Source organism: Taurulus bubalis (genome assembly GCF_910589615.1).
Source record: "Taurulus bubalis genome assembly, chromosome: 9".
Classification (NCBI taxonomy): domain Eukaryota; kingdom Metazoa; phylum Chordata; class Actinopteri; order Perciformes; family Cottidae; genus Taurulus; species Taurulus bubalis.
In genome coordinates, this window is record NC_136597.1 from 26,429,756 (window position 1) to 26,501,844 (window position 72,089).

At 42.8% G+C, this 72,089-nt stretch overlaps 1 protein-coding gene across 1 annotated transcript; it reads left to right on the plus strand.

The window, feature by feature from the left end:
* Positions 1-8,763: 8,763 nt before the first annotated feature.
* Positions 8,764-33,125, plus strand: LOC306741174 (cystic fibrosis transmembrane conductance regulator-like; the record flags this gene model as incomplete). Its single annotated transcript, XM_079223427.1, has 27 exons — positions 8,764-8,816; positions 9,531-9,641; positions 12,170-12,281; positions 12,957-13,172; positions 13,856-13,945; positions 15,376-15,539; positions 16,615-16,740; positions 17,101-17,347; positions 17,445-17,537; positions 18,697-18,873; positions 18,963-19,154; positions 21,729-21,823; positions 21,962-22,048; positions 22,465-23,206; positions 24,099-24,227; positions 24,309-24,346; positions 24,692-24,978; positions 26,313-26,392; positions 27,394-27,544; positions 28,198-28,425; positions 29,345-29,445; positions 29,902-30,132; positions 30,686-30,841; positions 31,443-31,532; positions 31,800-31,972; positions 32,458-32,563; positions 32,925-33,125. The coding sequence occupies 27 exons, from the start codon at positions 8,764-8,766 to the stop codon at positions 33,123-33,125; spliced, it is 4,476 nt and encodes a 1,491-aa protein (XP_079079553.1).
* Positions 33,126-72,089: the final 38,964 nt, after the last annotated feature.

Consider the following 72,089-nt stretch of genomic DNA (forward strand, 5'->3'; position numbering starts at 1 on the left):
TGTGAAATACTCAGACCGGCCCGTCTGGCACCAACAACCATGCCACGCTCAAAATTGCTTAAATCACCTTTCTTTCCCATTCTGACATTCAGTTTGGAGTTCAGGAGATTGTCTTGACCAGGACCACACCCCTAAATGCTTTGAAGCAACTGCCATGTGATTGGTTGATTAGATAATTGCATTAGTGAGAAATTGAACAGGTGTTCCTAATAATCCTTTAGGTGAGTGTATATATGTGTTCATATTGTAGTGCCACGGGTTGTCTAGGCCAGGCTAGAATGGGGCATTGCAAAAGAGAGCTAAACACAGGCACAATCAGACGGTATAAATAAAGGTGAAGGTTTATTTTCTGTCCCACCAGCAAGGTAATTTCCATAAATCAAAAAATCAAAAAACAAACATGAAGCATCCCAGAGGAGGAAGTGGTTATTTAACCAAAACAAAACTCAAGACTGCAAAGTCCAGGTTACAAGGTCTTCCTCTTCGTAGTCCTTTTCTTCCAAATAGGGGTTGGTTCACCTCCTGCTTGTCCAGCTCCTTCCCCCCATGTGCTCTCTGCTCTGCCTCAATTAGGGGCCTTAAGCACCTGCAGCTGGGTGTGTGATGAGGCAGTCTGGGAGATGTAGTTTCAAGCCCGGTGGCCATTTTGTGGTGTGTGCGTTGCTTCTGAGTGGGGATGTATCGCCCCTCCACGACCTGTCCCCTTGTGATACCACAATTTGCACACTACATATACATGTGTTGTCCTGGTCCTCACTGTCACTTAATGCATCTCTACTAAATCAATAAAGATTTGATGAAAAATAAACATGCTGTTTGTCTTCCAGGGCTGTGTGCCGTCTCATCAGCTGCTGAGCGTCGCTACCAAGTTGTTTATGAGCTGAAGACCATGACTGAAGCACAGAGTCACTGCAGAGAGAACTACATCGACCTGGTCACCATACAAGACCTGGAGGACCTGAAGACCCTGAACACAACGCTGGATTCAAGCAAAATGGCCGCCTCCGGCTCTGTGAGTTTGATTACGTCAGTGACAGCTGGTCTGAAAGTTTTACATACACCCAGTGGTGGAAAGTATGCAATGAACTGGACCTAAGTGTGTACTTGTACTTTACTTGAGTATTTTAGTTCAATGCTTTTTTATGTTGCATTTCAGAGGAACATTTATTTGACAGAGTTTACAGGTTAAGATTTTACATTCAAAATATATGATTTAATGCAACATACTGCTGATCTGTACTGGATATTTACAGCATTAATATCTCATCAAACAAACAATGTCCATGTAAATATATATTTGAGTCTTGTTGCCTTTGTTAGCACTGTTCACGCTGTTAGCATCGTTAGCTGTTAGCATCATTATCTGTTAGCATCGTTAGCTGCTAGCCATCAGCACAGCCGTCACTATCTATTTCTTTACATCACAATGAAATATTGCTTTCAGCGAGCCTGGATAGGACTGTACGATGACGTGGACAGCTGGAGGTGGTCACTGTCAAACACAAGCTTCTACAAATCCGGAGAGACGGAGTTCAGACGATGGGGGTCTGGACAACCGAGCAACTACAACGAAGAAATATGCACATCTATGTATGCAGGTGGGCTATGGGGCGACACCAAATGTGAATCGACCTCCAAGCCAGTCTGCTTCGATGTCAAAGGTGAGAATATTAAAGTTACTACAAACTTTCATGTTGTGTTGGTTCTGGCACCCCCTGTGGACTAAAGTGGTAGTGTCTCTGAGCACCAGTCCACGGTAGATTGAGGTCTATAGAGGACCAGGACTACACTGAGGACTATAGAAGACCAGGACTAGACTGAGGTCTATAGAGGACCAGGACTAGACTGAGGTCTATAGAGGACCAGAACTAGACTGAGGTCTATAGAGGACCAGGACTACACTGAGGTCTATAGAGGACCAGGACGAGACTGAGGTCTATAGAGGACCAGGTCTAGACTGAGGTTTATAGAGGACCAGGTCTAGACTGAGGTTTATAGAGGACCAGGTCTAGACTGAGGTTTATAGAGAACCAGGACTACACTGAGGACTATAGAGGACCAGGACTAGACTGAGGTCTATAGAGGACCAGGACTAGACTGAGGACTATAGAGGACCAGGACTAGACTGAGGACTATAGAGGACCAGGACTAGACTGAGGACCAGGACTAGACTGAGGACCAGGACTAGACTGAGGTCTAGAGAGGACCAGGACTAGACTGAGGTCTATAGAGGACCAGGACTAGACTGAGGTATATAGAGGACCAGGACTAGACTGAGGTCTATAGAGGACCAGGACTACACTGAGACTGGTTCAGGACCAGTTAAAGGTTCCTCAGGGTTACTTGAACTAGTCTTCAGCTACATGAATGTCATTTAAAGCAGATTAATGTTCATTCAGCCGGTTTGTATCATGTCTGTTGGAGGTAAAATATCTCTCATGCCTTTATGAATGTGACTCAATGCACGCTGCATGTTCATATTCACACAGCTCCGTGTTGATCCATTTTCATGCTGAGATTCATTCAGAACAATGTCTGCATCATGTAGTCTGTTATGGTTCCTCTACTCCATTCACTCTGCTCTACTTTCAGGGACCAATGAGACATTTGTCCACATTAACACCCGCATGACCTGGACTGAGGCCCAGAGCTACTGCAGAGAACACCACACAGACCTGGCCATGGTGAGGAACATGGAGGAGCAGCAGAAGGTACTGAATGTGAAACCCTCAGGAGAAGGAGTCTGGATCGGCCTCTTCAGAGATGGATGGAAGTGGTCTGATGGAAGTGGCTCCTCATTTAGGAACTGGAAACCTCTGGAGCCTCGCCGTGTCTCTAAGGCTTGTGTGTCAGCAGATTTGAGTGCCAATGGACAATGGGAGACCCTGAAGTGTGACGTCATGTCAGCGTTCATCTGCAACAGTGGTAAGCTATCATTCACTCAGGCTTTAAATGAGGACTTAGGTTTGCTTCATTTGCATATACAGTAAAACTATCAAAAATAAAATCTATAAATATAAAGTTATGGATAGAAAACACATTGAATATGCAGATCAAATGCCCAACCTACCCCAAAACATCAAAAGTAGATAGAAATGATGGAAAATTACCATACTTTTTCTCTTTTATCGTTCAAAGTGTTAAACATTCCAGGATGTGGATTATTGTCAGCCAGACATGTTGTGACTGATGAAGGTTGTTTGTGTTTTAGACGTTCCTGTTGCAAAGCGAGTGATGAAAGTGAGGCTGCAGAAAAGCAGCTCCTCTCTGAACCTGAATGACCCTGTGGTGATGGAGGGCCTCTTGAAGCAGGTACGTCTTCCTTTCATGAACAACAGAACCAGCAGGTGATATATGTGAGATAGTGGACTATAAGAACAATGTAAAGCTGCTATGTGCAGTGCAGACGTGGACACGTCATTACTGAAGGTAGACTTGTGTCCAGACATAAAACAACAAAGCTGCTCTAGTGGAAACCAGAGTTCTTCTCCAGCAGAGCTTCCACATGAGGACAGTGTGAGACAGGATGCAGGATGTAGAGGAACAACAGCTTTAGTAAAGACTTATTCTGTGTCAGCCACATTCAGGGAAGTCAATGTTTTTGTCTCTCAGCTCAAACAGAAGCTGAAGGACCAGGGGCTGAAGGACCAGGGGCTGAAGGACCAGGGGCTGAAGGACCAGGGGCTGAAGGACCAGGGGCTGAACAACGACGTCAAGCTGACCTGGAAGAAGCAGTCGGATGGAAAAGTCTTCCACAAGTAAGAGAAGAAGACCAGGACGAAGAGATGAGCTGTAATGTTCTTTCAATCCATTCTGGTCAGAGGCTTCCTTTCTCCTCATCTTCCTCATTTTCTTCTTCCTCTTGCTCTCAATCAATGGTAGAAAATACCAATGTACCCAGGTACAGACCCTTTGCAGTGAAGTACCCTGTTTCCATTTCATAGTTCTTTCGACTTTTACTCCACTACATTCATCTGTCAGCTATAGTTTATAATCTGAGAAATAAGGGTTCTGTTGGAGAAAGGCGATGTTGTGTGAATATCTCTTAGACGTATTGCACTGGCCTATAATGTTACCTAGATGATTACAACACCAGATTGAGAACACGGTGAACATAAAAGACAAAACTAGAACATGTAAGTGTGAATCATAGGGACCTATGAATATCATAAAGTAATGTGCCTGCTGGGGACAGGATGCATATGCTCATCTCTATCAGAGCCACATACGGGTTGTGTTCATGAACTAGAGTCCATATGTCTCTGTACACGTTAGCTTCACCAGCTGACATCCCTCCATACCAATGCATAGAGGAATGTAGAGCCAGTAGGGCTTTGTATGTGGTTACCGTCCTCAACGAGGGAGCAGAACCAACAACATCAGTGTTGATACGGAACTGCTGCTCTGCTCTTGATAGAAAAGCAAAAACTTGGATCCTAGTGAATAAGGAACTAAAACGGATCCTCACACATATCTGTCTTTTTATCTTCTATGCTGGTGTGTTGTTTCTTCTTATAAAGCGTCATAAACGCTCAGGTTTAGAGTTACGTCTCTTAGAGACAGCCATCCACCTTGAGAAGAGAACCTATATCTGAAAGTTTACTCTCACATAATCTCTGCGTGGCCAGTGTGACCTGTAGAACCTGTAGAACCTGTGATGCGATGTCCTTTCTTTAGTCAGCTCTGTCATGATGTCTGGTGTCCATGTGAGACCACGAGGCAGCCGTAAGGCCGCTGGACGACATGAGGATCCAGAGAGCCTTGTTAGGGTGTTCGTGGGCCCCGGTTCTTTATTAACCTCATGAGGAACCCATGAGTTCTACATAGAACCCTTGCTTCCACGTGGATCTTGGTTGCACCCTTATAAGGTAGAAATGTTCTACATAGAACCTCCAGAGAAGACTTTGGGTGAAAGCGTTCCACCATATGAGGGTTCTATGTAGAACTTTGGGTGAAACCTTCTCATGTGGTTCTGGGTAAAACTCTTGATGCTTTGTTCAAGGTAGACCCCTCTGAAAGGGAACCTCTAGGAAAGGTTCTACCAGGAACCAAAGTGGGTTCTCCTCTAGGGACGAGCCAAGGACCCTCCAGGTTTCTAGTTCCACATTTCTAAGAGTGCAGTTACTTTGCACATTAAGATGTTAAATATAAAATGTGTGATGAGCTTAATAATTAATATGATGCATTGTTTTGTTAAATCTCAAACTGCTGCAGCATTAAAATGCTACTGACATGTTAATGAGTAATAATGATCAATAACATGCTGTTTATTATATTATAGCTCTAAAAGAGTTTATTCTGCATAATGAGGGTTTTTACCTTTGATCATAAAGAACATTCTTCTGTAGTTTTTACATCATAATTCTGAATGTAGGTGTTTTATTGGTAATGGTGTGTTTTTTCATTGTGATGATGCTTCTTATGCTTCAATAAAACCTTTGAATGAGTTTTCTGTTTCACAGTTCTTCATGTACTTCAGCTCACAGCAGAGTCTGATGACTGGAACATGACTGGATGAAGTGTCAACAAGCCTCAAGAACATTTATAGAAATATGTTAACTGTAGAATTAATAAAGTTATGGCCTTGGCAGGATGGCAAACTAAGTATACAATATAAATATATTCAACCTGATGAAACCGTTTCTAGTATGCTGTAGTACAGTACTTGTTTGTGTTAGGTGTGTGATGGGGCAACTTTAGATACACAAACATATTCAAATGAATATTTTGATTTCCATATTTTCTCTCCTGTGTCTTTGAATTTGTCTCCGACCAATCACAGAAAGAAAGATTCAACATCACACATTCAAATAGACTGAGAGCAAACAGAGAAGAACTCTTCTGCACACGCCAAGAGTTTTGCATACATTTCCATCATAATATTTGTAGAACATTGATATTTTCTTGATCAGCTGATCCTCCTTCTCTTAAGACATGTTTCCTCGTGTCCTTGTGTCCTCTGTCCTCGCATGGTTTCCTTGTGTCTCTCCTTGCATCCCTGGTGGGAGGGACAGTTGGGGCATTTAGCTCGTATGTTAAGCACATATTAAACCAATTCTTATAGAATGAATTCATTACATGACACTTTACAAACATCACAAATAAAAGTGATAAAAGGCTCAAATCCCCTCCAGCCAAAAAACATATATTCATAATTAGGCAATGTCTCAAAATCATACATTCATTCAAGTGTTTACGTTGCAACATTCCTCACGAACAGTGAGCGGAAACTCCTGATCGCAGAGGAGAGTTCATTTTTACATTAACATGTAAAATAAGATTTAAGAACACAATAATTCATCACAATTCAGCGTCCTAACATGTGTCTCAGACCAACAGGGCTTCCACGAGAGGCTGGTCCCAAACTGGTCCCAGACGGGTCCAGACTGGTCTAAACTGGTCCAGATTGGTCCCAACTGGTCCCAGACTGGTCCCACACACACACACACACACACACACACACACACACACAGACAGACAGACACACTTACTGTGGTAAATCTCAGAGGCACATTTATGTACATACATTCATCAGAAATATAAATAAACACCAGACCCAACACTACCTCTTTAGTCCACAGGGGGCACCAAAACCAACACTACCTCTTTAGTCCACAGGGGGCACCAAAACCAACACTACCTCTTTAGTCCACAGGGGGCGCCAGACCCAACACTAGGCAAGGCAAGGCAAGGCAAGTTTATTTGTATAGAACATTTCAACAGCAAGGCGATTCAAAGTGCTTCACATAAAACCATTAAAGGCATCAAAACATAAAAGTAGAAAAAGCAACATAAAAAATAGAAGTTGAATAAAAGTTGCAGTGCAGTTTAAGAAATAAAATGCAGTAGTGAGATGCAGTAATTGAATCTGGTTCAGTTAAAGGCAGCAGTAAACAGAAAAGTCTTCAATGTGGACTTAAAGGAGCTGAGGGTCTCAGCAGACCTGCAGCTTTCAGGACCTTGTTCCAGATGTGTGGAGCAGAAAAGCTGAACGCTGCTTCTCCATGTTTAGTTCTGACTCTTGGAACAGAAAGTAGACCCGTCCCAGACGACCTGAGGGGCCGGGATGGTTCATAAGGTAGCAGCAGATCACAAACATACTTAGGCCCTAAACCATTCAGTGCTTTATAAACCAGCAGCAGGATTTTAAAGTCAATTCTTTGTTTGACAGGGAGCCAGTGCGAAGACCTCAGAACTGGAGTGATGTGATCCACTTTCCTGGTCTTAGTGAGGACTCCAGCTGCAGCGCTCTGAATACAGAGGCCTGTGAACACACCGTTACAGTAGTCAAGTCTACTGAAGATAAATGACCTGTGAACACACCGTTACAGTAGTCAAGTCTACTGAAGATAAATGACCTGTGAACACACCGTTACAGTAGTCAAGTCTACTGAAGATAAAGTCATGGACAAGTTTCTCCAAATCCTGTTGAGACATAAGTCCTCTAACCCTTGATATATTCTTCAGGTGGTCGTAGGCTGATTTTGTAATTGTCTTGATATTGCTGTTCAGGTTGAGGTCTGAATCCATAACTACACCTAGATTTCTAGCTTGGTTTGAGGTTTTTAACATTAGTGATTGAAGCTGAGCGCTCACTTTCAATCGTTCGTCCTTGGGACCAAAAACAATTACTTCTGTTTTTTCTTGATTTAGTTGAAGAAAATTCTGGCACATCCAGTTATTGATTTCTTCAATGCATTTAGCCATCCCTTGTATGGGACTATAGTCCCCTGGTGATATAGTTATGTAGAGTTGTGTGTCATCTGCATAATTATGATAACACACTTATCCACAGGGGGCGCCAAACCCAACACTACCTCTTTAGTCCACAGGGGGCGCCAAACCCAACACTACCTCTTTAGTCCACAGGGGGCGCCAAACCCAACACTACGTCTTTAGTCCACAGGGGGCGCCAGACCCAACACTACGTCTTTAGTCCACAGGGGGCGCCAGACCCAACACTACCTCTTTAGTCCACAGGGGGCGCCAGACCCAACACTACCTCTTTAGTCCACAGCAGAGGCGGGCTGTACATTTAGTACCTAGGCCTGCTGTCTGATATCGTATACATAAATACGCGCATGACGGGATGCTGTTCGGCTAAGTATAAAGTAGCCTCAAATGCAAACAGTACAGTACTTGGGCTACGTCTAGTACCTCCCCTGAGCCAGCAGGTGTCACTATCGGACTCGTCTCTCATCTCTAACAGACTGAGCGTCGAAGTTTGTGTCTCACCGGTCTGGAAGTAGGACATGAGGACTCGTGCCCCTGGTACTCATTTAAATATTTTTAAAGTACATGTTTAGAGTATATTTTAATTTATTTTCCTAAGTTTATCTTTTTTTCAAGTTTTTCCCCCCAGCAGGCTGCTTGTCCCCTCTTCTCTCCGATCTCAGGTCATCCAGTGGGCCCACCTTTCTCGAGTTTCCTGCAATGGAGAGGGATGTAGGGGAGTATGTATCAGCCTGCCAGAAGCAAGGATCCCCGACTTCCTCCGCCTGGTCTCCTGCGCCCGCTACAGCTACTGTTACGCCCAGACCTTCTGGGCAGTTCTGTGTTTACTGTCTGTTTCTGTTGTGATGTCTGTCACTCACCTTGTCTCTCGTTTCAGACACCTACCTGCTCGTGTGCCGCCCTCCTGTGTGATCGCAAGCCACGCCCTAATTTTGTATTTTTTTTGTATTTAGTCTGTGTCAACCCCTTGCTCTGTGCCAGTTTGTCTCTAAATGTGTTTCGAGCCGACCAGCTGGCGGCACACTTAGGATGCAGAAGTCACCAGTGGAAGATGCCAACTTCCTCTCCAAATATTTCTTCTGGTAAGATGCGTTTACCTCGTTTACTTTAAGCTTCTCCGTAATTATTGGAATGCTTCACTTGCTAATTATTCTTTCTGAGCGTGTTTTTGAGGTTTTGATTATTTTCAGAGACTGGAGATTGTTTCCTTGAGTCTGAAACCTCAGGGCATTACTCCAGTTACAACCAGTGTCAGTTCACACTGAAGCTTCAGACACTCCAAACACTGGCCTCATCCTCCAACCACACACACACACACACACACACACACACACACGCATACATTTAATATCATCGTTCAAACAGCTTCACCGAATCGTAAAATGTATTTCATAGGTGTTTTTAATACAATATATGTACACAGTGTCTTATTATTCATCACTTTTCTCTGACTATTACTACTATCGTTAATGCTTTTATTACCATTAATATTATATTATATCCACTGCTGCTGTTATTATTAATAGTCGTAATTGTTCCGTCTTTATTCCGCTTACTACTGAATCCTTTATATCAGAAGATGCCAATAGATGCACATGTTGCAAATTTGTGATTTTTAGTCTGTACAAAATAAATGGAATTGAATCATCTTCCAGCAGTTGTTGACGATGCGGTCCGGTGCACTTTGAACTCAAACACATTTAGTCAGTTTCTTTCTATACGTGTTAGACCGTATCTGTTGGTTCTGCTTCCAACATCTAATACCAGCGATCTGTCCGTGTGGTTTTCTCGTGCAGTTGGACGACGCCGCTGCTGAGGAAGGGCTTCCAGAAGAAGTTGGAGCTGACGGACGTGTACAAGGCTCCTTCCTTCGACCTGGCAGACAAGCTCTCTGAGAGACTCGAGAGGTTTGAGTTGTTTACGTGACTCGTGGGTTCTTTTTCTTTTGTATATAGATATGTATAGTCGTGTTGCAACCCGGGCTCATAAAGAGATTACAGATAATGGGAGAACAGATAAGAAGTATTGTCTATTACCAGACTATACTATACTATAGTATAGTCTGGTAATCGGGGTCCACAGCGTGATGAAGTCGTGGTTTTTGGGCTCTGGGTTGGTCAAGCTTTGGCACGCGGACCAACGGATGCCCGGTAAATAATAAGTCTGGAGCAATTCATTTTTTATTTACATTTGTATTCATTGAAGCATATTCACATTAAATACATAGATTAAAAAACTCTGTTTCAAACAGTAATACAAAGATTACAGTCAACACTTAACTTAAGGGCAGTGGAGCCATAAAGGCAGACGCAGGTGTCAGTCGACGATGTGCACGTGATCAGCTTGCATACCAAATACAATACATTTAAAGAATGTTACGGAGGAAGAGATCGAAGAAAAATCGACACACCTGGCGTTTTTATTTCCTATGTGCCCTTTACATGTGTTTACAGTAGCCACGCTCCGTCAGCATCAAGTTAAAATATGGGCTGGCATTCAACCAAACCTGTGTGTGCCAAACAAACCAACAACCAGGCAGCAGATGGACAAGGTTAAGTCTTCTCTCTCTCTCTCTTTCTCTCTCTCTCTCTCTCTCTCTCTCTGCTTTCAATGTATTTATCTCATTTCCTCGACACTCTTTCTTTCTCGCTCTCTTCCTCTCTTCCATTCTCTTTTCTCAAATTAAATGAACCCTGTATCATCTCTGTGACTGTCAAAGTCAGTTTTTTTTTAAACACTTAAATGTCCTGCATGGTCAATCTTGTGTTCTCCAGGAAAATGATTTCAACATTCTCCTCTGGTTGTATAGAAGTCTATGATTATTATCAGAGACAACTTTAATGGATGTGAAACTTTTGGCTGCTTTTGTTAAAGCTGCATTCTCTCTCCTGACCACCAGTGGGCGACTCCTCTGGTTGTATAGAAGTCTATGCTTCATGTGTTGAAGCTGCATTCTCTCTCCTGATAACCAGGGGGCGACTCCTCTGGTTGTATAGAAGTATATGCTTCATGTGTTAAAGCTGCATTCTCTCTCCTGACCACCAGGGGGCGACTCCTCTGGTTGTATAGAAGTTTATGCTTCATGTGTTAAAGCTGCATTCTCTCCCTGACCACCAGGAGGTGACTACTCTGGTTGTATAGAAGTCTATGCTTCATGTTTTGAAGCTGCATTCTCTCTCCTGATAACCAGGGGGCGACTCCTCTGGTTGTATAGAAGTCTATGCTTCATGTGTTAAAGCTGCATTCTCTCCCCTGACCACCAGGAGGTGACTACTCTGGTTGTATAGAAGTCTATGCTTCATGTGTTGAAGCTGCATTCTCTCCCCTGACCACCAGGGGGTGACTCCTCTGGTTGTATAGAAGTTTATGCTTCATGTGTTAAAGCTGCATTCTCTCTCCTGACCACCAGGAGGTGACTACTCTGGTTGTATAGAAGTTTATGCTTCATGTGTTAAAGCTGCATTCTCTCGTCAAAAAAAGAACGAGCAGCGGTGGGTGATCTTTGCTTATGGCGAAGGCTTCTGGCAACGTGATATTTACCGTCCATTAAAGCGGGTTGTGTACCGTCAACACCTCTTTTGGAGAGGATCTCATCACGCTGGCAAAAGATGGAACTGTTGCGGCCCTTCTGTTTCCATTCCCTTTCATTGTTTTTATTTTGCAGGGACAAATGCACACTAATCAACAGTAAAACTGTAAGTGAGCCAGAGTTAGCCAGAGAGGCTAATTTCCATCTGCTGTCCCTAGCCAGATTTCTTTTATGGCAGCCTGAAAATACAAAACGTTCAATAACACAATGCAACTAAGATAGACAGACAGTAACGACTAGACAAAACTAATTCACATCAAAGCAAATAGTGTACCTACAGTATAAGCAGCTATAAATTAAATCAACACTAAACAAGACAAATACACACATACACCAACATTAATGCTTCTCACCTGATGGCAACGAGCCGTTCCTTAAGGCTGTTTGAATGTTTTGTGCGTTTCTGTTGTGCGTCTGTGTGATGAAGAGCGTTCCACGAGTTTGCTGAATTCACAGAAAATGCAGATTTGCTAAAAGAGCCTGACCTGAAATGACACAATCACCTCTTGAAGCAGATCTAGTGTGTCTTCACTTTGAGTGTGTTGTTTAATGAAATCACTAAGCGGAGGCGGAGCCATACCATGTAAAATGTTACACTATATTTGAGAAGAAGAAATAACTTCTAACGAGTTGGGGGGAACACACACAGATAAATGTACTGCTAGCTTCTCTGCTAGCTCCTCTGCTAGCTCCTCTGCTAGCTTCTCGTTCTGGGACGGAATCGCCTGCCAAAGTCGGTTTGTTGCCAAAGTCGTAGCGGACGAATGGAACGCCCAAACGTCGCTGGTGTTTGGCTGATCGGTGTTTATTCTGCGCTGCTGTGTCGTAACTCTGTCCCCCTCACAGAGAATGGGACCGAGAGGTGGCGTCGGCCGAGAACAAGCCCAGGCTGATGAGAGCGCTGGCCCGGTGCTTCATCGGCCCCTTCGTCTTCTTCGGGGTCCTCCTCTACCTCGGGGTGAGTCTGTCATCTTCCTCGGGGAATACAAAATACTCAATATATATATACAACAAAACAGTAGAGCGAATTAAAGATTATTAAAAAAAAAAGAATTGCGCTCGACTGCCCAGGCGAAAAAGAAATATACAAAGTATATTTAATCTTTAGTATACTAAAGTATACTCAAGTATGCTAATCATAAGTATACTTAAAGTGTTATTTTGGAACAACTTCTTTTGTACTAAATATATTTAAGTAGTACTTAGTATAGTAAGTACAACTTGAAGTATATTTAGTATATTTTTGTGTGCTAAATTGGAACAACTTAAAGTATACTTAGCACATTTTAAGTATATTACGCTGTATGTGCTAATATACATGCCGATAGCTCACTTAAAATGTGTTTTAAGTACATTTGAGTAATTGCACAGAACTTACACTTAAAGTATATTTGTTTTAAATATATTTTTTTAAAGTATACTTTTCATATATTTGCAGAAAGTACACTTCTTTGATAGTATATTTTATGTATACTTTAGAATATTTAAGTATGTTTTAAATATACAAAAGTATATTTTGTTCCGCCTGGGTGAGCACAAATCATGCATCCCCTTCTTCAGTAACAAACTAGAATATGACACCAAATAATAAAGTAATTTGAAGTAAATAAAAGTTATTCATGTAAATGTGCAGGAGCTTTCCAAGGCGGTGCAGTCTCAGCTCCTGGGCCGCATCATCGCCTCCTTCGACCCGTTCCACGCTCCGGAGCGCAGCCTGGGATACTTCCTGGCCCTGGGCCTCTGCCTCCTCTTCACCGCCCGCTTCCTGCTGCTGCAGCCCGCCATCTTCGGCCTGCACCACCTGGGCATGCAGATCCGCATCGCCCTGTTCAGCCTCATATACAAGAAGGTGAAGCGGGGGGCGGGGCGGGTTGTTCACGGAGCCCAGACGCCGGCGGTTCTCTGAATGTCTGAAGAGTTCAAACTGGAATCAAAAATAGACTGAAGCCATAAACCAACCTCCACCATGACAGGAGGGATTGTAATTATCTGTAAACTCTCAATATTCATGGGCGGCTTCATTGCCTTTGTACAATAACTGTAAAGAAACAAGTCGAGTATTAAAAGCATTATGAAGAAACAACGGTTGAATATCCTAAAAACTATTTGATTTGTCTGCAAAATAATTGACTCAAATGTCGATTTTTAAGACGTCCTGTTTCAAAAAAGCATCTCAAAACACATAATCGCATGAAATGTAGATATTGCTTTCATCAGTGAACCATTTGTGACGGTCACGTGATCGCGGGCGCCGAACAACATCGTAGAAAAAGTTGCGAGACGAAGAGCCGGCTTCACCACGGCGAGTACGAACGAAGCTCGTCTGAAACGTGTCGGCAAAATGCAAACATTTTGTATTTTTATAATATATAATACTGCATTTATATTGTATTTGAGTCCTTTAGTCTTTTTTTCCTATATTTCTACTTTTTTGACTAAATGATAATCTCATAAATGTGTCAACCAGTTTCCTCTCTAACAATTTCTCATCTTTTGTGCCCCACCCCAACACCCCTTTTGGTCCTTTTCCAGACCCTGAAGCTGTCCAGCCGAGTCCTGGATAAGATGAGCACCGGTCAGCTGGTCAGTCTGATGTCGGCGCACCTCAACAAGCTGGATGAGGTGAGCGAACATGTGGACTGGAGCGGCTTTACATTTGACTTATTGCAGCCTCGCTTTTCATTGTAATACATATAATCATAATACTAATAATAGTAAAAAGTAGGACTTGTATAATAAGTCCCACTCCTCCATATAGAAACAGCACAACTGTGGCTAGATGGACAGAGAACTTCAAAATGTCTATAACTCGGTTATACATGCCATAAATCATAAGAAATTCAAAAGAACAATTCGTGTTCAAAGTGTTATAAATATTGGAAAATAAATGTGGGCTCCATGCGCTTCACTCAAAGTTGATTCACTGGTTTCTTTTAGCTTTTGTCGGTGACTTTTGGTCATTGAGTGCAAATTGTATGTTTTTTAGTTACTTTTTTTTATAAGATCTGGTTGTTTGGTTGACAATTCATTTTGAAAATTCAAAGATGAGTTCTGTTTTTTCAGTTTATGACTATGATAAATTGCCTAATATTAACAATTATAACAAAAACAAGCCTTTTAAACACGCTGGTGGATTGTTAGGTTTTAATGCTCCACATCCCAAAAATGTGAAACTTTTGAAATTGACTATGATTGAATGTGATGTGTATTAATTTTTGGGGGGGGTCAATCGCTGACAGAAGAAGATTGACAGTTCGCACACTCACCGACTTCTTCAGTGAAAACATTTTTATTACCCAACACAGAGCTCTCTGTTCTGCAGGCCGAGGGCCAATCAGAAAGACAATAGGTCTGTAACAATACACACACGTGTTTGCAAACAAACACACAATGAGGAGTGTGTGGTGTGTGTGTTTGTGTGTGTGTGTGTGTGTGTGTGTGTGTGTGTGTGTGTGTGTGTGTGTGTGTGTGTGTTTATTGATATGAGAGTACTTGATCTCAGTACAGCTGATGTTCACCGGATGAAACTGACTCCTTTTACTTTTGTGACTGCATACTTTTTCTTTTATCATTCATTCATTCTTTCATGCACAATGTGAAGGGGAATTTGGTTTCTTCAGTCCAGATTTTTTTGTGCGATTCTTTATGGAAATGAGAATCAATTCAACTAATCGATTAGTCATCAAAAAAGTGTTCGCCGACTAAGACTTTCCTCGCCAGTTTAGAATAAACAACATGGCTGTATACACGGTTCCAGTTTGAAGTGTTTAGCTCTGTTGCGCATGAAATTAGTTTGTATGTGTTCATCCAACTGCAACTAAAATGCTGATTGGTGGTTTTCCAAACCCAAGATGACGTTCCCAACATGTCTTGTTTTGTTCAAACTGTCATAGAGGAGTAAAGAAACCAGAAAACAATCACATTTAAGAAGCTGGAATCTGAGAATTTAGACTTAAAGCAATGAATCCATTGGGAAAATAGTAATAATGTCCCTTGCTCCTAATTAAAAGTCACCCTATGGTCACTGTTTTTATTTTTGGGTCTTTTCACAGAGCTTGGGTCTGGCCCACTTCGTCTGGATCACCCCGCTGCAGTGCATTGTGATCATGGTTCTGCTCTGGGAGATGATCGAGGTGAACGGCTTCTGCGCGCTGGCATCCCTGACGCTGCTGGGCATCGTCCAGGCCTGGCTCTCGCAGAAGATGGGCCCTCACCGGTGGGGAAACGCAACCAATGTCACACCGTCACAACGTCGCAACCACACCATCACAACCACACCGTCACAACCACACCGTCACAACCACACCATCACAACCACACCGTCACAACCACACCGTCACAACCACACCATCACAACGTCACAACCACAACTACACGACCACACCGTCACAACCACAACTACACAACCACACCATCACAACGTCACAACTGCACCGTCACAACCGCAACTACACAACCGCATCGTCACAACCACACCATCACAACGTCACAACTGCACCGTCACAACCGCAACTACACAACCGCACCGTCACAACGTCGCAACCGCACCGTCACAACTACAACTACACAACCGCATCGTCACAACCACACCATCACAACGTCACAACTGCACCGTCACAACCGCAACTACACAACCGCACCGTCACAACGTCGCAACCGCACCGTCACAACTACAACTACACAACCGCATCGTCACAACCACACCATTACAACGTCACAACTGCACCGTCACAACCGCAACTACACAACCGCACCGTCACAACGTCGCAACCGCACCGTCACAACTACAACTACACAACCGCATCGTCACAACCACACCATTACAACGTCACAACTGCACCGTCACAACCGCAACTACACAACCGCACCGTCACAACGTCGCAACCGCACCGTCACAACTACAACTACACAACCGCATCGTCACAACGTCACAACCGCACCGTCACAACCGCAACTACATAACCGCACCGTCACAACGTCGCAACCGCACCGTCACAACTACAACTACACAACCGCACCGTCACAACCACAACTACACAACCGCACCATCACAACCGCACCGTCACAACCACACCATCACAACGTCACAACCGCACCGTCACAACCGCACCATCACAACCACACCGTCACAACGTCACAACCACACCATCACAACCGCACCGTCACAACGTCACAACCACACGCACACTTACCTGTCGTTGTTTCCCCTCCACGTCTCGCAGTGTTTCCCACTCTCTTTAGAATGTAAAACATGCAGGACACATATTTATATTTGATCTATCGATCTCCAGCGTGAAGCGAGGAGGAATGATCAGCCGCCGTCTGGCTCTCACCTCGGAGATCGTGGAGAACATCCACTCTGTGAAGGCGTACGGCTGGGAGGACGTGATGGAGACCATCATCAAGAACATCAGGCGGTAAGTCGCCAGAAAACACTTGATACCGATAACCTGGGCTTTGGGAACCGGCCGATACCAGTGTTTCTTAATAATAATAATAATAGTGATAAAGCAAAGAAACCTTTTCTTTTTTATCGTTAACAATTGCAGCATTGCTCTAGTTTATTTTAATCTACATACAGTAAACAACCCCTGAATCTTGGTGGATCCATGTTATCTCTGATTATTGTTATAGCAGCGTGAAAACTGACATGTTAAGCAAAGACGCCTTTTTAGGTAGTTCCTGTAATTGTACCTTCAATACAACTTTATTGTTCTAGTAATTGTATTCCTGTATGTCATTAAAAGTTGTATTTTTTTTCTTCCTCCCACTCTCAGGGACGAGATGACGCTGACGAGGAAGATCGGCTCTCTGCGGTACTTCTACAGCGCCTCCTACTTCTTCTCCGCCATCATCGTCATCGTGTCCGCCGTCGTGCCGCACGCGCTCAGCAAGGGCATGATCCTGCGCCGCATCTTCACCACCTCCGCCTACTGCATGGTGATGCGGATGTCGCTGACCCGCCAGCTGCCGGGATCCATCCAGATGTGGTACGACACGCTGGCGCTGGTCCAGAAGATCGAGGTGGGTTCAGAGAGGGATACCCTCCTCCGGTCACACCGCAGCCAACACACCAAATCTCTGAACGATGACGATACTGACGTGTTTTTGTTTTCTCCAGGAATTCTTGATGAAGGAAGAGTACAAAGTTCTGGAGTACAACCTCACCACCACCGACCTGGAGCTGGTCAACGTCTCCGCGTCCTGGGACAAGGTTTGTTCGTCTCTGAGCATCGGACAAGAACTTGGTGCTCTTGTCCCCGAACATTTATACCAAGTACTGAGGGTTCAGAGTCTTAAAAGTACTACAAAGTAGGGTTGTGCGGTATAACGGTTTCACATTTCCATACAGGATGAAGTTTTCATTCAAAAAATATATATTTTTCACCGCTGAGGGCGCAGCGGTCGTAGCAACTTACCTGTCTTGGGTAAAACTTTATAACAACAATTAATAGCCCACAACTAACACTCTTTAACAGGTAAAACACCACGACTCAACAGTTTGTGACACTAATAATTGTACATTCATAAAATTACACCACCGAACTGCATGCTGGGTAAAGCTCGCCCATACCTTTTGAATGCTTTTGAATGCTTCAATTGATTGAATTTCTGATTATGATCAATACATACATACTGACCCACCCAGCTCCTAGTTATATGGTAATCTACACATGCATCTATATACCCATATATAGTACATGATACATACAGTACATATATCCTCATACGTATACATTAATTTGTATACTACTGCCAGCAGGCACATTTCAATAAATATAATCTGATTGATTTGAGTGACGAGGCACTTTACATTAGCCAATACATTTTCCCAACACTGACGCATTTAACTTGTTTGATATTTTGCGATGCTTATGTCTCGCAGCGGGGGCGGTGTTAAACTGCGTTCACATCAAAAGCGTTGCGAATATTTGCAACGCATTTGCTGTGAATACAGCATTAGACTTTGCCATGATTATGGACTTGACTTCATATGCGTTCATGATCATCTCCTGCTCCTCAGCGGAGAAAAAAGAGGTTGTTCCTCTGAGTTCATTTGCCATTGTACTGTTAGAAGATCATGGATTCTGTGCTCGACGCTGCCCCCTTTTGAAGAGGACCGGGCACGCGCAATTATCCAGATGACTGACGTCTGGTTCGAATTAACGAGACTGTTTGAGGGCTGATCAGCCTTTTAGGAACCGAGTTAGCCTGACGTCAATCATCGCGGTAATTTAAGATGGATAATAGGACGTTTGATCGACTTCGTTGAACCCCGTACGAGGAACGGGGCCCTGGTGTGATTCATCACGCTTTGGTGCGTCCATATGAGAGAACCGGAGAATGGCTCTTGATTCCGAACTCTTTTTCAGGGCATCGGTGAGCTGTTTGAGAAGATCAAGCAGGAGAACAACGCCAACGGACACCTGAACGGGGACGCCGGCGTCTTCTTCACCAACCTCTACGTCACGCCCGTCCTCAAGAACATCAGCCTGTACCTGGAGAAGGGCAAGATGCTGGCGGTGGCCGGATCCACTGGCTCGGGGAAAGTAGGTCAAATAAAAGTAGCGTTTACAGAGGCCGCGCCAAAATCCGCCTACCATGCATTCAGTAGCACCTTTTCTTTTTACCCCCTCAGAGTTCTCTGCTCATGATGATCCTCGGAGAGTTGGTGCCGTCGGAGGGTCAAATCCGACACAGCGGTCGCATCTCCTTCTCGCCACAGACTTCCTGGATCATGCCGGGGACGATTCGGGACAACATCCTGTTCGGCCTGACGTACGACGAGTTCCGCTACACCTCCGTCATCAAGGCCTGCCAGCTGGAGGAGGTACCTTCACTATTCCTTCTGTTTCTTCTTCTTCTGGTTGTGCGGACAAAGTGGATTTCTGTACTGGAGTCCAAAACTGTGTTGGCTGTTGTTACTCGTGCATACTGCACAAACAATCACCTGAAAAAACATGTAATATAAGCACCAAGGCAGTCAAATTGGTGCAGTCTGTCACCCGGATGTCGATCACCTAAAGAACTCTTAATCTAGTCGAAATGGTTCGTCAGGGAGCCTACCACCCCTGAAATATAAATATAAACATCCATATTTGGGCGAAAAAACGCAAGTATTTGGAGCATGACGGACATGAGTGTTCAAAACACAGACGCATTGTCATTATTCAACACAGGGTCGCACAACGGATTGCAGTTGTGGCTCATTCGCTACAAAAGTAGAAAAGAAAAGAGAAAGTAGTACAATTCTGTGCATTTTTTGGGGGGAGTTTGCATAGGAATGTACACAGATTAAAGAGACAGTGTTGGAAGATACTGAGCACGCTTCCACGAGCTGTTTGGCTCCAATCAGAGAGAAACGGATACGTGGACCCAAGTTTCTTTCCTGTTGACTCAGCGTTTCTATCCTGCAGCTCCCGCAGAAACTTAATGAGTGTCACTATTTATTCAGACTCTATTTAGCGTATTCTGCATCTCCTCTTTGGTCCCGGGTGTAAAGCAAAAACACTTGAAAGCCTTTCAATGAACAGGGAAAATGGAACATGAGTTCGTTGGTTCCCAGTGACGGACGGTTACAAACCCATCAGACCTGTGGGCCTCGTTGAGCCGAAAACAAGCTCCTGTTGCCTCCATGAATATGAAGTATATGTGTCCGTTAGGCTGCTGATGTATTCCGCAAATACTAATACACTTATTTATAATTATGAAGGTTTAAACGGACACAAAAAACTCTAGGATTTGGATTCAAACACATTTTCTGCACTGTTTAACATTCAGGATACATTGGATATGTCATTTTAAAATAGTACTTTTCAGGAATATATTTTGGGAATATATGTAGGACTAAATGAGCAGCACATTATTGTGATGAAATACAATGAGTAATGAACATAGGTCCCAGCTGCCACAACCTTGTAAAAAAGAAATGTAATAGTCGTTGGAACCTGTGAGAACATAAAGTTCCCGCTCATAAATCAGTGTCATTTTTTTATTATGTTGATATTTTAAACGCACCGTATTCGTCTTACTTCTAGTAAAATCAATGAAAGGGCGGCTCCATGTTCAGTCGCCCGCCCCCGTCTGCTGCGGCGGTTTTGACAAAAACACAACGTGTTGTCACAGCAAACAAAGCTGCCGTGCAACATTCATATCAAAGTACTGTAAAAACAGCCTCTATTTTGTCTTTTTGAGGAGAGGTGTATATAAAACCATATGACAGTAGCAGTTCTGCTGTATGTCGTATGGAAATGACTTCCTCTGCTTTGAGCGCCCGACCTTCAACTGTCAGGTTGGAACTACGGCTGCAACTAACGATTATTTTCATAATCGACTAGTCTATCGACTATTTTTCATGTACTTTGGTGCACAAGGAGGTTGTGATTGAGATTCCTCAGGTGAGCGGGGTAGACATGTAAACTACTAGATATCAGGTGACTATTTTCATTTAAATATGCAAATGAGGCATTTTCTTATGAAATATGTGCTAATTTGCATGCATCTCCTGAACAGAAGTCTGAACATTGGATGAAGCCAGGTTCAAAATTCTTCATTTTGTTTCATTTTGAAACTTCATTTTGTTGACGTGTCAGAGGGGTTTTTACAGAGGGGATTTATTATGTCTCTTTTTAATAACTCCATAAATCATAAAATATTTTCAACAGCCATTAGAACAAATATATTTTCTCCATGTTTCCAGTGATAAATGTGTGTAAATGAGGCGCTGAATGCGTTGTGAACAAACCTCTCTGCATAAACCCTCAGAATATATGTAGCAATGAAAGAGTAAAGTTTGGTGATGTAAGAGCTGCTGAAGTGGAGATTTCTGGATCAGAGTCTGAGGACAAACTCATGGAGAGAAAACGTCCTTTAAAGAAGTTTAGTTACATTACATCATGATGAAGACTCTACAGGTGAAGAGGGTAAAATAAATAATTATTAGATATAACCATGAAACTTCACGAGTTCATTACTGACATTAAGATGATTCTTTTTTGCATTACAAGTTTTCTGAAATTCTGTGTTTTAAATATGCAAAAACAGCAATGATGACTTTTGGTGAATTTAGGAGAAATCTACAGATGCAAAAGTAGTAAAATAAACACCTAAATTTGTATTTTTGAGGTTTTTATTTCCACTATTCTCAAAGAAGACGTGTTATGGAACCAAAATACTGCACCAAAAACCCTCAGAATGTACCAGTGCATTTAGTGTCTCGCCTTAAAGGGCCAGCGTGTGGCATTGTACAGGCAGAAATATAATATTCATAACTGTGTTACCGTTCATCTGAAACTAAGAATCGTTGTTTCCCACTGAATGCTGCCAAATCCAACACCTTCGCCTTGTTGTTGTATAAAAAGCTTTGTGGGCGTTTGACCAGCTGACTCTTTGTTTTCCTCTCCAGGACTTTGACCTGCTGCCCGACAAAGATGAGACGCATCTCCTGGAAGGAGGGGTGACCCTCAGCGGGGGTCAACGGGCTCGCCTCGGCCTGGCCAGGTACTTCCTGTCCGCACGACTCCTTCACCTCCATGCATCCTATTATGGCAAAAATCACAATCACAAGAACATTTTGTTAATTATTTATTAAAACATTTCTCAGTGCAGACTCTCTGTTCTGTGTGTTTTCTCCCTCAGGGCTGTGTATAAAGATGCAGACCTCTACCTGCTGGATGCACCTTTCACCCACCTGGACATTGTGACAGAGAAAGAGATCTTTGAGAAGTGTGTATCCCAACAGAGAGTCTTTCATGAGGAGGAGGAGGAGGAGGAGGAGGAGGAGGAGGAGGAGGAGGACGTTTTTAAGGTCAAGGTTATCTCTTGTTATTTCAAACTCTCTGTGGAGAGTTACGGCCGCTTCATCCCGCTGGTCCATTTTCAGGAAACGGGAGTCAAGCAAAAAAAGGGAATTATGCTTTGATGAAATGTGGATTTTGGCCATCTTTCAGAGGGGAAAACATTTTGGTTCTGTAGTTGAGGCCTGAACAAAGTAATAAAGTAGTTTGTTAGTTTCAAGCGCGGCTATTCTCTGAAGATTTTACGTTCATACCATTTACCAACCATTTTTGCGCCTTGTTTTATCAAAAAAAAGAAATCCATGAATTTCTCTTTAACCTCTAACTTTCTGCGTCACTTCGCAGGTGTGTGTGTAAACTCATGGCGTCCAAGGCGCGCATCGTGGTCACCAGCAAGTTGGAGCACCTGAAGCGGGCGGACAGAATCCTCCTGCTGCACAACGGAGACTGCTTCTTCTACGGCACCTTCTCGGAGCTGCAGGCCAAGCGGCCCGACTTCAGCTCCGTCCTCCTCGGCGTGGAGGCCTACGACAACGTCAACGCGGAGCGCCGCAGCTCCATCCTCACGGAGACTCTCCGCCGGTCGTTCCGTCAGCCGCCGCCTTCGAATATCGTCTCCGGGTCCCAGGGCCATCCCGGGGGCAACAGCTACCCGGAGAAACGCAAACAGTCCCTCATCCTGAATCCGCTGGCGGCGGCGGCCCGCAAGTTCTCCTTCATCGGGAACTCCCAGCAGGCCGGGAACACTCCCCAGTCCACGACCATAGAGGACGGGGCGCGGGAACTCTCCGAGCGGAAGTTCTCGGTCGTGCCCGAGGACGATCAGGTGGAGGAGGTGCTCCCCAGGGGGAACTTGTACCACCACGGGTTGCAGCACCTCAACGGGCAGCGCCGCCAGTCCGTCCTGGCGTTCATCACCAAAACTCAGGGCCAGGAGCGCAGGGAGCAGATCCAGTCGTCCTTCAGGAGAAAGCTGTCCGTCACGCCGCAGTGCGACCTGGTGTCCGAGCTCGACATTTACGCCCGCCGCCTGTCCAAGGACAGCGTTTATGACATCAGTGAGGACGTGGACGAAGCAGACATGGAGGTGTGGCTTTGGTGGACGCTCAAGGTCACGCCAGAGCAGTGGTTCTCAAACTTTTTCTTTCACGCCCAAATTTGGAGGAAGAAAAATGTTCATGCCCCTGGCTTAGTTCAAAATTTAGATCATTTTGATCACAAAATGATCTATGCTGAATTTGTATTGAAAGAACTTTTTGTGACTCCTCCTCCATCTGTGCTTTTTCAAATAATATAATAAAGAAAATTGAAATCACTTTCAAGTAACCCAGATCGCTGCAAATAACCTGTTTTGCACTGAATATGAGATCATAACAATAACGTTCAAGTTGTGTCAAACAAAACAAAATGAGTGCAGATATGTGTGAGGATGGGTCAATTGCAGAGAATATTTTCCCCACTCTGGGATTAATAAATAATTCTAAAATATATATTAAAAAAAAGAAGAAGAAAAAATCTCCCCACGCAACACCTGTAATACCTCCGCGCTCCACTAGAGGGTCGCGCCCCACAGTTTGAGAACCACTGCGCTAGAGTGCACGAAGTCTAAACATTCTCATGTTTAGACTTCTTTTAGCTTTTCTTCGCTCTCATTTTTAGGATCTTGTGAATATCAACAAAAATAATACTTCACCTCAAATTAAAGTTACTATGCAGAGCTTTTAACTGGTTATAAAAACAGTCTTAAATTAGTTCTGATGTCTCTTTATTACCTACATTAGTAAACAAGGCCATGTACGAGCAGACACCTGCTGCAGTCAAATGAGAGGTTTTCTAAAGGGAGTCTGGTGCTCGAAAACACTACCGCTTTTGTCCACAGGGGCCGCCAGAATCGACAAACTGAAAGTCCCTCATAGTAACTTTAAAGTGTGGATAAATCCGGTTATCGTCGTGTAAGAGCCGTTCTGGTTTCTTCGCAGCAATGCTTCGCGGATGAACGAGAGAACATCTTTGAAACTACCTCATGGAGCACATACCTTCGCTACATCACCACCAACAGGAGCTTAGTCTACGTCTTGATTTTCATCGTCCTCGTCTTCTTCGTTGAGGTAAAATTACCATTTTTAAGTTGTTGTTTTTACTTATGTGAATTCATCTCACAATATATTTTGTTTCGTTTCCACTGATAGGTTGCTGGTTCAGTCATTGGCATTTTCCTCATTACTGAGTAAGTGTTGCGTTTCATGTTCCTTCAGACTAAAAAAGCAGGAGAAACACTAAATATTCTCATTAGATTTGTTTGGTATTTTTTAACAATAAAAAAAATGTTTCCCTCTTTTTTCCCCTTTTTTATGAGACTAAAGATACAATTCATGCTATGAATGTTAAACATATATTAAAACAATTTGAATCGCCAATGAAATTTCCAATTGGTAATATTTCTGCGGAACCAGTTCTTTTAGATGTTGGACTCATTTTGGGTCGTTTTTGTTTTTTAACTGTTTCTGTGTATAAAAAAACAAAACCTCCAATCCGTGTCTTCGTTCTCAACCCTTTGCTCCGTTCCAACCAGCGAGATCTGGAGGGACGGAGCCAACCCTTCAGCGCCGAACTTCATCGACGAGCAGCACCCGAACAACTCGGGGCCGCCCACCCACCTGGCGGTCATCGTCACGCCGACCAGCGCCTACTACATCCTCTACATCTACGTGGCCGCGGCGGACACCGTGCTGGCCCTGGGGTTCTTCCGGGGTCTCCCGCTCGTGCACACGCTGCTCACCGTGTCCAAGAGGCTGCACGAGCAGATGCTCAGCGCCGTGCTGCGAGCGCCCATGGAGGTGCTCAACACCATGAAGTCTGGTGATGGTCACGGTTTACTTCGGGTTACATACCTTCCTCTTTATGTTACCATATCTTGTGTTAGCTTTCTGTTAGCATCTCTTGTGTTCGTTTTCTGTTAGCATCTCTTGCGTTAGCTTTCTGTTAGCACCTCTTGTGTTAGTTTTCTGTTAGCATCTCTTGCGTTAGCTTTCTCTTAGCATCTCTTGTGTTAGCTTTCTGTTAGCATCTCTTGTGTTAGCTTTCTGTTAGCATCTCTTGTGTTAGCTTTCTGTTGGCATCTATCGTGTTAGCTTTCTGTTGGCATCTCTCGTGTTAGCTTTCTGTTAGCATCTCTTGCGTTAGCTTTATGTTACCATCTCTTGTGTTAGTTTTCTGTTAGCATCTCTTGTGTTAGCTTTCTGTTACCATCTCTTGTGTTAGCTTTCTGTTAACATCTCTTGTGTTAGCTTTCTGTTAACATCTCTTGTGTTAGCTTTATGTTACCATCTCTTGTGTTAGCTTTCTGTTAGCATCTCTTGTGTTAACTTTCTGTTGGCATCTCTTGTGTTAGCTTTCTGTTGGCATCTCTTGTGTTAGCTTTCTGTTGGCATCTCTTGTGTTAGCTTTCTGTTAGCATCTCTTGTGTTAGCTTTCTGTTAGCATCTCTTGTGTTAACGGGTCGGTTTTGACCCATGTCTTTAATCAGCTGTAAAATACACTAAAAACTATTATCTGTCATCCATTTTGTTTCTCATCTCTTGGTTTCCATGTTAGGCTTCCTTATCCAAGAAAATATTGTTGTATGTTTTAATATTTTTGGTGTGGGCCTCTTTGTCAGGATACCTCGATTTCAATAAAGAAATCGGTCAAATGAACCTCAAGAGAATCATATACATAAATAAAAAGTTGTTGTGTTATCTGACTATTACTGAAGGATATTAGAACACATCTCTTAAATAAATTTGTTTTATTTATTTTTTCATTTTAATGTTAACATCTATGGTGTAACAGGTCAATTTCGACCCATGTATATATATATATTTACTTCAAGATACGTCAAGTATTTTTTTCAGCAATAGAACTTTAATACAAACACAAAATGAAAAGCAGAACAAGTCATAACACAAAATGTAGACAAACAACAACCAATCAAGCCAATCTTATTTTATTTTCTTGAAATAGAGGTTCCTGACAAAGTCAAAAAGCCTTGATGCAATAAACTATTTTATGTGGTTCTTTTATGCATTTAAAAAGCTAAAACGGGTCGGTGCCGACCCGAACACAAGAGGAAGGTTATAGTAGTTTTTGTCTACTTTTTAGAATCTGTTCAGCTTCATACGAGTTAACTTTCCTTCCCGTTTGTCCTCTTCCAGGCCGCATCATGAACAGGTTCACCAAGGACATGGCCACCATAGACGACATGCTGCCTCTGGTGCTGTTCGACCTCATTCAGGTATTTAAGCTGCACAACGTGGCACAATGTTTTCAAGCTTCAAGGCCTATTTGTCGCAGTGCTGCACTGAAATATGAATATTCAACGTGCATGAAAACGACAGAGACGATGTGTTCAGTAAAGACAGGATGATATTTGCACAAAAATGTAATGTGCCAAACTAAATGATAATAGATATGATGTGGAGGTTATTGTAAGAAGCTTGTTTTACACCTGGGTCGTCTCCATTGCTGCTTCCTGCCTCTAGAACTCAGACGTTCTCCCTCACTTCCTTTACTCAAAACTCACCTATTAAAGATCTGAATTCATACCAAGGATGCTAGTTATTTATTTTTATTTATTTGCTTTGTTTATATTGTAATTGCTTTACTGTATCTGTTTTTAAGTGTGTACCCCTGAGTGCCTTTTAAAGGGCTCTACAACATAAATGTATTATTATTATTATTATTAGAGCATTCGGTCAATATTTCAAATTTGCAGACTCTGAAATCAAACTGGATTTTTATGGGTATTCATTGTCTGTAAGCTACAGTAGAAGTAGGAAAATTGGAAATATCAATAATAAACGCAATTAAAAGACAAAAAATAAACCATTCATTAAGTTAACAATACTTTGGTGTTTCATTTTTTACTCAACTACTTCATTAAACTAGTCGTTTATCTTTTTTACAAAATGAACGAAAACACTGACGATGAGGAAGATATGGTGTAGATGATTATGAGAATACATTTAAAACAGAATTAAAATCACACCCTCGAAACTAAAATTGAAATCACAATTTAGCTCTAGATTCAAATTTAAAAGTTTAAAAGTGGCTCACGTTAAATAAATCATACGTCGCTTATCTGTTCCAGAAATATAACGCTTAAAAATGCCCTCAATCTTTTTAAATGTTCACTCAGCTTTTGGAGCAAGAAAATAAATCCAGTAATCATTTGTCTTTTATTGAGACGAACTCTTTGTCCACTCTTTAAAATGTTTTTTCCTCCTCTCACACCAGCTCACATTGATCGTAACGGGTGCCATCTTCATCGTGTCCATCATACGGCCTTACATCTTCATCGCCGCCATCCCGTTGGCCGTCATCTTCGTCATGCTCAGAAAGTACTTCCTGCGAACGGGACAGCAACTCAAGCTGCTGGAGGCCGAAGGTGAGAGCGCCGTGGCATTATGGGAAAAGTGCAATGACTCCTTTTGGTGACGGCGGAGAGACGTACCCAATAACCAAGAAGAGAGTCAGAAGACTGACCTTCTCTTAAAAAAGAGATATAGACATGTGCAATGTGAATACATCCAAATAAAATATGGCAGAAGTGTGCTGCCATATGATTGGATACGTTTAAAAAACTTTAAATTGAAATGTGGATACGGTTATTTGCTTTTATACCTTAACAAATATATTATGAATGCATTTAGATTTGGACTCTTTCTTTTGGACTTTTCTGCTCTGGATTCTGTCATCGAATGTGTGTTTTTTCCGGCAGTTTTGGCAACGTTTTATTTTGCAATACCAAAAGATACCCTCGACGAATCCCCCAAAAGTCCAGCTAAGGGTCCAACTAAAGAGACAAGTGACTCCTACTCTGATAACGTTAGAACTAAAAGAGGCAATACATAAAGAAAAATCCTGATTATCTAAATTCTTGCTTCTGTTCACTCTTTCATTTCATTACGTTGTATTCCAGCCAGTTCTGCTCACTTGTTCCTCCATCACTTCAATGGATTTATTGTGAGAGCCATTCTTTTGTATTTATTGGTGGAACAGCTGTTTGTCCATCACACTAAAGCGTCTCCTCTCCTGCAGCTCGCAGCCCCATCTTCTCCCACCTCATCATCTCCCTGAAGGGCCTGTGGACGATCCGGGCCTTCGGGCGTCAGACCTACTTCGAGACGCTCTTCCACAAGGCGCTGAACACGCACACGGCCGCCTGGTTCCACTACCTGTCCACGCTGCGCTGGTTCCTCTTCCGCTGCGACGTGATCTTCACCCTGTTCTTCACGGCCGCCGCCTTCATCGCCGTAGGAACCAACCGTGAGTGGTGGGGTTGAAAAGGGGGGGCGTGTGTGGATTTAGGACGGGTTGCTTCGAAGTCTTTGTGGATTTAGGACGGGTTGCTCCAAAGTCTTTGTGGATTTAGGACGGTTGCTCTGAGTCTTTGTGGATTTAGGACGGTTGCTCTGAGTCTTTGTGGATTTAGGACGGGTTGCTTCGAAGTCTTTGTGGATTTAGGACGGTTGCTCCGAAGTCTTTGTGGATTTAGGACGGTTGCTTCTAAGTCTTTGTGGATTTAGGACGGTTGCTCTGAGTCTTTGTGGATTTAGGGCGGTTGCTCTGAGTCTTTGTGGATTTAGGGCGGTTGCTCTGAGTCTTTGTGGATTTAGGGCGGTTGCTCTGAGTCTTTGTGGATGTAGGACGGTTGCTCTGAGTCTTTGTGGATTTAGGACAGGTTGCTTTGAAGTCTTTGCGGGAACGAGAGCAGCGGCAGTTTGTGCGCATGAATCCCAGGAAGGAGGAGGGAACGTCTCGTAATTCGTCTCGTAATTAGTTAGTTGGTAAACACATTGTTATTTCCACTGGACCTTGAGTGCAGACGCCTCGGCCTTATCTTTGTGTGACAGTGTGTGTGGTCAGATATCAGGATCGCAACAGTTTATCTGTTGGAATGCCACCGGATGAAATGTCATGTACAAAAGGAAGTGTGTGTGTTGGATTAACTTAGTGGGAAACACAAGTGCACACGTGCAAACACTGCTGCTGCGTCATGGCACCGTGTTTTTGTCGACGGCAAATTAAAGGGTCATTTCACGGCTCATTACTTCCAATGGAGCAAGAAGCAGAGCTGCAGATCCTGACAGCTGCTCTGACATCAGAGAGCTGCTTTTGATGTGCATGTGTGTGCGTGTGCATGTGTGTGTGTGTGTGTGTGTGTGTGTGTGTGTGTGTTCTACAGAGGACAAACCAGGGGAGGTTGGTGTCATCGTGGCCATGGCCATGTACATCCTGGGGACATTCCAATGGGCCGTCATCACCAGCATCACTGTAGACGGACTGGTATGTGGTACACACACACACACACACACACACACACACACACACACACACACACACACACACACACATACACACTCATTGTTTGCATCATAGTTAGATCTGCTTTAAAGGAGAACAAAACACACAGCCAATGACCAGTTAAGAGTGTGTCAAGCACAAAGTTGTGTTTTCATGACTTTTGGGGACATCACATCACCCGACTTGGGCAGAGGGGGCGCTGGTAGTAGCAGCAGCAGCGGGGAGCTAGCAGCAACGCTAGCTAGCGCTGCTGCTAGCTTGCTACAGCGGGGACACTGACCGGAGGTAGGAGCGGCTCGTAACCCGACTTTTACTATATATATATATATATCATTCTAGCCTCGACCAGTAGTGAGCTGTGTCTAAACTGGTTAACTCCCAGTGACTCACTCTGCTCTCTCTCTCTCTCTGTCTCTCTGTCTCTCTCTCTCCTCTCAGATGCGTTCGGTGGACCGGGTGTTCAAGTTCATCGACCTGCCGTCGGAGGAGCCGCTGTCGGAGGAGCCGGGCGGTGAAGGAGAGCCGGACCTCGTCGTGGACAACCCGCACGCCGAGGGCTGCTGGCCCAGCCGGGGCCACGTGGACGTCAGGGGCCTCACCGTCAAATACACAGAGGCCGGGCGCTCTGTGCTCAGCGACATCTCCTTCTCCGTGGAGGGAGGGCAGAGCGTGAGTGTGTGTGTGTGTGTGTGTTTATGCACAGTGTGCATTTAAAGGGTCAGAAAGGGTATGGCTTGTGTCTCACGGGTTAGTTTAATGCTGCCTTAATCAATATTCTTTCTATAACACTGGATCAAAGTGTGTATGTGGGCGGGGCCAACGTCTCAGATGGTCAACATCACCTCTGCAGCTTTTCATAACGATTCGGCGCCTTTCAGCTCGTTGTTTTGACTTCTTGATGCAGTTTTACTGTTTCAGTCTCACTTCAATCATCAGGGTTTAATCCAGACGTTTCATTAAAGTACGAGTGGAGTAACGGACCGTCTCTCTCTCTCTCTCTCTCTCTCTCTCTCTCTAACTATCTATCTAGCTCTCTGTCTCTCTCTCTCCAGCTCTCAGTAAGTGTCGTCCTGTTAGATTCAAACACCTCGAGACAGCAGTTCATTTCACAGCCATGTGCTTGTATCCATACGTGCTGCACAGTATATTATAGTGTGTGTGTGTGTGTGTGTGTGTGTGTGTGTGTGTGTGTGTGTGTGTGTGTGTGTGCGTGTGTGTGTAGATCGGTCTGTTGGGTCGAACCGGTTCGGGGAAGAGCACCGTGCTCTCCGCTCTGCTGCGTCTCGCCTCCTCTGACGGAGAGGTCTCCATCGACGCCGTCTCCTGGAGCTCCGTGTCGCTGCGCACCTGGAGGACGGCCTTCGGGGTCGTGCCACAGGTACGGCTGGAAGATCGCTGGTTCGATCCAGATAGAGCTGAGAGGAAATGCTGGCTCCACAAAGCCAGGAACAGTTCAAAATGTTCAGAATTCTGGAGAAGATATGCAGCACAAAGTCTGACAAAAGTCTGAAACAATAAAATTATATTTACACTTTATGGTGGCATTTGCTCAACATGAATGACCTAACTCACCCAACACAATCATACACAACTGTAGAGAGTAGTTTTGTGTTCTGGATTACTGCAGAACATGAATCTATGTGGTAAACATACGTTTATGACCCCAACATGTTTTGTTCAGTCGGATAATCCTAACAGACGAACACACCTCTTATAATTTTTAAAACCTATACAGCTGACGTCAGTCACGTGATTTAAACGTCAAGATTTGCTTCAGTAACTTGTCACCGGGTCTCATGTCTGGCCAGAGAATCACCATAAATGCTATTTATTTAATTTTAGATCCGAAACGTTCAACTTAAACCAGTTTGTTGTGAGACTTTAAATGCCGTAGAAATACTACCAGCGTACTAACTGCTCCCAATTGTTCTTTTTTAAATGCAGCCATTGAAATGTTTTCTCCGCTCTGTTTTGAGCAGAGAGTTTTCATTCTGACCGGAACGTTCCGGATGAACCTGGATCCTCACGGACGGCACAGCGACGAGGAGCTGTGGAGGGTCGCCGAGGAGGTGAGCCGCTTCCTGGTTTCCTCTGCTGGTGGGAAACCAGAGTCCTCTCCCAGAGCGGTTTGTGAGAGAGGGCAGCGTAGCAGGTCTTTAATCTCTTAATGTGAAACCCAAACTATTCCAGACACATCTCAGAGTCTTTGACAGTAAATGAACCTTTAGCTTCAGAATCAGCTTCTTTAAATGAAGCTGCAGCCTCAGTAGCTGAAAGCACAACCCCTCTTCTTCCTCCTCCCCCTTGAAAGTAAAATGGTTCCCGTGTGTCGTCAGGTGGGTTTGAAGTCGGTGATCGAACAGTTCCCGGACAAGCTGGACTTCCAGCTGGAGGACGGAGGCAACGTGTTGAGCAACGGACACAAGCAGCTGCTGTGTCTCGCCCGCTGCGTCCTCAGCAGAGCTCGCATCCTGCTGCTGGACGAGCCGTCCGCCTACCTCGACCCCATGTCAGGGTCCACACACACACACACACACACACACACACACACACTCTTTACATCGCAGTCCTCCACACAGCTATACTTCATTTGAATATGCACAACATTGTGAACCAAGCAAGTGATTCTTCTTCAACAACCTGTGCACCACTTTTTAAAAATGTCTTTTTGTATAGACGACACTCTTTTGGGGGATTTTGAGTTAAAAGTTCTCCGCCAAAAAACTAAATATCTTTGACCCATAAATGTGAGTAGGAAAAAAGATCTTATGGCAACATGGAATATCTCCACAAACCATATATACATTATAAAATGTACTTTAATTCAAAACTATGAAACACGGCAAATTATCAGAAAATATAAAGCTAATGTGCGTTAGCAGCAGAGAGAGACGGCCTTTGATGATGATGATGACGGTGTGTGTGTGTGTGTGTGTGTGTGTGTGTGTGTGTGTGTGTGTGTGTGTGTGTGTGTGTGTGTGTGTGTGTGCGCAGAACGCTGCAGGTCCTGAGGAAGATGCTGAGGCGCGCGTTCTCCGGCTGCACCGTCGTCCTGTCAGAGCACCGAGTGGAGCCGCTGCTGGAGTGCCAATCCTTCCTGGTGAGATGACGACCATGACACATAAAACACATATAAATATACATGAACGATAGAGTTACAAGTGTTATAAAAAAGTCTGTTTTCACAGTTTTATCTGGAATTTAATGCTAGCCACACTAGTTCTCACAAATTCTGATTCATTTATTTTTTTAACTTGGAATAAAAGCCGATCAGCTTCATGTGCAGCTCGTGAACGTTGATGCTTTTATATTTTCATGTTTACACCCAGATTTCACAAAATGTTTGGTCATGGAAATTTGGTTTAAGTCATGGAAAAGTCATGAAATCCATTGGTCAAGATGTGTAGGAACCCTGTCCTCCTCTCCTCCTCCTCCTCCTCCTCCTCTTCCTCTCCGTGCAGATGATTGAGGGCGGCTCCATCAGGAGCTACGACTCCCTCCAGAAGCTGCTGAATGAGACGAGTCACCAGAAACAGGCCATGAGCCCCGCCGACAGGCTCCGCCTCTTCCCGACGCTGCGGCGCCTCAACTCCAGCAAGCGGCCGCCGACCACCGAGATCTCGTCGCTGCCGGAGGACGAAGTCCACGACCCTCGCTTCTAGCCAGACACACACACACACACACACACACACACACACACGCACACACACGCACACACACACTCGGTCATGTCGTTTTTTGGGGGGGAAGCTGGACAAACCAAAATTAAGTAAGCAGATATTCATAAAAACTGAGGCTGACATTAATAAAAATAGAAAACATATATTACAAAAAACCAAGACTGTAAGTTTAGCGGGTTCTTCTGATATTAAGACAAACCAAGGCTACATGTTAGCTGTTCTTCTGATATTAACATATAGTTCTATATGTAACATAGCGTATATAAGTAACAATTCCTTCTAGGTAAAAAGTGTTGTTAGTAAAACATTGTCATAAAAACCGACGCCATGTAAGAGCAGGCTTGTTAGCAGCAGTTCTGATATTTATACAATATATTATTATTATATACAATATTTAGACCATAGCTATATGCTAGCTGGTGCTCTGATATTAACTCAGGCCATGGTTGTAAGTTAGCAGGTGTTTTTTTAAACGTGCACGCGCACACACGCACGCGCACAAGGGTGTTACGCGCATCAATACACATTATATACTACTACTCTGTTTTCTATCAGCTGGATTTTCATCTTTTCGTCTGTCAACGGGATCCAGAGACTTCTGTCTTCATTCATCTCCTCAGATGTTTATTATTTAATGAAGTTAAATAGTTCATCTATTAATGAAATGCAGGTTTCAGGTGGTATTTTATTTTTATCCAACCAGAGTCTCGGGGGAGGGGACTCGCTCCTCCTGCAGCAGTGGTTCTCAAAGGTTTTCTGTCGGGCCCAACAACATTCTAACAAAAAGGTCCAACTTTGTGTGACTCCTCCATCCGTGCTTTTTCAAATAATAGAATAAACATCTGGCCACTGAGCCCGCGGTTTCGCGTGGTGACACTCGAAACGTTTCTCTAAGTTTCTAAAATATTCACAGCACCGCGATTATACATCGGAGAAATATAATGTTACGTCTGGCGGAAAGAGGAGACTTCCTGCTTCCGGGTGCCTGCCCAGGCAGAGCCCAGCATCATTTTAACATCATCAAGCAAGAGAAAGGCAGCAGTGTGTCATCTGACGCTGGTAAAAAAAAAAACGAAAATCCTTCTCTGTGATTTGTTGAATCATATGTCCGTCGCCATTTCGTGAACTAAACACCCAATGTACACTCAGGAAGTGTCAAAGCACTACCCACCTGAGCATATGCACACGCTACAGTGTTTAGGCAGAGAAAAGCGACATCATGAGGACAAAGAGATTCAACACGGAGGAAGCAAGACGCATGATTCTGGAGAGCAGCGAGGAGGAGGAGGACATGGCATCCTCATCAGAGCTCGAAGGCTTTAGTTCTTCTGAGGAAGATGGTAAGTGTAGTTACTAAACTTTGTTACATGTCTGTAAGACTGCATGGTGCAAACTAGTAATGTGTACACTGTTCACGAGAGCACGGCACGCGGTGCACACTGCTGCTCACGTTACACCAGTCATGATCTGAGTAATATTTACACATAGTATGCGGAGCACTCTGCTCAGATTACTACCACAGTCGGGATCTGAGTAATATTTACACATAGTATGCTCAATCGTTACGTCATCTTTCTTTCAACTGACTAGTATTCATTTATTTTACAGAGAGGAGTACCAGCCACAAGGAAGTCACCGAGAGGCTCCATGAGATGGAGAAATGGATCCGTGATGGCCCCATCGTCTATGTGAAGTGGATGGACACGAAGCAAGTATCCTCCTGCTCCATATGAATATATATGTATATATGGATGGATATATATGCCAATATGCCATTGAAGCAAAGAAAGCCCTACTTGTATATTGTAAATAGTCTGACTAGTTTTTGTTCTGTTTTATATTTCTCAATATATATTCTGTACATATTTTTTTTTTTATAATACATGTTTTTATTTCCAAAAAAAAAATTGTTGTGAAGGTCATTTTTCATGTGCACACACTCCATGAAGCTTTATCTGCAGTATGAAGTCATTTCTCAGTCCCATTTTTATCATTTTGGTGAAAGGTGTGAAAGACCATATTTCTACTCAAAAAACGATAATAAATCTTTTAGTTTTAGACATTTATTTACATGTATCTACCATTTTATTCATATATTTCACTGCTTTTGTGAATCTAAAACCTTTGGTAAACCAATTTCCATCACCTAAACAGAGTTACCACATGAGTAAAGTTAGGTTTTTTTCAAGCGATCTGAATAATTTAAAAAAATCGAGATTCCATTTTTCAGCTTTAGTGTCATATTGTAACGTTTTTCTCTTTACACTTTGGCCTTATGACAATGGTGCCTCCTTATATAGATAGCTGAGATTGTTCTGCAATTTATGATGTAAACCATGGGTATCTTATATGAAAGTGCTTTAAAAGGTGAATCTAAGAAAATTATGTAAAATCGAGAAAATCGACTGAAAATGACCTCCAGTGTTCAGTGTGTTAAAGAGAATGTAAAATGCAAATAAAGTTCTATTTGTTCGTTCCTTTTCAAACTCCCCGACGATAGATGGCGCTAAGGAGCGCATCTGTAAACCTATTCGCTGCATAGACATCCTATTTACCCCAAAGCAGGGGCGGACTGGCCATAGGCGACACATTTCCCCGGTAGGCCGACGGCGTTGGGTCGGCCCGCCTCCGTCATCAAGCGGCCCTGCCTCTGAGATCGCCGGCCACGACTATATTCTATGGCTCAGAGAAAACGTTAAATTTACTCTAGTACATGATGTAGATGATCACTGACATTTATTGATTTATAGTAGTCCTCGCGTCCCTACTCACACTCATGGTTTCCACAGTTTCCACACCCAGCATGCAACACTCCTGATCGCGATCTGTATTCACATTCATGGTTTGGATGTTGCTTGCAGGTTTTCAGGATATTCTGCCTTTCATTTAATCCAAAACACCGTTACTCCGGCAGAGTTGAAACGTACATTTAAGTTTCATTTTCGGGGTAACGTTATCACGTAACCTCTTGACATGTGTCAAGACTAAGAGGCTCAGACGCACAGACGGATGTATCCATATAAAACATATTTTTCGATTATTATTATTTTTTCATTCTTTCTGTGCGTACTAAGTGTGTGGGGTACTAAGGGGATCTTGCGTCACTCGCTCGCAGAAGATACCACTGATGTACACACACACACACACACACACACACACACACACACACACACACACACACACACACACACACACACACACAGCATGCAACACTACTGATACATATCCTGCAACCTCTCCACCTCTCACAGTATATTCAGTCTGCAGGTGACCTGATTGGTTCTGACCAATGGGCTGTCCGGACCCCGACTACTCGAGGTCAAGGCCTGACCTCGAGTATTAACATGATTTCATGTTCCTCATGTACAGTTTAAAGTTACTTCAAGGCACTTGAATTGTGTTGGTTGTGGCGCCCCCTGTGGACTAAAGAGGTAGTGTCTCTGAGCACCAGGGTCCCTTTAGAAAACCTCTCACTGCAGCAGGGTCTGACAGTCTGCCCCTCAGTCCTGGTTCTGGTTCTCCCGTGCCCCTATTTCCTCTAGCGCAGGGGTCCGGCCCGCCAGGGGGTCAAGTCCGGCCCTCGGGATAATTGTTAAAATTGCAGAAAAAAAAAATAATAATAATTTATTAAAATAACTACCCGGATTGGGACTCAAATCACTGATCCTCTGATTGTAAGAAAGGCATAATAACCATTGAGCCAGAGTCACAATTGACTACACCTCTGATTTTACTACACATTTTTCCCAACTGGGAGGCAATCTGCAGAGCAGAGCCCAGGCAGGTAATAAGTGGGCTGATGTCTGAATTTTTGGTCTTTATGTTTCTAGTTCATAGTAGAAAGACCTAAAAGTAGAGTTTGTCATCCAAGAACCTTCACCAATGATTTAAACATAGAGAAATATTGTCATTATGTATGCGTTATTATGCTATGATTGTACTGGTTCGGCCCACTTGAGATCAAAATGGGCAGCATGTGGCCCCTTCACTAAAATGAGTTTGACACCCCTGCTCCAGCGGGTCCAACAACACGTCCCGGGTCTGGATCTGGTCTCAGCTGGAGTTGAAGTGGTTTCTGGTGAACCTGCATGATTTCATCTGATTTCACCGGAATCTGATCCGATGACAAGTATTTGCAATAACTATAGAAATAGCCAATCTTCTCATTGATGGTCTTGTTTAGGTCATGAAGAGGACTAAACTGAGACTGGTTCATAACCAGTTAAAATGTTCTTCACAGTAACTTTAATACACTCATCAGAGCCAAGTAGACAAAATCTCATTTTTAAATTGTCAACCAAAAAGTAAAATGGAAATGCGTGTCCGTGTTTCTCAAAGTTACATTTTAATCCGACACAAATCCAAAGAACAGATTACCTTTATTTTTTTTATGTTTCATCTTTCTTTGGTATGAAGAGACATTGATAACACATTCGCTTAGAAACCTTTTTCTTAAATGTGGGTTTATTGGAAAAATAGAACAAAGAAAGAAGACGTCAGAAGTTCAGAGGCTGATATACACACTGCAAAAAAGGAATTTCAAGAAAGTAAAAAAAGCCTTCTATCAAGAAAATAAGTAATATTTTTTGCCCAAAAAGAATATTAATCTTGTAAAGCATGTTTTGATTAGACAAATTATCTAATTTTAGGAAAGTATGCCTTACTTTTTCTTGATTTTTGGCTTATTTTAAGAAATCTTGTCAAGCAAAAAAATCTGCCAATGGGGTAAGTTTTTTTTGCTTTGATATAGGATGATTTGATTGAAAATAAGAATGTTTTGCTTCTTTCTAGAAGGGCTGTTTTTGCAGTGCAGGTTTATAACTGTATTAATGAATGCTAATGAGACGTCACGTTTGACCACACCAGAGATTATTAGGAACCCAAGAAGCGATCATCAGTCAGGCCTCCTTCAGCAGAACGCCATAAGGACGGATGGCCTTCTTGACGATCTCCCGCTCTTTGTTTTTGTCCTTGACGGGAATCAGCCTCGGTTTTAGATCCTCAATTCTGTCAAAGTGAAAGTGCAACTCCCCGTGCAGCATCGTGACTCATCTTTGCAAAGGCCGTTTCTCAATACCAAGTACGGCATGCAGACTTGTGGACTTGAGTCGGGACAGTTTACTCTGTTCTTCACTGGAAAGTATTTTTACAGTCAAACAAAATATATGACAACCCTGCTTCTTTCGTTTTCATTATGTATATTATTATTCATAATAATATTAGTAAACACAATGATTATATATATATATATATATATATATATATATATACACACATACACACACACACACACAAACAAAATCTAGGTTAGTGTTCTAGGTTAGTGTTCTAGGGTTAGTGTTCTAGGGTTAGTGTTCTAGGATTAGTGTTCTAGGGTTAATGTTCTAGGATTAGTGTTCTAGGGTTAGTGTTCTAGGGTTAGTGTTCTAGGATTAGTGTTCTAGGGTTAATGTTCTAGGTTAGTGTTCTAGGGTTAGTGTTCTAGGTTAGTGTTCTAGGGTTAATGTTCTAGGGTTAGAGTTCTAGGGTTAGGGTTCTAGGGTTAGGGTTCTAGGTTAGTGTTCTAGGGTTAGTGTTCTAGGGTTAGTGTTCTAGGTTAATGTTCTAGGGTTAGTGTTCTAGGGTTAGTGTTCTAGGTTAATGTTCTAGGTTAGTGTTCTAGGGTTAGAGTTCTAGGGTTAGTGTTCTAGGTTAGTGTTCTAGGGTTAATGTTCTAGGGTTAGAGTTCTAGGGTTAATGTTCTAGGTTAGTGTTCTAGGGTTAATGTTCTAGGGTTAGAGTTCTAGGGTTAGGGTTCTAGGGTTAGGGTTCTAGGTTAGTGTTCTAGGGTTAGTGTTCTAGGGTTAGTGTTCTAGGTTAATGTTCTAGGGTTAGTGTTCTAGGGTTAGTGTTCTAGGTTAATGTTCTAGGGTTAGAGTTCTAGGGTTAATGTTCTAGGTTAGTGTTCTAGGGTTAATGTTCTAGGGTTAGAGTTCTAGGGTTAGGGTTCTAGGGTTAGGGTTCTAGGTTAGTGTTCTAGGGTTAGTGTTCTAGGGTTAGTGTTCTAGGTTAATGTTCTAGGGTTAGTGTTCTAGGGTTAGTGTTCTAGGTTAATGTTCTAGGTTAGTGTTCTAGGTTAGTGTTCTAGGGTCAGTGTTCTAGGGTTAGTGTTCTAGGATTAGTGTTCTAGGGTTAGTGTTCTAGGATTAGTGTTCTAGGGTTAGTGTTCTAGGGTTAGTGTTAGGGTTCTAGGTTAGGGTTCTAGGGTTAGGGTTCTAGGGTTAGGGTTCTAGGTTAGTGTTCTAGGGTCAGTGTTCTAGGGTTAGTGTTCTAGGATTAGTGTTCTAGGGTTAATGTTCTAGGTTAGTGTTCTAGGGTTAGTGTTCTAGGTTAGTGTTCTAGGGTTAATGTTCTAGGGTTAATGTTCTAGGTTAGTGTTCTAGGTTAGTGTTCTAGGGTTAATGTTCTAGGGTTAATGTTCTAGGTTAGTGTTCTAGGGTTAGTGTTCTAGGTTAGTGTTCTAGGGTTAATGTTCTAGGGTTAGAGTTCTAGGGTTAATGTTCTAGGTTAGTGTTCTAGGGTTAATGTTCTAGGGTTAGAGTTCTAGGGTTAGGGTTCTAGGGTTAGGGTTCTAGGTTAGTGTTCTAGGGTAAGTGTTCTAGGGTTAGTGTTCTAGGGTTAGTGTTCTAGGTTAATGTTCTAGGGTTAGTGTTCTAGGATTAGTGTTCTAGGGTTAATGTTCTAGGTTAGTGTTCTAGGTTAGTGTTCTAGGGTCAGTGTTCTAGGGTTAGTGTTCTAGGGTTAATGTTCTAGGTTAGTGTTCTAGGGTTAGTGTTCTAGGTTAGTGTTCTAGGGTTAGTGTTCTAGGATTAGTGTTCTAGGGTTAATGTTCTAGGGTTAGAGTTCTAGGGTTAGGGTTCTAGGGTTAGAGTTCTAGGGTTAGGGTTCTAGGGTTAGTGTTCTAGGGTTAGTGTTCTAGGGTTAGTGTTCTAGGGTTAGTGTTCTAGGGTTACGGTTCTAGGGTTAGGTTTCTATATGGTTAGTGTTCTAGGGTTACGGTTCTATAGGGTTAGTGTTCTAGGGTTAGTGTTATAGGGTTAGTGTTATAGGGTTAGGGTTCTATATGGTTAGTGTTCTAGGTTAGTGTTCTAGGGTTAGAGTTCTGGGGTTAATGTTCTAGGGTTAGTGTTCTAGGGTTAGGGTTCTATATGGTTAGTGTTCTAGGGTTACGGTTCTATAGGGTTAGTGTGCTAGGGTTAGATTTTTATAGGGTTAGTGTTCTAGGTTAGGGTTCTAGTGTTAGGGTTCTAGTTTTAATATATAGGCTTGGTTCCCAGTGACCAACTCAACTCAACGTGTTGTCTTCACAGTGTGGATCTCTCTGATCTCGTTGAGTCTGCCTAGTAACACATGAGTCATCTGTTGTCATGATATCAGGTTCATCTGGTAAAACTCAGTGACATCTTATTCCAAGTCCTGTAGTTATGTGATATTTAGCTAGTTTTGCACAATTTGACAGGTTAACAGCAGTAAAGGACCAGGAGTGATCACTCTTAACAGCAATTTTGATATTTTAGTTTTTAAAAAGTGACTGTATTGGAAGACAGTGCTTAAAATACATCAAATTCAATATAATGATTGAACAATTTCAAAACCAGTATTTAGAATTGATTAAAGGTAGTTAGTGAGCTACTGAGTTATTTTTCTTTTTATAAAAGCAAGAAATATTGAATATGTTAATCTATAATAGTGCAGTAATTTACATGGAAAAGTGTCGTAAAGAAGAAGTGAATTATATTTTCTTACTCTTTAAGATGATAATAATGAGGATATTGTTCACAAGTGAGCATCTAATTACACTAATTGGACGTGGTTACAATACATGTTGACTTCAGTGTCATCTGGTAAAAGGAGTTCTGCTTCAGGCCACTAGATGGCGGCAGAGGATCATCAGCCTTTGCTTCAGTGATTAATATACAAACACTTTTCAACTGCTCCATTTATTTTTGACATAAGGAATCTATGAAGATAAAGCTACCTGTTTTTAACCCGTGTCTACGTGAGGGAGCTTTAAATGCTACAGCACAACATGATATTTTAGACAATAATATGCCTCTAACTTTATTTTTTTTTAAATGATTTCCCAGTTTGTATGAGAAGCCCCTGACTGCTCTATCAGGAAGGAGGAAGTGATGAACATTTCATGCCATCTGCTGGTCAAAGTGGGACACAGTTTTGAGGAAAACCCCCTTTTCAATATATAATAATCTCATCTCCTCCCACATTCACACGCTTTCTAGAAAACTGGATCAAACAGATCTCAACTCACATGTTGCCTTTTTAATGCCTATAAACAAAGGTGATAATTAACAATTAACGCTGCTTGCTTTTATGGAAACCGCAGGAATTTCATGTACGTCTGTGTGTGTGTGTGTGTGCAAAACAACGCTATTATTGGTCTTTACTGGTTGTACATTCAGTACAATGTTAAACCTCGACCGTATACGACTCAACATTGTATTTGTTCCCTTTATTTCCTTCTATAAGGCTTCCACATCCATATATTTACACACACACACACACACACACACACTTGTAAATGTGTAAAAACTTCGTTCACACGGATCGAGACTCTCCACACATAACCTTGCGACAATAATGCCCTCATTAGAAAGACACAAAATACATATTTTGTACATGATAACTGCCATTTCTCTAAATGCTCAGAATTCAAGTGCCGTTATCCTCCTGGTTTTTTCCCTGTTTGGGCACAACCGCAACTTTCAAGTGACGCACGTCAGCTGGATTTCGGGAATGGACCCGACATGGCCGCTGTTTCTTCATGCTGACGGAGTGATGCTTCTCTTAAAGCCGGGCACGAGTGGCTCTAAAACCACTCAAAGGCATCAGAGCAGATGGAGGACGGCAGAGTGCCGGGGTCACGGTGGGGCACTTACTCTGACAGAGCCCAGGCATGGAAAGGGAAGATGGATGCACTTCACGCTCCACGCTCGGAGACATGAAGAAGCGTCACGTGACGGTGGTGTTCATCAGCAGCGTGTCGTTTAAGATGCACGTACAGAAACGCTTTCAGGAGACAGTTCCATCCACCGGTTGTCTCTCTCTTGCCCCTCCCTCTCCACAGCTCACGGTTGACTAATTCATCTCAAGGACACTTCAAGGTTCTCCCTCCAGTCGAGACCATCTGGAACTTTTACCGACCTGAAGATGGAGAAATGAGTCAAAATACTAAATATGTTGTATACTCACTGTAAAATGTAATAAGTTGACTTTACTTGAAAAAAGTCAGGTAACCGATTGCTTAACATTTTCAAAGTAAAGTACCATAGAAGTCGGTTTACAAGCCGCTACTACCTTCGGTCAGTGTCCCCGTTAGCTACCCGCTGTAGCCAGCTAGCACTCCGCTAGCTCTCTGACAACCACCGAAGGTAGCAGGACCAGCCCCGGCTCGACACCCGACTCGGGCAGAGGGGACGCGGCCAGCAGCAGCAGTAGCGGGGAGTTAGCAGCAGCAGCGAGGAGCTAGCAGCAGCAGCTGGGAGCTAGCAGCAGTAGCTGGGAGCTAGCAGCAGTAGCGGGGAGCTAGCAGCTAGCTACAGCTCTAGCTTGCTACAGCGGGGACACCCACCGGAGGTAGAAGCGGGTTGTAACCCGACTTTTACGGTAGCTCAATCATTTTAAGTTCTTAAAGCTGAAAATAACTTCAGGCAACTTATGTGATTGCAGTAAATATTAGTATAGTTAATGCAACATTATTAATTAGGTTAACTATAAAATGTAAATTCAGACAATTTAAGGATTTGAGTGAAGTTAACTTAAAATCATTAATTATGTTTTACAGCTGCTTCCGTTTCCTGCTGGGTCATTTAATGCGACCTCAGTCCGACCTTCAGCTCAGGGCTGGAGAGCGAGCACACTGGGTTGAAACAAGGACCAACAGCCACTAACCTGCTACGTTAACACAAATATTACTGTATTACTACTATAATAGGTGCGACGAGCCAGAGAACGAGTTAGCGGACTTCAGGACTTGTGACCTCGTCTCCTGGAGTTCTCAGAGTTTTAAATAAAGATTTTAATTCTCTAAACAATAAGAGTGGAAGCTAAACAGACTTGTAATGAATTTAATCTTAGTTCTTAATAGTTCTAAAACTTGGTGCACCACGTTTGTTAAAAGGTAAACCATGATTTAATATGACGTAATAACAATAATTAACACAGAGAATTACAACCTCACTCCAATCAGAAAAAGCTGTGATAAACCAAATGTCAAAACAAGTTAATAATGTATTAACATTCAGATTAGAATCAGTTCTACTAACTTCACTAGCTGTGCGCTACATGTAGCATCCAACATCCAATCAGAGGAGAGAGAATACGCTGGAGGGCTTTGGAAGCATTTTAATACGAGGAGCTGTTCAGGGGATTTGAACCCCCGACAGCTTCAGTGTTATTCCCGCTTCCCACTGACTGAGCTTTTGCAAAAATACTGCTCTCGACAAATCCTATATATATATTTCTATAAGTGGAAGGACGAGGTGCTCCAGTGAAATATTGATATTTGAGTAAAACTGTGCTGAACACAAACATGAAATCAATAATCTAATGCAGGAGAGGGAAGCTTGCAGGAGTCACATTTTTATCAGCTTGTTTTTACCTCGCAACCAAATCTGAGCCACACAAAGTGATGCAACAGTTTTCTATCATGCAGCACAGATTTAATCACGTAGAACACATTCTGCCTTTAGACAGTTTGCATCCTTTTGAAACTTTGAGACTTCCTGAGACGAGGATTTGGTCCCTGCCGCTTCCTCCTTCTGAGAGGAAACCGTTTTTTCCCAGCAGCCCTCGTCCTGTCGCCTCGTTAGACGTGTGAAAGTCTCGCCTGGCGTGAAGCCGCCCGTCACAGTCTGACATGCAACACCCGGCTGGAGCCGTGCAGGGTGCAGCGGACGCGCTTCACACGTGCATTTCTAGTCTTGACTTTGTCCTGATTTGAGGTCTGGTTGGTGTGATACAGCAATCTGACATCAATCAACCAGGAACGTTAATGTCGGTCCATGCATTGGTCCAAACCGGGGCCCTGAAGTTAGTTCTGTATATGAGTCTCTCAGGATCTCATTTCTAGTTCAATAGAATGATAGTGTCACCAAAAAAAGTTACCGTAAACGTACAGCTGGTCAGAGTCCCCGCTGTAGCAAGCTAGTAGCAGCGCTAGCTAGCACTGCTGCTACTGCCCACGTCCCCTCTGCCCAAGTCGGGTGTCGAGCCTGGTCCCGCTGCCTTCGGTGGTTTTCGGGGAGCTAGCGGAACTAACCGGGAAAGTAACGGAGCGCTAGCACGAGCCCCAGCTGGCTACAGTGGGGAGCTAACGGGGACACTGACCGAAGGTAGTAGCGGCTCGTAACTCAACGTTTACGGTACATTTCCTAGATTTACATTATTCAAGGAGCAAACTGTAACGACGACTCAGGGTCTCGAACTCTGAAGGATTATTTATGGAGCGACATATTTGACTGAATCACTTCTTCCGTCACCTCCGCTCTGCCTGTGTGAGGTTAGTGTTCGGGATGTACAACAACATGGTTCAAGATGAATCACCGACGTACAGTTCTCGGCTGAGCGGGTCCTCCGTCGTGCATCTTCAGCCCAGATGAACAAGAGGTGGGAGGGTGAATGAACTGAGAAGACGGGTACAAACAACGTGAAGCAGGAGGTGCAGAACGCTCACTGAATACACACATGAACAAGTTAAGACGGTAAAATATATCGGGGAGATGTTGCAGTCGCAGCTTTTCCTTTGCAAGCTGCTGCGTAGTGGTGATACTGGAAAGAAATGACAAAAATCATTGCAAATTTGGACTTTGAAAGGGTTTTGCACTATTGGTCGGTTCAGACGAGCAACGTGAAGGTGTCTCGTAAAAGCTGGTGTGAGCATTCTTCATTATCTATTTAATTCGTATTAAATACCAAATTATGAATTCACCAAAAACGATAAATAAATGAACAGATTAGGAAGCCTTAATTCAAAATCTTAACCCATTGCCACCAGCAGCCAGATGATGGAATAGGTTGTTTCTTAACGTAGTTATCATATTTAATCTCTCTGCATATATAATACTCAGTTATTGTGGATTCTTTACTGTTTATTAGACTCGTTTTTCGATTTTTCTACTATGTCTCTTGCACTTTACCCCCTTTGCTGCTGTAATCCTGTGAATTTCCCCACTGCAGGACTAATAAAGGAACATCTTATCTTATCGTATCATGTCTAATCATATCTTATCGATCTTATCTTAAACAGCACAACCTATTGCCAGTCTCAGGGCGATGTCGTGGTGGCTGCTCAGTACTAAAAGCGGTGGCAAACTGTGCATGCTGGTTTTGAAAGCATGGGTGAACGACAGAGGGCCGACCGGACAAAGTCCCAGGGCCCCAAAGTGTCAGTGGACCCCCACCCCCTGCACCAACCAGGAAGAGTCTCAAGGGACCACAAAGGAACATAAAACAACTTCAAGGAGACCAAAACAACTGCAATGAGATACAAAAAGAGACTCAACAACGATGAAAAAGGGGTAAAGCATCCACAAAGACACACAAAACAACCACAAAGAGTCACACAATTATGAGAAAGTTACAAAACAACCACAAAGAGTCACAAAATGACAACAGAATTGAAGCAACTACAAAGATACAACATAATTACAAAGAGACACAGAAGAACTATGATGCACAACATGATCACAGAGAGATGCAAAAAGACCAAAACTATCACAAAGTGACACAAAACATCTACAAAGAAACAAAATGCCCACAAAGATGCACAAAGCAACAACCTAAAGAGACAAAGATGCACAAAGCAACAACCTAAAGAGACAAAGATGCACAAAGCAACAACCTAAAGAGACAAAGATGCACAAAGCAACAACCTAAAGAGACAAAGATGCACAAAGCAACAACCTAAAGAGACCAAGATGCACAAAGCAACAACTCAAAGAGACTAAACACCTGCAGAGTCAGTGTTCTCACGAGGAGACGGGTCTTCTGCATGTCTGGGCTCATTGTCTCATTATCCGCCAACGTTTGCAAGGCGATGACAAATGATCTACTTTGTCGTTTTGACACAGAATGTGTGAGGACCGCCCGGAGCAACAACCCTGAAGTGCGCTGTGTGCATCAGTGAAGCTCTCCCACTGGGTGAAAGAGGTTTCCCTCTGGACGCCAACGGCCGCAGCTCTTACGGACTTACGGAAGCTCCTCTTGCAGCAGGAAGTAAAGTATCTTATGTCGCACAACAATAGTCGACATTCCTGACTACATTCAGCAGCGATGCTTACATGCAACATGTAGCCTGTCTGCTCCCTATCCAGCTGCTTCACCGCGTAGAGTCGGGCTGACGGGCGTCTCTTCGTGCACCAAGAAGCTCCCAATACTAGAGCTGGCTTCTGTGTTCTGCTTCTACGACTCTCTTTATTACCAGTTTGACCAAGCCAGTAAGGACACAAAGGACATTTCAAAAGCAGCATTAGACGCGTCATTCATCTCGAGGCGTAATAAAGGCTGTAGTCCGTCCGGTGAGGAGGACGTTTTGAGCTCTCAGCGGGTCGGATTGGGTTTCAGTCTGGAGACGAAAGATGGATCGTTTCCCCGAGTTGGAGCTGAGCCGTTGGGTTCGTGACATCACCAACCGTGTCATCATGGATCCTGTTTAGCATAACCTTTTCATGAATCATTATCGTTACATTGTTTCTGAATCTGCTCTTTTAAATGACAGAATATGATTTTACATGTGAAACATTTGCAGAAGAATTAAAATGTGCAGACTCAGGCGGTGTTATGTGCAAATGATTAAGTAAATCTAGCAAGTTTAATCTTTTTTTTTATCATTTTGGCCGTTGTCTATATTAATGATAATGGTTCAACATTTAAAATCCAAACCCAGTGTGTCTTAGTATCTTTTGTTGAATGTAGAAATTCAGAATGTAAAAATAATTTGCTGATTCAGGCCAATAAAATACAATTAGGGATTGGCAATTATAAAACAAAATCCCCACTTCAGGCACTGGGCACCTCTGGCTGGTTGTCGTAGGATCTGTGTTGAAGATATTAGCGCTCCAAATGAAACGCACTAAGATTTGCTTTAAAACAACAGTGTTGATATGCCGTGTTCCAGAAAGCAGGATTTGCAAATTCATCTGAAATATTCGTTTCCGGACACAAAAGATCAGAGGATGTCCAGTTCCTTTGCACCGTAAAGCTTCATTTCAGAACCTTTCTAGTCGAGATCATCACACGTGTGAAGGACAACATTGATCGACGCTTCGGTTCTTAATTCATTAACACCATGAACATCAATGGATAAACACAAATCAGTTCCTAAACCCCACCAGGTTGAATGTGGTTTTCTTTTCTTTTACCTGCATCTGGAAGGAGAGATGGCGTTTGGCGAGTAGGTTATACAGCTCTCCTCTTTCTATGATGCCAGTGATGAAGGTAAAGAGACGCATGAAAAGCTGTTCTCACTATTTACTATAATTAGAAGTTACCCATCTCCGAGTTTTAAGGCCCCCGGGCCTAGAACACAGAATGCTTTAAATACAGAAGACTTGAAACCAACGCGTCGGGCAAAATCGGTCGAACTATTTGGAGGAACGTCCAGAAGAGAGAGGACTCCTTCAGTCAGAGAGGAAGGGTTTACCACATGCAACAAGGGAATGTCCTCCATGTGACACGGTAAACCATCCCAAAGGATCTCTCAGCACTTCTGACAACCCCTTTACTTCAGTATTACATATTTGTATCTGTATATCGTCGCTTCTAATGCACGGATGCAAAATTAGCATTTTCTCTCTCACTCCGACCTGTTTCCATCGTGTATTTTATACGGATGTTCTTGAACACGCTCGGTCCGTATCCAATGAGAAGAACTTTCCATTTCTATAGGTGCTCGTGTGGTGTGGAGTATTTGGCCCTGATGGGATATGAGATACCGTTTCTCTCAGAAATTGCCTTTTTTTTTTGCCTTTTTTACAAACCTCCACTTTCTACTACGATAAATCCAAGGCCTACATTTACAATTAAGGAAGCAAATTAGCTATGAAGCAAATAAATTACCTGTTTCAATTATATTTTTGGATATGATCTTTACCTGCTGCTGAGATTCAAAAATATAAAATGCACACATCCAATCATCCAAATTCTCAAAAGTTACGTTAAATAATAAATATCTGCTTTACTTATGCTTAAACTCTGCAGCAACGTTTATGCCCCGCCCCCTCCCTTTCCTTTGCAGCGGTCCTCCTGCAGAATATTTGGTCTGCCGTCGTGATTACTTCTGTTGCTTTATGAAAAATGTTGCATGCGCTCTGTCAAAATCCATCATTCATCACATTTTCATGATGGCTTTTAAAAGGTCGCCATGAACCTGCACTCAGACTCGGGAGTCAATTCGATCTCCTGCAGCCGGAGGAGTCAGAATTTGAGTTTACGTCTTTTTCAGACCTTCTCTTCGGATCGGCCCCTGACCTTTATAATCCAAACCAGTTTAACAGTTTAGTTGTGAAACTCCTAGATATGTGCAAGCTGCGTCTCACATTTCTTTCCTGCAATTTCACACTGGCGTATTCTTTATTGATAGTTTGCCTTGTTGTAATGATTATTCATTATTCAAACTTAAATTTTGCTACCTGCCAAAATGTCTGGACTAAATATTGACTTAAACTGGACAAACATTTGCAATCAATAAAATAAATAATACAAAATATAAAATTATATTTGCATTCAATATTAATACTTACTTTTAAATGTAGAGATTTATTTCCACTTGGCCTTATTAAAAAGTAAGTAAACATGCAGGACTCTTAAAAACAAATATCCCATAAAGAGGAGTGACTTAGCAACCTGTCAATCATCTTGTAGCCCCGCCCTAAAGCTGCTTTATGGTCTGTTTGACTCTAAATGACCATAATTTACTAAATGAACATCATGCTGTATTGAAGAAGACTTGAAACTAGAGATTGAGACGTAAACTCATGTTTACAATGTTTACTGAGGTAATACATCAAGAGAAGTAGAGTCATTTATATAGACTTCTATACAACCAGAGGAGTCACCCCCTGGTGGTCAGGAGAAAGAATGCAGCTTTAACACATGAAGCATATACTTCTATACAACCAGAGGAGTCGCCCCCTGGTGGTCAATAGAGAGAATGCCACTTTAACACGTGAAGCATATACTTCTATACAACCAGAGGAGTCGCCCCCTGGTGGTCAATAGAGAGAATGCCACTTTAACACGTGAAGCATATACTTATATACAACCAGAGGAGTCGCTCCCTGCTGGTCAGTAGATCGAATGCAAGTTTCATCCAAAACATAAGTATTCCAAACACATTTCACAGTTCATAGGAGACACTTGCTGTTAAGATTTCTTTCATTTATTTTCTTCTGAGCTGCACCTCCAACTGGCGATTCATTTAAAATGGTGATTATCATTTTAAAAGGCTGCGGCGACCCGTGCCAGGCCTGCTGGGCCTCAGCTGCAGCGCTGTTCTCCAGAGGACCGCCGGCAGAAAGCAGCCAATTACGATTCAACGTGGGATTCACAGACGACCAGTCAGCTCTTCCAATAATGTCAACACATTATTGAGCATTAGCGATGCAGTAGTAAAAAGTGTGTCACGTCTATAATTATGGCAAAGGCCGCCATCGTCCCTCTGGGTTACTTTTCCTGGACTATACTTCTTTCCACTAAAAGATAATCAGCATTTTCCAAGTACAATTTAATATATTCATTGTATCTTGAACAAAATGAAGTTTCCTTCCCATGTGTCATGGCAGTGAGGCTTCTCTGATGTAAAACATGTGAACGATATTGCTGCAAAAGGCCCAATGGTGCAACACTAGAACTCTGATATTTAATAGACCGCTTTTTAAGGATTGTAAACAATGAGTAGTGCAGTGCAACAGACTGTCAAACTACGCAAAGTTATTAACCACCAAAGATGGCAAAAGCAACCTCAACAAAGTTACTTTCCAGATCCGTGAGCTAACTGTTAGCCGGAAGTACACGTTAGCTAGTGGCACAATATTAAATTAGTACGTCACAAGATGCTTCCAACTGCGTTATCTGTGGTCATGTACGGAAGTACACACACAGTGACTCAGAGGTTTGACTTTATGAGAGTCCAGTGGCAGTCAACACGTTTAACAGCCGGCAACCACAGACGCCGCTACGGTTTCAGTTTAGCGAGTAGCCGCGTTAACCGGTGACTCGCGGACGGATTCTCCTGCGGTTGCTCGTCGTGACGACGGCCGTTAACAGAACACGCCGGCGTCCTCGTCAAAAGCCTTCATTACATTTCTAAATACAGACTCATCTGTGCGTTTATTACCGACGCACACCATTTACGTAAGCTAGTACGAGGATTAGCGGTTAAACTGAAACACCTGTTGGTCTGAAACGGTTGTTATTCCGTCAGAATTCAGTAGAGCTTGTGTCTGCTGTTCGAATATTGATTGCATGCAACACCCAGACATTTGTGATGCTGGGTGTTGTTTATTTATTGTTTAAAGCGTCGGCTGTGTGTGTGCATGTGTCTGTGCCTGAGAGATGACAAAGCCGTTGCAATATTAATCCTCCAAATGAAAGTTTAATCCAAGTGGTTTTGTTGTAGAGAAGTAAAGATGAGCCTGTGGGCAAGATGAGGCAATTATGGGGTATTTATGGTATTAACATGGTAAAATGGGTTTGTATCCCCGAGGCAAACTAAATTGGCTCAAACTAGTTCTGGGACTTTAGGTTCTATTATAACGCAATTAAAGATAAACACACAATGTTACGCTTAAGTGGTTACAGGGAGGATAACATTACACAAGGAACAGCCAAGAAATGTGAGAAGAGGAGATGACTAAATTAAAAAGAAGATAAACAAGAGAACAATGAGCATCTACAGCTCAGCTTTCTGCTGAATAATACATTTAGGGGACCAAAAATGTTAAAATGAACTTTCATGAACTGTAAACACTGTGAAAGTACTCAGCCAGGGTAGCAACCTGTCAATCACCTTGTAGACCCGCCCTAAAGCATACCCTGCTTTTAAGTCATTTTCTCATAGACTTCTATACAACCAGAGGAGTCGCCCCCTGCTGGTCATTGGAGAGAATGCCAGTTTAACCCTTTAACATCTTTGAAGCTAGTGAAGCTATACTGGAGAGCACGGTGCAGCTTCAACCATAAATAGAGCCTGAAGGAGTCAACCCCTGAGATGAAGAGGACAACGCCAAGCAAAGGGATCCATTTGAAGATGGGCAAGTGTATTTACTGAACTTTGCAATCGCATATTTACATTAGTAACGAGACCTGTAGACCAGCTAGAGCTGCTGCTAACACATAGCTAGCGGTAGCGAGCTAACAAGAGCTAACGGGGAGATAGATGTCTACAGGGTGGCTATAAGACTGAACGGCACTACTTTAGCACTTTAGCATTGGCTTCACTTTACAGACCCGGGGGGTAGCAACTCGTACTAACCATAGCTATGTTCATTGTTTATATTTATTATGATAATATTACATATTTTCTTGCATGTGAATGACTTTGGAGGGAGGCCTGAAGGGAGGGGCTGGGATTTCTTCAGTTGCCTACCAACGCTTTCCCCAAACTTTTACTACAGTCTAGGAAAAGTGCATGACGTCATCCTAAAGTTAAAGTGTATGGGCCGCATGGATCAAATGGACCGAGCCAGAAAAAAACATGTGCATGTGCCCAGTTCTTGTCATACTTCCATGATCAATAAAGACAAATTAAGATTGTACGTGCAAAAAAGTGAAATCTTAAATAAAGCACACTTAACAAAAAGAGAAAACGTGGCTCATGTTAGCCCATTCTGACACACATGAATGTAGAAATGTGGTAGCACTGGTAGAAACAAAACTCCTCCCAGAGAGAGAAAGAAAAAAGACATCAGCAGCCATTGCACTAGAAGCCACTGGAAGGATTTGGGCAGCACTCAATAGGCCATTATGTGACTGATATAAGGTTAATGCTCAGGAGGCCGGCCCTCACCGTGCGCCACAGTAAAGGTCAAACATATTCATCGTCTCCTCTCTGAAATTTTCATTCACCCCCCCCCCATCGGGCTGGATGGGACTTGGCACTGCGGCCCGGGCTTGGCTTACGCGAGCTTTTGAGATAGATTTAGCTTTTAGATTTAACTGTAAGGCGGCCCAGGGGGGGATGTGTGGGTATAAACACTCCAGCATTCTCCCACCACATCCAGTGCTGCTTTTCAGTTTGTGAGGAATGAGCTTAGTCGCCACAGGAAGGGATGAATGAGCTCTTAAAAACCCACTGAACGCTCTCACGCTGCAGAGAAGAAGAAAACACACACACACACACACAGATGTACGGAGTTGCTCTGTAAGGACAAGCTGTCCTTGATGCCACCTCAAAAGCAGTAGATATTTTCTCCAAAAAGGTCCTTCTGAAGCGAATAAAGGTGTCTGGAAGTCCCCACTAAAGGTTAAGCTGAGACAACAACACTTAGGTAATATTTCACCAGGAACATGGTCAGGGGTAAATACTTCTGAGGCGTTTGAGGTCTGTGGAATCTGAGGTATGCACTCGACGCGTCGGCCGAAACCTCAAGTGAGAGGTGAGAGATTAGATGTCCTTCTTTGGAGTTCACGGTGCACTGCAGGAAACGGTCTAATTGACTTCTTAAATGGCATGCACAGAATGCGTTCCTCAAACAGGGCTCCTGATAGCAGCAGAGGTAAAGCGCAGGATGTGTTGATAACCGTAATCACGTTTTATCTCAGAGTGGAATGTGGAAATACCCCAAAACCTGAACGGGATTCCAATAAGTGGAGAGTTAGCGAGATTAAGTCGTCTTCGTTGTCATTCTGGACACAAACACAAAGTGAGCTTTTCACCAAGGCGCAGCTAGACGCCAAAGGAGCCGACGACGTGAACATTTGTGTCATTCTTGCAAATTTAAACGACGCAACATAGTGAGAAGAATTATTGTGCCGCTGCTTATCGGAAGCTTATTGTTGTTGAGACGCTCATCCTGTTGTCACTGACGCCCTGATGCTGAATAATACATGGAACAACTCTATCTGCATGAATGTATGGCTTATTTCTAATTGCTCGTCTTATTTCTTGTATTTTGTCGTTCTAATTGCTCGTCTTATTTCTCGCTTATTTCTTGTCTTATTTATTATTGCTCGTCCTATTACTCTTCTTATTACTCGCTTATTACTCGTCCTATTACTCGTTGTATTACTCGTCGTATTACTCGTCCTATTACTCGTCTTATTGCTCGTCTTATTACTCGCTTATTACTCGTGTTATTACTCGTCTTATTTCTTGTCTTATTTATTATTACTCGTCTTATTACTCGTCCTATTACTCGCTTATTACTCGTCCTATTACTCGTCCTATTACTCGTCTTATTACTGTCTTATTACTCGTCTTATTACTCTCTTATTACTCGCCCTATTACTCGCCCTATTACTTGTCCTATTAATCTCTTATTACTCGTCTTATTACTCGTCTTATTACTCGTCTTATTACTCTCTTATTACTCGCCCTATTACTCGCCCTATTACTTGTCCTATTTCTCGTCTTATTACTCGTCTTATTACTCGTCCTATTACTCGTCTTATTACTGTCTTATTACTCGTCTTATTTCTCGTCTTATTTCTCGTCTTATTACTCGTCTTATTACTCGTCCTATTACTCGTCTTATTACTGTCTTATTACTCGTCTTATTTCTCGTCTTATTACACTCTTATTACTCGCCCTATTACTCGCCCTATTACTTGTCCTATTAATCTCTTATTACTCGTCTTATTACTCGTCTTATTACTCGTCTTATTTCTCGTCTTATTACTCGTCCTATTACTCGTCTTATTACTCGTCCTATTACTCGTCCTATTACTTGTCTTATTACTGTCTTATTACTCGTCTTATTACTCTATTACTCGCCCTATTACTCGCCCTATTACTTGTCCTATTTCTCGTCTTATTACTCGTCTTATTACTCGTCCTATTACTCGTCTTATTACTGTCTTATTCCTCGTCTTATTTCTCGTCTTATTACTCGTCTTATTACTCGTCTTATTACTCGTCTTATTACTGTCTTATTTATCGTCTTATTTCTCGTCTTATTACTCGTCCTATTACTCGTCTTATTACTGTCTTATTTATCGTCTTATTTATCGTCTTATTACTCGTCCTATTACTCGTCTTATTACTGTCTTATTTATCGTCTTATTTCTCGTCTTATTACTCGTCTTATTACTCGTCTTATTACTGTCTTATTACTCGTCTTATTACTCGTCCTATTACTCGTCTTATTACTGTCTTATTTCTCGTCTTATTTCTCGTCTTATTACTCGTCTTATTACTCGTCTTATTACTCGTCTTAACTTGTCTTATTTCGTGGAGCTCCACGTTTAGGCCACAAAGAGGGAGCTTTTAACAGCAGAGCCGTCACTGTCGGCCGTCACTGTCGGTGACGATTCACAGACGCACTTAGTTCACCTCTCAGGAGCATGATTCACAGTTTCAGTCGTGTGGTGAGAGCAGCAGAGTGGAGAAGTCACCCAGACATGTGACATTCAAGGTCCTCGCAGCAATATGTTGCTGTGAAAGGGCTGCAGGCGAAAGACGCTGTGTAGAGAAGGTTTTATTTCATCAAACACTTAAAAAGTTTTCTCCCTTTTCACAAGACTCTTGAACTGGATTCTAAAAAAAGCCAGCGAGACCTTTTGGAGGACTTGGTGGAAAACAGTATATTTATATGTAGTCAGCAGTATTTTTGACCCCCAAAACTGTGCTAATCAAAGTCTTTATTTTCAAAGAATAGCTTAAAATGCTATGGGAAATTCAAAAAGGGATTTAGTGGTGACAAACCCACACTGTGCATTACCTGCTCTGCACCAAACTACGTACAGAAAACTTTACTGATAAGCTGTTGAACTTGACTTCTATACAACCAGAGGAGTCCCCCCCCACCCCCCGGTGGTCAGGAGAGAGAATGCAGCTTTAACACATGAAGCATATACTTCTATACAACCAGACGAGGCGCCCCCTGGTGATCAGGAGAAAGAATGCAGCTTTAACACATGAAGCATATACTTCTATACAACCAGACGAGGCGCCCCCTGCTGCTCAGTAGATAGAATGCAAGTTTAAGGCACTTCTGCATTGGCGTCACTTTTCAGAACCAGATGTTTTCTTATGTTTGGCATGTTTTGCCAACATAGGAGTTAAAAGAAAGTGTGCTGTTTTAAAGTTAGACTGTATTTCCACACAGTACTTGCTGCCTGTCCATCAACACAACTCAATGGTTTTCACTGCAGGACATTTGACAAAATCTTTGAAATTTGCCTTTCTATTCATGATCCACTATTACTGTGTCAAGGAACCCAGTTATTCTGTTTATTTGTCCACATCGTGGGCTCCTGACGACAGCCGGTGGTGATCCTTTATACTGAGCGCTCACCGGCGCGGTGGGATTTTCTTTATTAATGAAACTGCCTGGTCCGGAGGAACCTATGCTTCAGATGATGAATTCAGTACATCTTCACCATATTTACAACCTCCTCATCCACAGCCGCATATACATCCTAACATCGTTTGAGCCCAGAGGTTCAGGAAGCGGCAGCCTTTCCCCCAGAAGTTGCATATCTGAATATGTTTCTTCTACATCTCAAACAGCAGATTTGTAATGCCACCTCAGAAGCTACAAAAATATCTTTAAAAACTTTCGTTTCTTTTTAAAAACCGTTTCAAAACACCTCACGCTGAGGCACTGAATCACACATTTCTTCATTACCATGTACCCACATGCATCAATCCCACTGACTAGATCCACAAATGTGAATTAATCTGCTGCACAAAATGGCTCCAAACAAATCCTCTGATTTCTCCTGCGTGAATAATTACAGTGCTGCTTAAGGAAACCACTGGGCCCTTTGTTAAAATGGATTTTAAGTGAGATTTATCTTGTGGCTCATTGCCAAAGGCAGGCAAGGGAGCTCACGAAACCAGACTGACTTGTTTTCGGTCTTTCATGAAATTTGTTGACGCTGAGAGAAATAGTCCTTATTTATGCCGTTAATCAGTAAACATGTTCTTGTTATTTAATTTGATTACCTTGTGTGTACTTTTTTTGTTTAAATGACTCAGCCTCATTATGCTGGAGCTTTTCTCCTGATAGATATCAGTGCTTTAAAGCTGTAACCTCCCCACTAGTGCAGACCATGCCGGCATGCAAAGTAAATAAATGTGGTCATTGTTGCACAGCTGCTTTGGCGGCGCTTTCACAGTGTGGCAGATTTATGGAGCTGCCTAATAAATCTCTTGGAAATCATTCAGCAGCAGCTTTTGAAACCTGACGGCAGAGAGAGAGGTTTATATGGTTTATATCTCATCTCAGGATCCTCTGGCTGACCTCACGGTTTCCACAACACCTCGATTGCATCTTAAAGGCTGGAGACACAGAGATTGTAAAACCGACACGACATCTAAACTCTTTAACGCAATAAACTTAAAAACAAACTGGGATACGGTTGAAGAGACGGCTGTTGAATTAAGTTAGTAAAATACTTAATTGTGAGGTAACAAGGTGCACCAAACCATCTGGGAAGGGCATGTTTCCAGTGGTCCCCATTTGAGTTGAGAGCGTTAGCATGCTAACACCTGTGCGTTAGCCTCCTAGCTAAACATTAAGCACAGCTGACGGCAATGTTATTAGTTTAGCAAGGAACTGATACATTATACATCTTTTTGTACATATATGCATGGTTGCTTACCGTTTCATGTTTTATTTTGTTATGCACTTAAACACCAAATTATTGTTATATGAATTTACTTAGCGATTGCAATAAACCTGATTTCCAACGTGTTGCTAGAAATGTGGGTAAAACTAAATAATTGTGTGTTCATGAGTTTCAGTTTGGGCCGGTCCCTTCTGTTAGAGTTACTTCTACGTGTTTCGACACATCGACGCCGATGGCAACCGAACCTCGGATTAACGCCCTTTCAGTCTCGACACACACTGGGAATTACAACGTAATGACATGAAGTGTTTCCTCCCTTGCTTTTACTACTCAGCAAACAATTAAATGAATTAGGGCCAAACGCTTTGCATAAGGCACATCTGCGGCCTTTAATTAGCCTAATATCTGTTTCAACACATTGACTGATTGCTGCTCTGATTTGCTCGCAGCCTTCATGAGCACGGACAGAAACCTGCCAGCTCAGGAGCTCTTCGTTGAAAACCCCCAATTTGATTTGAGTTGCCCTGTTAAATCCATCTGAATAATATTTAGGCCTCGATCAGAGACACGTCCGAGGCAATCTGCGCTTTAATTTCTCAAAACGACAGGAAAAAGTTGCCTTATCTTCATCTTATTGTGATAAATGGGCAATTTCCTTTCTGTTGGTAAACAAAGATCTCCCCATATGAATATAGTTAAATATTATACTAAATAACCGATTGACATTGGTTTTGGCTGTATATAACACTGATGATGATGATTATGGCCTCACATGAAATGTCCCTTTAATGTTGTTGGTAGTCGAGAAGGCATTTAGCTTGTCTCAGTGATTCATCAGCTTATCTCATGCCATTTGTTGAAATGAGCACATTTCCTGTTTTTGCTCAAAAGGAAAGGATTTGGAATAAAATACGATCTAAACACAGAATCACAGTAGCGAGCGAGTGCCGTTTGTCCTCCATTGTATTGTAAAGAAAAGGATTCACATGCAGTGGAGCTCTCCAGTCCTTCACTGGAACACCTGATTGGTAGTTTTGTTTCATGACATAATAACAGTGTTTACTGCAGGTCTTCATGTATTTATTCAGACAGAAACAACAGGAAACCGCCTCTCTTTCCTGTTTGCTTCGCCCCACAGTCAAAGACCTGGTGATGGAACGTGATTATCATCATTACGAGAAATGAAAGTGGACCTTTTCCTGCAGAAATGATGCAAAGTATCTAAACAAAGATATTATAATAATGACCAGAGTTGTAAACATTTACTCCGATGGATTATCTTTTAGGTGTTGTTATTATTCTTTCCACTGGCCGTCACACTGATGAACAATTAACCAGACTCCTCCATCTGCACTACTTTGACTGCTGTTGTCTTTAATGTTTTTTTAAATATTTATCTTTATTTATGTTTATTGTATATTATGTATGTATATAAGTACAAAGAGCTACGAGTCAAATTCCATGTATGTGTAAACACGCATGGCCAATAAAGCTGATTCTGAAATTTGAACACTTTGGGTTTCCAGAAATATGTGTGTGAGGGAAACACTCAGTTGAGTTGACACCATCTTGTCACAATGAACTGAAGAGAAAGAGCCACCGTCACTGGATTAGATCCCAAAGCGGGTCCAACCACTTCTATGAAATGTGAGGGACTATTTAACCTCGCAGGGCCGAGGAATTCCTGAGATATCAAGAGTTGCTTGATCAAAAGATCACATGAAAGTGCATCTTTTCAGGCTTCAAGTGGCCCGTCGGCGTCCTGTGAGGAGCTACAGAAGCTTTACGTTCAGCGTGGTGAATAGTTTAGCATGGATGCTGCAAAAGCATCAATAATATCAGAGCTGATATTGTGAGGTGAGGAAAGGACGGCACCGAAGGCTGGAAAAAAAACGCTTTTCAATCTCCTCCTGCCTGACTTTGGTTTAGAGTTTTGCAGGCTTCCCAGATGGTTTCCATGCAAACAAACCATCTGGCGCGTCAAGTTAAAACTTCACAGCAGTGGAAGTAAAACTGCTTTTAAAAATTGTGGCAGAAACCACAGCCAGCGCTGCTGTAAATAGAAAAATATGATCAACCATTTGAAACAAACCCAAACAAAGAACCCACAACACCAGAGAGGTACATTTCATTTAAAAATGAAAGATGCTCGATACACCTATGCAAGTCAGGACTGAGGTGATGTATCGCTTGGACAACTCCAAGTTACCGCTGAAAGAAATGTGCAGTTATGCGCGTAACTGAAGCTCAAACAAACGCCTGCAGTGATCGTTTGCTCTGCGTGCGGCAGGTTGATTGCTTACAGGCGACGGAGTCTTTTGATTGGATTTCATTCGGCGGTGGTTGTTGGTTGTCAGTCACATTTGACTCCCCGTTGCTTCTCGGTGCTCTGAAAGTTGCGGAGCTCCAAACTAACGCCGATGAGAAATGATCGTCCAAAAAGGAAGGAAGGTTCTGCCGGTTCTTTACACGGTCAGACCTCGAGCCTTTTGTTTCGCTAACAGCTCCGGACAAAGCAAAGGGGAGGAAGACATCTTTTTTTTGTTTTGCTGAGCAACAAATTACAGGCTTTCAGTCTCCAGAAACCAACACCCCACCGACCGCAAAACGTGCGCGCGATACACCGATCGGACGCCGTAAACTCATGCCAAACGCCGGCAGTCTGAGTAGAGGTCTGAATGTCGATCTGTGATTTGTAGGTTCCTGGATGTGTGGGGAACAATTGGTACACGGCAAAAGTGAACAAACCACATGTCATTCAGAGACATGAAAGCCGCCGTGAGGAAGAGTGGGGTGAAGAAATTCTCTCTTGGCTGATAAACGACTCGCTCAACTTCCCCCAAAGGCACAAATCAGAATCCTTGAATATGTCTGGACCTGTGCACCATGTTGTGTGCGAGCAGCTTGACACATGTCCACATGGTTCACACACCTTCACGCAGCTCCGACTTACTTTTCTGCTTCTCAGACTTTTTACCGTTGGGGGAGGCTGGAGTCGAGTAAAGACAAAGCCGAAAGACAAACTAATTTGTCAGCGTACCGCCGAGTTAATCCCACCACTTAGTATCAATTTTCTCCTACAAGAACTGCATGCGCTTTCTCCGGTTACTAATAAGGTGGAAGTAATGAGCTCCTGGATGCGGGGCTTCAGCGTGCCAGTCGTGCGTTATGAAGACGCACTGCATCGAGCCTTCAGATCCCCGAGAAGCAGACAGAGTCGCTGCAGGCAATCTTTGAAACTTATATACAGTCGACTAATTAGAAAGACGCGCTGTTCTCTGAGCTTGAACGGATACATTGGGGAAAGAGATGCTCAGCCATAGTGGGATGATGATGATCATTGTTCACATGTCAGTGAAAAGACTAGAAAATATAAACATGTATGTAGAAGTACAGCAATAATATACTTAGTTCTCATGTACGATACCTTAATATTCATTACACACTAGTGCCACAAGGTCCATTTAGCAGCCGTTTTGTCATTTTATGAACTTGTTGGCTTGAAGGTCGAGATTGAAAGTTAATTCGACTACAGTTGACAAGTCAGGTTCATTTAGTAGCTGTTCTTGAGCTTTTGGTTATACCACATGCTATCTATCGACAGAGGTTTGATAGAATTAGTATTTTTCCCAAAATACTCTAATGGGCTTTTTGTCGATGTTGGAAAGGACTGGCATGTATATTGACGTTATATATATACATATATATATACATATATTAAATATATATATATATATAAATATATATATTAATATTATATTAAATACATATATATTAATATTATATATTATTATATATTATATTAAATACATATATATATATTAATATATATATTTTTTAAGTTAAATTAACCATGTATTTTTGGTGTCATAAAAATAAAAAAATTACATAGCTTTAATTGTTTGCAGCTGTGAGCGTCTCGCTTGTTTCCTATGTGCATTTCAGAGGAACACAAATATCCATCAGCAGCCCACTCAATCAAGCAACATCCAGCAAATGTATACTTAATTGTGTCTATTAACCACACATTATGCTCAAAAGCACATCTGCATTGGTAGCGATGAAGTGGTTGCACTGCAGCTTTACACGGAACAGTGTTGTTGTGAGTCAAACCTAGCAAACTGTATCAAACAGCATTAAGTAGGTGTTGAACTAATCCTTTGCTCAGTGCAGCCAAGGGAGAGTGGGTATAAAGTCGTGCTCTCCGTCTTTCTGACTAAAGGCTCTCATGCAAATCTCAGGATGTTTTGGCCAAACAATGCTGCACAAAGCTGCAAACCCATTAATTCCTGCTGCAGACGGGCTGTGGGAAGCTGGGATCTCGGTGCAGACTCTGTGTAAAATGAGGCCCTCTTTATGTGCGATAGAGTTTCTCACCTCTTACTGCCATTCAATAGGATTAGAGGGTGAACCGGTTGGCGGTTACTTGTTTGGCCACTCCCCCCCCCATCTCACCCTCACCCTCCTGTGGAGCCAATTCTCGCTCTCCCAAGACGTATGGCCACTCCAAAGCCTCGGGCTGAAATATAATCTTGAGCTCTTCACAGCAAATCACATGGGCTCTCCGGGAAACAATACGCCCAGGTACTGTGTGGGGGTGGAGGGGCGAATGCTCATAAGATAAAGTGGATGGTATGGACTGTAATGGATACATGCAAGGTTTTGACAATTTCAGGATGAAAACAATTCATCAGCTCCATCACATTGGCCTTGGAATGGGAGGAAGGATCGTATACTCATGGATCAAGTGGGATTTGTTCATTATCCAACAGTGTAATAGCTTTCTGTAAATGATACCGAAAGCAGCTCCTTTCTGACTGCACACCATAGAAATGTGTGTAGCTTCAGCCGAGTATGATTAGCTAAATAATATCTGAAATGAAAAACACTATCTGCAAAGAATAGGCAAAGAACTACACCCAATTATGAGTTTAAGGAAATACCGCCGCAGAAAATGTCCGCTAGCTAGCACACATTTCCATAGCATTAAAACTGTCCTTCTGTTCAAACTGAAATGAGATTAAAATAAATCAATGAAAAATCTCAGCCTGCCATTTAACCAGCTAACGCTAGCTAGCATGTAGTGCACTAAGTGCAGTGCCGTTACAAACGACAGGTAGAAAAGTGTTTTTCTCCTTTTGTTGTGAATTGAAATGGGCAAGTACTGTATATTAGGTCTTTTAACTATAATTCTACTTTAACTGAAAGAGTACGTATACAGGTTTTAATTTAAAATGCACAACACACACGTGATGGATTGTGTTAAAAGTCTATTTAAATTGATATCTGGTGGTGCAACCCACTCTAAAAGTGTTATTTTTGTGACTTCTACAAACACCAGCATTGGGATTTTATTTTATTTGCACAGTGATTTACATTCAAAACATCCCTCTCTTGGTTTCTTTAGACATGTTCCTCCTTTTCCTCCTCCTCCTGTTGGATCTTGTCTTTTTCTTTCCTGTATTGGTGACACTTTAATCACTAACCCCCAAAAGGCTTAGAGGTGACCAACAAGTAGAAACACTGAACAGCATATTTTTACAAGTCACTACCCAAAGGAAGTGTGTGTTTTTAAAGTCTGCTATCTTACACCCAGACATCACAGGGAAACACTATGTACGGGGGTGAGCTACAGAAGGGAGAGATAAGCAAGAACAAAGCCAGCTGTCTCAGGGTGTCAAAGCAAGACCTCCCTTTTCACCCCTATAGACGTGGCAGCCTTAAACCAGATAGTCTCCAGCCTCGCCGAGATTATAGGACATCTTTAGACTAAACTATGACACAACCTCCTCCGGCACCAGGCAGGGCCTTCAGCCATGTTGGGGATGTGTTTGTTAATATTTGGGGAAAATATCTCCTGCATTCCAGAGATGTTGGGAAGTTTGGAAGTCCTCTCAAGGAACAAAAGAAAATGAAATGGCCTCAAGGCTTCGTTATATCTCAGGGCACCTGTAACCATGGGACTATGACCCCGGGGGTCAGGGGTAGTTATACCTAATTGGTCACGCCTGTGGGTGCGACGTCACCCGCTGAACACTTATAGGGCTTTTAGAACCTGACAACCAAAACGTTCTAAGGCCTTGATCAGAGAGTGTCTAAGCAGCTTTTTGAAATGGTTTTCAACGAGAGTGAAGGGCTTTGCACGCTGAAAAAGCAAAAGTGTGGTGTAGTCATGCTTTCCACCTGCAGAACATGCTTTGTCTGATCAGATCCTAAGTGGAGCCCCTTTGTATTGCAGTTGGAACAAAGCTGTTGCCCGAGCCACAGCTATACATGTTTGTGGATTGCCGTTTTTAAGCCCACAGTTTGTTGGCCGACGCCATCTTGGTTTCGTGCAACCACAAGTGACACAAGAGGGAGGGGCTAAGTACAACTGAACGCTGAAAAATTCATTTTTATCTGACAACAGTTACGATTAACTTTGAAGAACTGAAAACTCACTGAAAGGGTTCACCAACCGGCCCCGCTGGGTCGGTTTGTTGCCTAACTGGTTCGTTTCGGTCATAGTCCAATATCTCTTTATTTCATACTTCAATGCTTTTTTTTTTTGAATGGCTTAATTCCAAGAAATGTATAAACGCATCTAAAGTGGTGCTTTTGTGTGATTCTTCTTAGTAGCTTTGAATCGATAGATCTGAAAAATCTATTGATAGTCGAAAAATCGTATGTAGAGGACCGTCCTATAAAGTTCCCCGAAAACGAAAAACGCGTTAACAACCGATAAACATAAAAATAATCTAGTTCTTCAAGGTTAAAATATAACTTACCTGCCCTTTGATGAAGTTCTCTGTAGGTTATTTGTATGTTGTTCACACCTCTTCTCTGCAGATTTTCAACATGATTATTCTTGGTGGAAAATTGGGTGTGGCAAACATTTATTTAAACCACACACTTGTCCATCCGCTGTGTCAATACAATGCAAAGTTTACCAGTTTATTGCATCAGAAATAAACAGACATGTTGTATGTTACAATCTTAAACAAACAGGAGGATTTACATTTCTGACAATTCCAACCAAAGTTTGTTTACAAGCGACTCCTTTCATTATGTCTTTTTTGACTATTGCCACCTTACAACCAGCAGCGATCACATTCTTCCAGAAGCAAACATGCAGCTCTTTAATCTCTCTCCAGAAATGCCTGCACACACAAAAACAGACATCTGTCGACAAGTGGCGATATTAACCGCACGCTGTTTGTGTTTGAAGATCGACGAGTCACGGTTGAGCTGTGGGGAATGTAGAAGGAAGGTGTAACAGTCTATGCAGAGGAAGAAAAAAGATAAAAGAATGTTTAACGTGTGTCTTTAAGTGCCTCGGCTGTTTTCCCCTTCTCTTTTCTCTTTTCTCCGCCTCCTCATGTTCAGCTGATTCACTCAACCTACAGCTTCACTTAACCAAATGTGGAGGTAACGTAACTCAAAATGTGGAGGTAACGTAACTCCAAAAAGCGGTTGCAGAAGCGACTCAACACAAGAACTAAACACATTTAGTTGGATTTGATGTGTTGATCAAGTTGGTGAAGGAAAGCATTTTAAAACACTCCTTGGTCAATGTCTCCCTCTTCTCCTGAACTTTTTTTTTATACTTATTTTTCTATCCCACTGCACTATGTAAGTGATAAAAATTAAATTAATCACCGATGCCTTTACAAACATTTGTTTACCCGAGATCTCAACGCTGCCAAACTTGTCTGATGTGTGGAAGTGCAAAAATAATTATACATAAAGCATATAGAATATTACATAAAAACAAGTTTGTTTTGAATATTCCTTTTTCTGAAAAACTGGAGCGCGAGATACAGAACATGTATTGTGATTATATATATATATTAAGCACGACAACTTTAAATCAATTTAAGGACAAAAGAGGGCAAACCGAACGTTTGCGCTTCAAACCAGCTACATTTACGTCATGTCTACCTCCTTAAATGTACTGCCGCCTCCAGTTGATTTTACACAAGCTGAATTTCCATCAAGCACAGTCGCCCACTTACTGTAAACATGTCCTGTAGGGCCTTTGTAGTGTGGAAAAAGATGCCCAGCGTGGGCACTCTGTCTCAGGCAATCTTCAAGTGTTGACTCGACCTGCTTGATTGGTGAGACCTCTGGAGATTGTGTTCAGGATGTATATGTCACCTTTTCTGGACCCTAATGATGAAGAAAGGAAATACGAATATAAGACTTTCTATGTAGTCATTACAATTCTGTAAAGAAAATTGAGTTTTTACATACAGGGCACCTAGTTGATGCAAATTCATATATAAAAGGGGAGACTTGGAGTGATGTATGTTTCTGTTTGATACACAATACATATCCCTAATGCTACCGTCACTATGAGCAACAAAAGAACCAATATGGCAAAAAAAGAGGCCAGCTGCGTTGTTGGAGAGTGACCGTTGAAGTAATGCTCAAGCTCTCCTTAACTTTTAGTTATGTCATTAAATAGAACTGGGTCACGGGGCCCACTCAGCTGATTGGCCAGCTCGCAATCAGGAACCCAGGTGCAGCAGGATTGGCCTGCATAAGTGGCAACTAATCACCCAATTGGCACCTGAAAGGAAAAGGGGAGCAACATACATTTTGTTGCACGGTCGTGTAAACTCCTTGTTGATGTGTCAATCTTTCAAAGATTTCCTCCCTCGTAACTATGCTTTACTTCTTGTTCACCTGAAGTAAAACAAAAAGTGATGTTGTATTCAAAGCCTTTTATCCAAGTAACCACAACCCCTGCACTCAAAGACAAGGACCTCAAAATAAAAACAGGAAACAAGACAAACCCACATCATGACCGAGCCCCCCTCTCAAGGGGCGGATTCCAGAGAGCCCAAAAAAAAACACTTAGTCCCATGGGGTGGGTGGAGGGAGGAAACTGAGAAGGGACCTGAGGATATAACCGGATTCCACCGGGGAGCGGACCGGCGAACGATCACTGGTACAGGGTGGGTGGAGGGCAGCCGGGGCACGGCAGAGGAGTCCGGGGGGCAGAAACAGTCCTGGGGGGGAACTGAAGACAGTCACACAGGAGGACAGATGCGCTCCTGGGGCCAGAAATCCTGTGTTCGGAGCTGGGGGATGGCGGCGCTGCTGGGGCTCCAGAGAGCGGGACTCCGGATTCTGCTGTAACTCCGGAGAGCGGGACTCTGGAGAGTTGGGCTCCAGAAGCTGCTGGGGCTTCGGAGACTGCTGGGGTCCGGTTAGCTGGGCTCCGGGGATTCCGGAAGCTGTGTCTCTTCCATAGATCTGGGCTCCGGTAATCCCGGGGCCTGTGTGCAAATTTATTTAATATAGCTTACAAGAATATTACGCTACAAACTTTAAGGCAACGTAGAATAAACTACTCCAAATGAAAAAGGTGCTTCAAAGGCACGCCGCTTATCATTATGTGTGGTCTCCCAGGCCTTCATGACCCGAAGGTTTATAAATAGTCATGCTCTTGCAACTCCACAGGGTGCCCGAGTGGAGCGGAGAGCAGCCCTGCCAGTCGGTGTTGCTGGCCATGTCGGCCTCGTTCCCCTCACTGGACGTGGTGGAACCACACAAATGTCCCCGATACCCTCAGTTGCCTCGAGGATGTCTTCCGCTGCGAGGCAGATGTTATGCACCACTGCACAGGCCGTGAGGTCGACCTCCAGAGCCCTGAAGAACAGAGATCTCCATCTTGTCTTCAACTTGCCAAAGGCCTGCTCTATGATTGAACGGGTCTTTCCATGATGCTGGTTGAAGCGGCTCTGCACCCTCCCTTGCAGCAGTTCTCTATATGGGGTGATGATGGCCACAGGTCTTGTTATGCAGGGCTAGCCACCGTCACCCACTAGAAAGTATCCTGTGGAGAGTATGACATGACAATTACCATCTTAAAGTTATTGTATTGAAAAAAAGAATAACTTAATTTAAACTTACCTGAAGGAGGATACAGAGCCTTTTTGTAGAATCTGCGGGTCTTCAGGACTCTGTCATGGATACCCCACAAATGTGTTAATGAAAAGGCCCTTCCCATCACATACTGCAACTGTATGAAGGGAAGAGCCTTCTGTTGATGTAATCCTGGTCATCTGGTCCTGAGGGGTCTTTATGCGGACATGGCAGCCATCAATTGCACCCAAACACTGGACTGTTGGCCAGCTGGGAAAATGTGTGGTCAACCTCATCCGGTGCCCCTGCGGTGGGCAGTTTAATGACCTCCTGGTGAAGGGCTGCAATGTTCTCCAATCCACTGTGCACCAGACTGCAGACTTGGGAACATCGAAGGCCCGGGACGCCACACTGTACGATAAGCCGTGTGCCAACCAGCTTGATGGCAGGATTCTGAAAAGGGCCTCCAAGGACTGGCGCTCCAGCCTGTAATCCACCATGAGGTCTTTCTGACCATCAAAGAACACAGCAAGGACGGGCACATGAGGATTTACTAGAGCATGGACTGGCTCCAGTATGTCCAACTACAATATAAAGACAATAGTTACTTCCAAAAACTAGCTTTTCTAAAACGTGATGCCAAGTTATTGAACATTTGATTATTTGTATTTGTGCAACCACTCAGTGGGAGTGTACGACGCTTACCTCCATTAAATTCACAATTGCACGCTGCAGGTGTGCTCTTCTGCGCCTTGCACGCTCCTGCTGCATTATCTCATAGAATGCAGTGGCACAAATCAAAGTGTTGCGAGACATCTTTTGTGGGACACTTGTATAGCCCTGGTACCTTTTTCTTCCATTGACATCATGAGTTGCAGCTGGTAGTTCATCAACACACCTAATAACGCCCTACCTTCAGCTGCAGAATGGTGTGTTGTTGAAAGAGTTGTCTACAGACAGGAAATAATTATAATTTGTCTCGGGTCATTATTAATGTCAGTTATTGTTTAAATCATGTATTTTGTATTTGCCCAGGCATGCGGGAATATGAATCACACTGGTTTTGGTGTATTTATTTTGAGTTATGTTTTTGCTAATTAACACTTTAGAGGAAAGGAAGTCTCATGTCTGTTAAAACAATTTCCTCGAGTCTTCTCTCCTCGCTTGGTTTCCTTGCGTCTCTCCATGCATCCATGGTGGGAGGGACTAAGACACAAGGAAACAGGACTCAAGGGTGGAAAACAAGGATGGAATTTGGAGAATTGGGATGCACCCAAGGACTTCAAAATAAAACGGGAAACTAGAAAAAACTATGAAATGCAATTGGTCACCAGCTCTGCTAATGTATTCTTCCTCTGATAAGGCCTCTGCCCACTTTATGAAATAATCAGTTACAAAAATAATCAGTTACTAGCTCTTTGTTATGGGGTGGGGTAAAAGAGGACCCAAAAGCCAAAGCAACAGTGCAAAATATAATATTTATTTAAAAAACTAACTCCGGACAAGCCTCCAGGGGCCGAGGGAAAAAAAAGGAGATTAACAAAAACAGGACTCACAAGAAACCAGACAGGAACGAGACTCACAAAACCAGGGAACCGGCACGACACACACAGTACGATCCCACACTGGGGCACAAGACAAACAGGGTTAAATACACAGGGGAGGGCAGGTGATTAGACACAGCAGGAAACAATTAGCAGACAATCAGACGGGCAGGAAGTGCAGGGGACAGAGGACATAAGAGGCACCTTCAAAATAAAACGGGAACAGTAACCATATATTATAATGGTTTTCCATATTTACATGGTTTAAGTGGCATATATCACAGTCTTAAGGCTTAACAGAAATGGAAATTAAATCTAAAAAAACAAAGCCATGTTTAACTTTGTATCAAATGTTATTTGTTCTAATTTTGTGATTCGTGTTTAATATCTACTTAATAAAAATTGGTAACCTTTACGTGAATTAAAAAATACCATGTACAGTTTTGAATTGCATTGAGCTGAATTCAAGAAAAGTATATTTATTAATTACATTATACTTAATTTAGTTTGAATAAAATCAGATGTGACTAATTTAATTACGTTATTAGGAAAGTCAAAGATGCAGGAAATTGATACATTTTACTCATTTGGAGGTAAAAATGTGGCGTTCTGCACCACATGGACATCTTCTGCTGTTTCCCCAAAGACCGGTTTAATTATTAATTCACCAACAAATTATAACCAAGTTGTTGCAGCAGTTGAACATTGTTCTGTGCTCCTGAAAAGTTAAACTTTACTGCGCTGTCACTGTAAGTCATAAGTAAGCTAACGTCAGTGGTTTATTTTAAGTCGGCCTACGTTTCTTTGAGCCGCTAAAAACATGGCAAGGACTGAAAAAGTGGTCAAATCAATGCAACAATTTCATGACTTTCCTTATTTATGTTCTCCCAAATATTATGCCACTTTCCTGGCCTCAGAGTGGTTTCCACCCCCACCGCAAGAAGCTAACCTTGCTAGCTAAGAAGCCAACCTTGCTAGCTAAGAAGCAGCAGAACTTAGAGAACTTAATGCAAATGTAGGAACAAACATTATTGCTCCTAAAGGTTGGTATGAGGCATACGAGTTATATTAATATCACTGCATTTCGTTTTGTCCAGTAACGTTAACCTAACAAGCTGTGAAAAGCAGTCGGGTTGGACCATGCAGCTTTAATGGTCATGTACATTTCTGGAGAACAGTCAGTGACACAAATGAACAGACTGCTATTTCCTCTTTCTTTAAAATCCCCAACAGGTTTTTTTTTAAATGTCCCAAGACGGTCCTGCTGCATCTCTCTAAGGCAGGTCTGTTTTATGCTGTCGGCTGAATGCCTTAAATGGAAATGGAATGTAAAATGGGACAATAAGGGCTATATTGAAACGGCAAGCCTTTTTCAGCAATGAAAGATGGTGTAAAAATGTCATTTTAACGAGAGGGCAGTCTGTGGGCGTGGGTTGGCTACCAGTAAGGAACAATGGAGGGTGTTTCCTGTTGGAATCGAAGCGCTTCTGCTCTCAGCTTCCTCTTGATTGCAGAAGGAGAGCGTCTGCAGTGTTGGAGTGCGTGAAAGGGACTGAAGGAGGACTGCCGATGCCACACTTAAATGTGACTTCTGCTGCACTCGAGGTGCTTCACACCAGCGGGTTGCGTACAGTGTGTGTGTGTGTGTGTGTGTGTGTGTGTGTGTGTGTGAGGCAGCAGCATCCACACATGAGGGCCGGTCGGGGTCGTGAACCTATCGGCTCGCTCCCTGCCTTTGTGCGTAACTGGACAGGTGCTCCCTGCGTCTGCCCTGACATCACATCCTGAAGCCCAGCACTCGCAGCCAAATAAATCAGAGCAGAGACAATGTGAGAGCCAGAGGTGAAAACACACATGTGGTGGACAAGCTCATTAGCAATTTGATTTTCACAGGAGTGCCAACGTGAGCTTGTTGAAGTGGAGAGCATGCAGAGCTCCTCCATATGGAGGCAGTTAGAAAAGCAGCACCATGTCTGATATGTTTGGTTTTTACTGCTCAGAAATCATCTCTATAGAACATGGATTGTTTTAGCAACTATATTTATTTTAAAGGGACCATGTACAGTTAAAACATAAATGTCACCATTTGATGCACTGTACCAGATTGTAGTTACAGCTAATTCACACCTGTAGTCCCTTGACAGAGCATACAAACAAAACAAGAGCAAACAGTACAGGATGAAATACACAATACAACATTATGTGTGGTGAGAAGAACACACAATACAAAGCTACAGTACAGGACATTCAAAGTAAGTAATAAAAACCATAATCATTTTTGTTTAATGAGTACAGTGCTGACCAGCTTTCAACAGATTTTTGTCCACACATTATCTATACCATGTTATTCCCCCGTTCCTCTTGCATACTACATATCATCCAGTTTGATCAGCCCAAAAAGAGTTCAATCTATTTTATGTACAAAGTACTTTCTAAAGCCATAAAATGTATTGGTAACCACGCCAGACTCTAAACGGTCATTAGATCTCCACCACTTTTAGCTCGGACTCCACCCATAAGCCGCTTATCTCTCATTGTGCAGCTTTTTCAGAGTTGAACTTCTTGTCCTTCTGAGGTTCTCTAATTCCCCGCTGCACGGAGGCAAAGTGCAGCTCGGCCCATTGCATACTACATATCATCCAATTTGATCAGCCCAAAAAGAGTTCAATCTATTTTATGATATTCTGTATTGTTTTTTTTATCATAGGTTGCCACATTTCTGTCGGTGTGGCCTCTTTGAAATGGACTACAATTAATCTCTAAACTCTATAATGCAGGTATTTGATCAACAGTGTCACCTCTGTGTTATATTGAAGGTCACGCTTTGACAGATTTCCAAGGCATCACAATATGCTTATGGCCAAACGCACAAATACAACCAAACGTCTCTCTGTACGGAAGGGTTCCTCTGCCAGAAAGTTTCCTGCGTATGACTCTGTTTGCTCGGCGCCTCATCAGAGAGGACGATCACGTTCCAGCTTTAAATCTTCTCTTCTCATTGTGACAAACGGGTTTCAGAGGAGATTTCCTGGCAGCAGCAAAGGGTTGTGATTCAAACCTATTGTTCAGCGGCCTCATATTGTTCTACTGTCAGGGGGTTTGGCATCGTCAGTCCGACGTCTACGTTCCTCCTTTGTGCTCCGGACAGGCTGACAGAGGAAGTGTTAACGTCTCCCGGACAGTCGGCTTTGTATACCGTAAATGTCTTTTTCTCACTTTTCCGGATCTGTTTATCCAACTTCTTGACACTTTTTGTGGCGTGATGATTCTAAAATGATGTCAAACCAATAATAAACTACTCAAAAAGCCCATTGAGACTCATATTTACTCACATTAATATAAATGAAGCTTTTGTGGTGAAAGAGCTCTTGAATTACACGTATCAAAGAGATGCAAAAATAAACGTCTTGGGTGAAATAATTGCTGTTTACTGTTGCCGGCCGCCCATTCGGTGAAGCAATCAACTTTTGTGATGCTGCATCATGAAAGTAGCTGCTTGTTTGTTTACTGTCTGCAGGGGGCGTTCATCTGGCTGCAGCAAAGCACTCATTAAGACGCGGGGCTTTGACTGAAGTCCAAGGGAGGGGACGGACAGATAAGACCGTGATGTCATCGGTCCTGCAGAGGGGGATGTTTACGAGACACTGTGACGTCCGAGCTAATGGAAACACTGAGGACATCGCTGCATTTTAAAAGAGAGGAAAAAAGCCACATTCCTGCAGAGAGTTTCCAGGAAGTGTGTCATGGACAACAGTTTGAT